Genomic DNA, 62,063 nt, shown 5'->3' with positions numbered 1-62,063 from the left:
TTGTTGCAAAGCAAGGGAACACGGGAATACATCCTCGTCTCCGCGTGCCTCGGTTATTTTTATACCCGAGCTCTCTTTTCTTGTGATAGCCATCGTGCTTGAAGTACATATATCTTGCTATCACTTGTGCTACATATATCTTGTGCCTATCTTGCTTAGCTCTAGTTGCTATTGTTACACTTAGTTGAGCTTAGCATATTTAGGGTTTGTGCTTGTAAACTAAACGATAGTTTAATTCCGCATTCATACAAGACAAATCCGCAAGAGTTTGTAATTGCCTATTCACCCCCCCTCTAGGCGACATCTCGATCTTTCAGGGATGCCTTGGGAATCCCCAAGCTTAGACGCTTGAGTATTCTTGATATATGCAGGGGTGAACCACCGGGGCATCCCCAAGCTTAGAGCTTTCACTCTCCTTGATCATGTTGTATCATCTCCCTCTCTTGATCCTTGAAAACTTCCTCCACACCAAACTTAGAACAACTCATTAGAGGGTTAGTGCACAATCAAAATATACATGTTCAGAGGTGACATAATCATTCTTAACACTTCTGGACATTGCACAAAACTACTGAAAGTCAATGGAATCGAAATATCCATCGAACATAACAAAACAGGCAATGCGAAATAAAAGGCAGAATCTGTCAAAACAGAACAGTTCGTATTGACAAATTTTATTGAGACACCAGACTTGCTCAAATGAAAATGCTCAAATTGAATGAAAGTTGCGTACATATCTGAGGATCACTCACGTAAATTGGCATAATTTTCTGAGTTACCTACAGAGAATTTTGCCCAGATTCGTGACAGCAAAGAAATCTGTTTCTGCGCAGTAATCCAAATCTAGTATGAACTTTACTATCAACGACTTTACTTGGCACGACAAAACACTAAACTAAGATAAGGAGAGGTTGCTACAGTAGTAAACAACTTCCAAGACTCAAAATAAAAACAAAGTACTGTAGTAAAAACATGGGTTGTCTCCCATAAGCGCTTTTCTTTAACGCCTTTCAGCTAGGCGCAGAAAGTGTGTATCAAGTGTTATCAAGAGACGAAGTGTCAACATCATAATTTGTTCTAATAATAGAATCAAAAGGTAACTTCATTCTCTTTCTAGGGAAGTGTTCCATACCTTTCTTGAGAGGAAATTGATATTTTATATTACCTTCCTTCATATCAATGATAGCACCAACGAGTTCGAAGAAAAGGTCTTCCCAATATAATGGGACAAGATACATTGCATTCAATATCCAAGACAACAAAATCAACGGGGACAAGGTTATTGTTAACGGTAATGCGAACATTATCAACTTTCCCCAAAGGTTTCTTTGTAGAATGATCAGCAAGATTAACATCCAAATAACAATTTTTCAGCGGTGGCAAGTCAAGCATATTATAAATTTTCTTAGGCATAACAGAAATACTTGCACCAAGATCACATAAGGCATTACAATCAAAATCATTGACCTTCATCTTAATGATAGGCTCCCAACCATCCTCTAGCTTTCTAGGAATAGAAGCTTCGCGCTCTAATTTCTCTTCTCTAGCTTTTATGAGAGCATTTGTAATATGTTGCGTGAAAGCCAAATTTATAGCACTAGCATTAGGACTTTTAGCAAGTTTTTGTAAGAACTTTATAACTTCAGAGATGTGGCAATCATCAAAATTTAAACCATTATAATCTAAAGCAATGGGATCATCATCCCCAATGTTGGAAAAAAATTCAGCAGTTTTATCACGAGCAGTTTCGCAGTTTTAGCAGTTCGAGCAGTTTCTGCGCTTTGCATTAGAAGTGGAAACATTGCTAACACCAATTCTTTTATTATTATTAGTAGGAGGTGCAGCAAGTTGTGTAGCATTAGCATTGCTAGTGGTGGTAATAGTCCAAACTTTAGCTATATTATCTTCTTTTTCATTTTCTTCTCTTTCCCACCTAGCACGCAATTCGGCCATCAATCTTATATTCTCATTAATTCTAACTTGGATGGTATTTGCTGTAGTAACAATTTTATTATGATGATTTTCACTAGGCATAACTTTTGATTTTAAAAGATCAACATCAGCAGCAAGACTATCGACTTTAGAAGCAAGTATATCAATTTTCCCAAGCTTTTCTTCAACAGATTTGTTAAAAGCAGTTTGTGTACTAATAAATTCTTTAAGCATGGCTTCAAGTCCAGGGGGTGTGTTCCTATTATTATTATAAGAATTCCCATAAGAATTACCATAGCCATTGCCATTATTATAAGGATATGGCCTATAGTTGTTACTAGAATTGTTCCGGTAAGCATTGTTGTTGAAATTATTATTTTTAATGAAGTTTACATCAACATGTTCTTCTTGAGCAACCAATGAAGCTAACGAAACATTATTAGGATCAACATTAGTCCTATCATTCACAAGCATAGACATAATATCATCAATCTTATCACTCAAGGAAGAGGTTTCTTCGACAGAATTTACCTTCTTACCTTGTGGAGCTCTTTCCGTGTGCCATTCAGAAGTAATTGATCATCATATTATCAAGAAACTTTGTTGCTTCACCAAGAGTGATGGACATAAAGGTACCTCCAGCAGCTGAATCCAATAGGTTCCGCGAAGAAAAATTCAGTCCCGCATAAAAGGTTTGGATGATCATCCAAGTAGTCAGTCCATGGGTTGGGCAATTTTTAACCAAAGATTTCATTCTTTCCCATGCTTGTGCAACATGTTCAGTATCTAATTGTTTAAAATTCATTATGCTACTCCTCAAAGATATAATTTTAGCAGGGGGATAATATCTACCAATAAAAGCATCCTTGCATTTAGTCCATGAATCAATACTATTCTTAGGCAGAGATAGCAACCAATCTTTAGCTCTTCCTCTTAATGAGAAAGGGAATAATTTTAATTTTATAATGTCACCATCTACATCTTTATATTTTTGCATCTCACATAGTTCAACAAAATTATTAAGATGGGCAGCAGCATCATCAGAACTAACACCAGAAAATTGCTCTCGCATAACAAGATTCGATGAAAGCGAGTTTAATTTCAAAGAATTCTGCTGTAGTAGCAAGTGGAGCAATAGGTGTGCATAAGAAATCATTATTATTTGTGGTTGTGAAGTCACACAACTTAGTATTTTCAGGAGTACCTATTTTAGCAACAGTAAATAAATCAGACTAGATAAAGTAAATGCAAGTAACTATTTTTTTGTGTGTTTTTGATATAGCAAACGAGATAGCAAATAAAGTAAAACTAGCAACTAATTTTTTTGTATTTTGATATAATGCAGCAAACAAAGTAGTAAATAAAATAAAGCAAGACAAAAACAAAGTAAAGAGATTGCGATGTGGAGACTCCCCTTGCAGCGTGTCTTGATCTCCCCGGCAACGGCGCCAGAAAAATTGCTTGATGGCGTGTAGCACACGTCCGTTGGGAACCCCAAGAGGAATGTGTGATGCGTACAGCGACAAGTTTTCCCTCAGTATGAAACCAAGGTTTATCGATCCAGTAGGAGTCAAGAAGCACGTTGAAGGTTGATGGCGGCGAGATGTAGTGCGGCGCAACACCAGGGATTCCGACGCCAACGTGGAACCTGCACAACACAAACCAAGTACTTCGCCCCAACGTAACAGCGAGGTTGTCAATCTCACCGGCTTGCTGTAACAAAGGATTAGATGTATAGTGTGGAAGATGATTGTTTGCAGAAAACAGTAGAACAGTATTGCAGTAGATTGTATTTCGGTATAGAGAATTGGACCGGGGTCCACAGTTCACTAGAGGTGTCTCTCCCATAAGATAAACAGCATGTTGGGTGAACAAATTACAGTTGGGTAATTGACAAATAGAGAGGGCATGACCATGCACATACATATTATGATGAGTATAGTGAGATTTAATTGGGCTTACGACAAAGTACATAGACCGCTATCCAGCATGCATCTATGCCTAAAAAGTTCACCTTCAGGTTATCATCCGAACCCCCTCCAGTATTAAGTTGCTAACAACAGACAATTGCATTAAGTATTGCGCGTAATGTAATCAGTAACTACATCATCGAACATAGCACCAATGTTTTATCCCTAGTGGCAACAACACATCCATAATCTTAGAGATTTCCGTCACTTCCCAGCATTCACGGAGACATGAACCCACTATCGAGCATAAATACTCCCTCTTGGAGTTACAAGCATCTACTTGGCCAGAGCATCTACTAGTAACGGAGAGCATGCAAGATCATAAACAACACATATATATAAATTGATAATCAACATAACATAGTATTCTCTATTCATCGGATCCCAACAAACACAACATATAGAATTACAGATAGATGATCTTGATCATGTTCGGCAGCTCACAAGACCCGGCAATTAAGCACAATGAGGAGAAGACAACCATCTAGCTACTGCTATGGACCCATAGTCCAGGGGTAGACTACTCACACATCACTCCGGAGGCGACCATGGCGGCGTAGAGTCCTCCGGGAGATGATTCCCCTCTCCGGCAGGGTGCCGGAGGCGATCTCCCGAATCCCCCGAGATGGGATTGGCGGCGGCGGCGTCTCCGGAAGGTTTTCCGTATCGTGGCTCTCGATGCGGGGGTTTCGCGACGAAGGCTATTTGTAGACGGACGGGCAGGTCGAGGGGCGTCACGAGGGGCCCACACTATAGGTCGGCGCGGCCAGGGCTTGGGCCGCGCCGCCCTATGGTTTGGCCACCTCGTGGCCCCACTTCGTCTCCTCTTCGGTCTTCTGGAAGCTTCGTGGCAAAATAGGACCCTGGGCGTTGATTTCGTCCAATTCCGAGAATATTTCCTTACTAGGATTTCTGAAACCAAAAACAGCAGAAAACGAGCAAGCGGCACTTCGGCATCTTGTTAATAGGTTAGTTCCAGAAAATGCACGAATATGACATAAAGTGTGCATAAAACATGTAGATATCATCAATAATGTGGCATGGAACATAAGAAATTATCGATACGTCGGAGACGTATCACTTCTCCATGAACATCTACAACAACTCTCCTTGAACACCTCACCGTAATATCTTGGCAAAAATCATGATTCGTGCTATATGTCATTTCCCCCTAATGTATTGCATATCTCTATCAAAGTTTGAGTAATAATTGTTCATGGCAGTGGTGAAATATTTTTTTTCTTGTTGGTTCGATACATCTTTGTTTTCTTGTATGATGGTCTTATAAATTGATGTGTGAGTGCACACGTATATTGTGGGGGAATGCATAGAGTCATCAATATTGCTCGTGACTTATACAAGAGCATGCGCGAGTGACTAAGACACGTGCATGAGTTTTAGCTTGCATTCAATAGGGAGAAAACCAATGTATACCTTGAAACTTACAACAGTGGTTGAATTTTATATCTTGATTTCTCATGTACTTGACCTTGTGACCAATCACTAGTGGTGTGATTGCTGGTGTACACTGCTGCACCTAATTATGGCTCTTCTCTAGAAAAAAACTATGACTATATTTAAATCAAAAGCTAATGTGATGGTTGGCCTTAATTAATTCTGATTTCGCATGTGTGTGGCACAGGTTTTTTAATCATCAAGTTCATTATCCTTAATGACTTATTTTCCTATGATATTGACAAGGATAGATAAGAGAGATGCGAGAGGCGCGCAATACGCATGTCACACACTTTTAAGTTTGAGCTCTCCAAGTTAAGTAATTTGTAGGTTTCTAGGTTAATAGCGTTAACGTAAACTTCAACCTTGCATCCTTTGGTAATTAAATTGCATTCCATGAACGGTCATATAAGATATTTACATGACCTTAGAGAATACACGCTCACATTTAGCTCCTCGTGGGTCTGACGCTCAATACTAATCGAATTATGCTACAGATACTCCCTTGACTTGGGGATTATCGAGCACTTTTCTGGCACCGTCGTCGGGGAGTGTCGAGCTAAGTTTCTACTCTTTTGGTTGATTTTGTTTTCATATTATACTAATTTGTAGGATATAAATCAAAAGCTAAAAAATCTACTAAGATAATGAAATCAACGAGTCCTTGTTGATGCATATGAAATTTTGCAATATTTATGTCGGTACCAGTGCTTTGAGTGTGAAGGAAAATTATTTTGAGAGTGCCAAGGAAGTACATGTGAAGGACAATGAAAGAATAGTGGTGGAAGAATGGAGTAGCTACCCACCTTCTATTCCTCACAATAAATGAACATAAGCAACATAGAAGTTGGGGTCGAACGTGTGTTTTTTTCTGCCAATGGAACGTATTCCAGTTTCCCGCCATAAACTTCATCTGCCCAAGGGCAAAGCATACCCTTTCCCGTGGTGTCCTTCGACGTGGCAGTTTCCTCGCCATAACTCACGCCCCCTCGTCATCACCCTCCGAGAACCCAGTCCATACACCACAGACCCCAAATACCAAACCGCCTTGCACTCTAACCACCCTCCAGCCTTCCTACACCGAGCGCACCCAAAACAGGCCACACACGCAAGTTGGAGATCAACCCCGCTCTCCCTCTCCCCGTCTTCCACCGCGCGATGGCGCCGGCGCCGACCACCGCGACCATAAGCCCGGCGCCGGTCCACCCGAACCGCGTGCGGGTGCTCCTCCCGGGCCAGGGCGATCAACCCGCTGCCGGCGCGAGGCCCGGCCCGGTGCTGTACTGGATGCTGCGGGACCAGCGCCTCGCCGACAACTGGGCCCTCCTCCACGCGGCGACCCTCGCCGCCGCGTCCGCCGCGCCGCTCGCCGTCGCCTTCCCGCTCTTCCCCAAGCCCTTCCTCCTCTCCGCGCGCCGCCGCCAGCTCGGCTTCCTCCTCCGCGGCCTCCGCCGCCTCGCCGCCCACGCCGCCGACCGCCGCCTCCCCTTCTTCTTCCTCACCGGTACGCGCGCGCTTCTTTCTTGTTTCTTCCTCCGGCACCGCGTTTGTTTTTCCTCACCGGAAACCGATTCGAAATGTGCTGTAACTGCATATTACGTGTCGCTGTCAGGCGGGCCCGCGGAGATACCGGCGCTGCTGCGGCGGCTCGGGGCGTCCGCGCTCGTCGCCGACTTCTCGCCGCTTCGGCCGGTTCGCCAGGCGCTGGATGCGGTGGTCAGCGACCTGCGCCACGATGCTGCTGCTGCTGCTGGTCTCACCGTTTACCAGGTAACTTCAGTACTGCAATGCACACCGCAATCACAGGAAACTTGCAGTCCTTTTCACGGGATTTCGACATGAGGGCTTTGTGGCATTGGCACACAGGTGGACGCGCACAACATCGTGCCGGTGTGGGCGGCATCCCCGAAGCTCGAGTACTCGGCCAGGACCTTCCGAGGTAAGATGAACAAGGTGTTGGACGAGTACCTGGTGGAGTTCCCCGAATTGCCAGAGGTGGTGCCATGGGACAGGGAGCAGCCAGAGGACATTGATTGGGACGTGCTCATCGACACGGTTTGCAGGTCCGCAGATTTTTTGCGGTGAATTTACTTAATATGTGATGCGCAGTGAAGAATTTGCCGCCGCCGCTGCTGCTGCTGCTGCTGCAGGGAGGCAGAGGACGTGCCGGAGATTGACTGGTGTGAGCCGGGCGAGGCGGCAGCAATGGAGGCACTTCTGGGTGGCAAGGATGGGTTCCTAGTGAAGAGGGTCAAGAGCTATGATACAGACCGTAATTATCCCACAAAGCCAAAGGCATTGTCCGGCCTCTCGCCATACCTGCATTTTGGGCAAATTTCAGCACAGCGATGTGCTATTGAGGCAAAGAAGCGCCGCCATCTTAGTCCCAAGGTGCCATTGATTACTTTCTGATTTGAGATCTTATGCAAAAAATAACATATTATTATATTGCAGAATCTTTTTCTTATTTTATCTACCGAACTGCAAATCTAAATGTCAGTGCTGAAGTTGATATGTCAATTGTTTGGAAACAGTCAGTTGATGCTTTCTTGGAGGAGCTGATAATAAGGAGGGAGCTAGCTGACAACTTCTGCTATTACCAGCCTCACTATGATACGCTAGCTGGTGCTTGGGACTGGGCTAGGAAGACACTGCAGGATCATGCTTCTGACAAAAGAGAACATATTTACACGTGAGATACTTTATATTCGAATTTGCACCTTATATGTATATTTATCTGCTTGTCAGTGTAAGGCTCTTTCTGTTGTTACTTGCTAACTAGAAATTACTTTGGCTTGCAGGAGGGAGCAGCTTGAGAGTGCAAAAACAGCTGATCATGTATGTTTTAAAAAAGTGCATTGTACTCTGCTGCAGATACTTACATCATTCATACCTCACCTCCTAATCGAATTACATTATTTTCTTATTGGAATCTTCATCAGCTCTGGAATGCATCACAGTTGGAGATGGTCCACCATGGAAAGATGCACGGATTCATGCGGTATAATCAATTATGCCGAGTTGCCTGCTTTAGATATCATAGTGTTTACAAATTTATTGGATCTTCCATCATTTTGATTTCATTTGGGATGTTCTGAATTGCCTGAATTTATTATTGTTGTTGCTAAAAGGACAGATAACTGATTAATGCCCTATAATCCTTTACCCCATATAGTTCTTGCAAAATAGACCAAATAGCTAGCAAATCTGTATGATTTAGTTCTTACTTTAGGACCATCAGTTCGTCTACTTCCAACACGCAGACATATTCTTGAATTAGCAAACCATTTTCTACGCTCATATTCTTAATATTCAGGTCATAACTATATTTTGTAACTGGGTATTAATGAAAAATGTAACATTTTGAATCGTGTTACGTTGCTTGCATATATGTTCCCGTTTCACTTTGGAGCCACATGATTTTTTCCAAATCCTTACTTACTTTTGCAGTTATGTTCTTTGTAAAGTATATTTCTCTGCCCTGATACGGCAATTTTCTGCAGAATGTATTGGGCCAAAAAAATTCTAGAATGGACCAGTGGACCTGAAGAAGCACTTTCCATAGCAATATATTTGAATGACAAGGTAATTTTGTGTTGTTTGACAACACTTCAGAGTTGTATTAGTTTGCATTTTCTTTCGTTATACTATTGGTGCTGTTAAATAACTTGAATTCATCAAACACATGAAACAAAGGCTTATCCTCACCACAGCTTATGGCGGCCCTACCTGGGTAGCTAGCTTAATTATGCACAAGCCAAAGCTGTTGCAAATCTACCAAAGTTTAGTGTTAAGATCCTAGAGTACAGATCTCATGAAAATACCTTCTAACCATTTGTTGCAAGAGCCTATATTTGATGAAAAAATTAGTAATATTTATGAGATAACAGAAGTTATGTTGATATGGCGGTGTAACTGGTGAAGTTGATGCTGCCTGATATTGCACGATGGCAATTACCATCATGCACAGTGGATAGACCAAGTGCCTGGACAGGAATAAGAAGATGCAAGCTCCGGCTAAACAACAAGCAAAACCCAGCAGCCACGGGTAACACCTTGACAATCCAGCCCCTAAACACAAACCAATTCAATTCTCAACTAGTGCACACGCAACATTCGTCCACCTTCAGTCATGGCGATTTTCTGGTTTTCTATTCTCTGAAACTAATCTTGGGCTGTCAGGAAAAAGAAACTACCAACAGGTACACATGTGCGTAGTCCACGTGATTCCTTTGCAAAAACTCTTGAGTACTTCCTATTTAATTTATATTGGACACCAGTAGGATACTAACCCATGTGGATACAAATACAATTAGACTTAGTACTGTAGTACACTATTAATGGAGCAAACAGAGCAACTTCCAGCTTAAAATCTCCACGCATGCTTATCTGTTCAGCTCGGAAATTTAATGTACTAGTTGCTGTCGGATACCTGATTCAAACTGTGATCAAGTAAAGGTGGGTTTTACCTTCTCTTTTCACACAATCTGAAAATTATTTGCGCCAGTCAACGTCTTAGAAATAATACTTGTGTTGCACACCAAATCTCCTTCCATTTTGGTCTAAACTGAGAAACAGCAGGTATGGAATATATGGATGCCTGCCAAGTACCACATTATTAGACACAATTTGGACATCTATTTGCCAGTTGCGGCTAAAAGAAAAATCATTTGACGATTTTATAATTGGGTGGTTGGAACCAGTAGGAACTAATGAGAATAAACACCATTTACAAAGAAGGTTCACTCCATGATGTTCATGGTTGTAGTTTTATTTTATCCTCCCCGGCATAAGCAGCAGAAATACTCGTAAATCATAAATATGTGCAGGACAAAATAAGTATTCGGTGGTGTTGACGAGCTAAATGCCATCAAAACAGAGTATATATAGTACAATTCGAAGCTGAACAAATTCGTGCAAGGAATCTTCTGAAAATAGCACACACCATTTCAAAGCATATGCCTTTTGGATAACATGGTGGCTCAAGCCTGAGAACATAGTTGGTGATCTAGTGCACCGCCTACTGTTTCATTGTTTAAGAATATAATCAAGAGTAACTTTTGCTCGGTTGGTTCTTGTATGAGAAGTTGGATAAGGTGTCTACTGCAATTGAGGTAAAAGATCATATGGGCATAGCTCAAGACTATCTAAATTGCCATACCCACCATTTTATCTTTCCTAGTTCATATTGTAGCTGTTCACTTTCAAGTACTTCAGTTGATTGATCAGTTTATAGAAAGAACAAAATCTTTGTGTATCATTGCATTGACATAAAATATGATTTACAAGCACAACCACGGAGTACACCAACAAACAACTGCTACACTGTCTTTACAACAGACAACCACCAAACCAGCAATGGCTGCAATCTATTGCAGTATGTTTTCAAACTAAATCTTTTTTTGAACGGTAAACTAAATCTGCTGAGTCAATCTGTTGCAGTATCACATAGATGGCAGGGACCCTAGTGGCTACGTTGGTTGTATGTGGTCTATATGTGGCCTCCATGATCAGGTTTGTGTGATCCCCTTATTTTGGTTGAAACCCTTATGAATGCTCTTCAGAATCTGAGTAGTTTTACAACCACACTATTTCCTCAGGGTTGGAAGGAACGCCCGATATTTGGAAAGATACGTTACATGAATTACGCTGGCTGCAAGAGAAAATTCGACGCCGATGCTTACATTTCTTATGTCAAAAGATTGGTTACTCAATCTAAGAAAAGGAAGCTGGATGAATCTCTGAATTCAGTAGTCAAGTATGCAAAGTCTTAGAAGGACTAGTCCAGCTACTAACAGTAGTTTGGTATATATTTCAAACCTTGTCTATAGTAGGAATGACTGTTATGCCCTTTTATTCTAGGCATTTTCTTAAATTAAATAATTGCGTTAGCTAGAAAAGTATACAGGTTTTAAGCTTCACACCATTTTACAGCCATTGACATTCTTGTGATATCTATCGGTAAAATTGGCATTTGTTAAGACTGGCTGAATTCAGTTGAAGTGAACACACTGATTTGACTGGTGTGCATGAATCTAACACTGGCAATCTGGTATATTACCAAATGAGCAAACGAGTTTCACCTTTAGCTGTTGGCAATTTTAAGTTGCTGAAACCACATTGATGTCGTTCATGTTAACTGTGAGGTTGCTGAAAAATGTGCTCTGGTCAGCTGAAACTACATGTGTTATCTTCCTGTTAAGTTGCTGAAACCAAATGCCACAAGTACACGAATAATACTGCAAATACCATAGGTTTTCATTCATGCAGTGTACATCACATTCATTCTTACAACTGTAAGTGTCACTAGTTAATAAAAAAAGCAAGTGTCACATTCTATACGTGGTTATGTCTGTGGTTATATCGCCCTGACGGAGTGGCACCCAGCAAACCAAACAGTGAATTTCCAATGCGTTGGTCACAACCAGCTTGGGCCACCATATGGTGCAGACCACTGGCGGTGCCGCGAGCGACGGCGTCGAGGAGGATGGCCGTGGTGGGATGCCGGTGGTTCGTGGCGCATCCACGGTGATGGGTTGGTGCTCAATTGCTCATCATCGTCCCACGTGGCCACGACAATGGTGAGGCATTTCGGTACCTACTTCACTGGTAGAAAAACGGCCTTTGGTCGCGGTTCGCAACTGCCATTAGTCGCGGTTGCGCAACCGCGACCAATTAAGCGCGACTAAAGGTCCCCCTTTAGTCGCGGTTTCTTACGAACCGCGACTAAAGGCACATCCACGTGGCCGCCAGCACTCCGTCGGGGCGGAGCACCTTTAGTCGCGGTTCTCCTGGCCAACCGCGACTAAAGGCCGCCGCAGGTTTAGGGTTTTAGCCCCCCCTAAACATGTTTCTTTTTAATTTGTATTGTTTTATTTCTTTTGTGTTTTATTTTAAATTTGAAGGAGTTTCACATATTCTACGGTACTACATACATGCATATGAATGTACAATTTCAAACAAATTTGAAATTAGAACCAAAAAGAATTCAAGAGGAATATACAATATATATTCAATATCATCGGATGACCATATACAATTTTGAACAAGTTTCCATACATAATTTAATGCATATGAAGTTCTACGTCCTCTACATAGTGTTCTCCTTTAGGATCGACGACTTCCCTCCCGAACCATCCAGCTAGTTCCTCTTGAAGTGGTCGGAAGCGAGCTTCTGGACTAAGCATCTTCCGGAGGTTATTCCTCTTCTCATTGTTATCACACGGAACCCGCTCAGAGGTGTATCTCCGGATCATCTCACAGACATAGTATCCACATAAATTGGTCCCCGCTGGCTGAATATCCCCACCATTCACAACCATTGACCTTTTAAATTGTAGCTCTTTTTTGAATTCACCGACCTTTTCATCTACGAACCGTCTCCAAACCCTACGAGGCAAAGAAAATTAAATGAACAAGAGAGTTATTAGTTACTTGATATTAGGAAATGAACGAAATAGGCCGATCGATATAGAGCGCAAATGAATGAAAATAATTACTTCTGCATCATTTTTCTCATGTTGGCCTAAAGCTTTGAATCCATATTCAGAGAGTCGTGGACAAGAACTGTGGAGTCGTGAAATTGAATTACTAGCAGAATCCAGTGGAACCTGCGGACACGATACATGCACAGTCATGCATAACTCATCGATTAGCCACATACCATGCATGGAGTAAACAAAAGAGAATGTGCTCAAGACAGAAATACTCACAAGAAGCGTCGAGATACTCTAACGAGGGAGTTGGGTCGGGACTATTCACAGAAACCTTTCGTTCTTCAAGGACGGTCCATGGATCATCGTGCAGCAGACAGCCTCCCGTCGGGTCTCCGGCGGATCCTGCAAGCAAACTCCAGAGAGGAAGATCTCCGCAACAGCGAGCTAGCCGAGACCTGCAGAAGCTCCGCGTACGCGCGACGACCTTGCGGATCGGACGTATGCATAAAAGTAGGCGACAGGGTCTTCCGCTGCCACCAGCTGATTCACCGTTGGGACGCCCCTTTGCTACAAGCTGTTGTTTGACGCCATGCAGTGCAGAGCAAGTCTGTACCTGTCGCTCGCTGCGTGCGCACTTGGTTTCCTGGATGGATTTCCTTCCGCGCGCGCGGAGAAGCGAAGCGAACGACTCGGGAACCTGCGCCTCGATGGCTCGATGGGAGGCGGTTGCAGCGGCCCAGCGCACGCACGGGAGCGGGATCAGGCGAGCGAGGCGCTAGCGCGTGGGGCCACGCGGTCGGGTCAACCGGGCAGCGGGCGGGGCTTGGTCAACGGACCCGAACGAAAAACGCCAGCAGCTGACCCCAACGAAATCCTACCGCGGCCAAGAATCCATCACAGGAAGGAAGGCCATTGATTATCATCGTGCCGCGCGCGGAAATCGTGAGGCAGGCCAAACGCCGCCTACCGCCGCTTCGTGCAGGTGAGCGCTGGCAAGCTCCGGTGCGTGGAGTGGAGCTCCCGCGGCCGCGACGTCGACGACGGTGCTCCCATGACGGTCAGCATGTGGACGCTGAATGACCCGGAGACCAAGAAGTGGGCGCTGGAGTACAAGGTGAGCTTCCAGGCGATCTGGGCTGACGAGAGCTACGAGGCCGCCGGGCTGCCCGAGAAGAACCCCACGTTCGCGCTCCTCCACCCCATGAATCCAGACGTGGCCTACTTCTTCCTGGAGGAGCACCTCTTCAGCGTGGACATGCCCGCCAACAGGGTTGTGGAGTGCGGCGTCCACGGGTTGGCCGTGCCGCCGTCAGGCATGCCTCCCAATTGTTTCTCCGTCCGCGCATTGGAGCTGCCACTCGCCCTTTCCGCCGCGGGCGCGCGAGCTGGCTGACACGCGCGGGCAACATCATTTATCATTGATCGGCCTGCACAGCGTCATTAATAATTCGATCCAGCTAATACACCTTTGCCGTCATACCAAACGCCGCCAGAGATGGAGGCGTGGTCCAGCTAAGTTGCCCACACGTTTGCAATATGTATTTCAGTTCAATCAAAAGAGTCCCATATTTATTGGGGAAGGAGATTAATGTCCCGCTTAATATTGTGATGAAATCCCGGCTAATTATTGGAAGGCGAGTCAATTGGTGATGGACTTCCTCTATTACCTTGGATCAGCACCAGAGCAAATTATGGATTGGTTAAATGATTTCAGCTTCAACAAAACTATTCCTCAAGGATTTGCCTACAGATGGTTAAATGATTTCAGCTTCAACAAAACTATTCCTCAAGGATTTGCCTACAGATTAACATGAACGAACCATCATATCAAATACTACCCCAGCCGATCCATAATAAGTGTCGACAATTTATTATAATAAATTGTCGACACTTATTATGGATCGAAAGGGAGTACAATTTGGATGAATTTTCCAATATCATTTATGACTGGTCTCTTAGAGAAATATAAATCAAAGAAAGGTCATGTTAAACACACTAAGAGCTTATATATATATGATTGGTCTCCTAGAGAAAGCACACATGGAAGAAAGGTCATGTTACAAGCAAGGTTTGAGACCCTAGGTCTTCCCTGCCCACTCCTTGGTAATTAAATATAAATGAAAGCAAGCATATATATAAAGTCTTAGTGAATAAACTCAGAACTGTTAGAATAATCGTATGATAATAAACATTGCTTCCAGATGCCCTAGCAAGCCGTCTAAGCAGAATGAGAAAATATTGAGATCACCGCCACCATAGTTTCGATGGAATGCTAGGGAATTCTATGAGCTCCAAGTTACATTTGGTTAACTAAAAATATATACGAAGTGAACACAAGATATACTCATTCGATTAGATTGGTATGTGCTAGTACAATATATGTATAGCAAAACTGAAGCTAATTTTCAGAAAGAGATTGCAGCTTCAGCAATCTAGCAAGATCTCTAAAGCAAATTCCTAGTATTGCAATTGACATCGTCAATCGGAATCTAGGACAAGCCAATGATTGGACATAAACACATAACACCAAATGTTGTTTTCTTGAATCTGGGTCAGTTAGATTCTCATTTCTCAAACTGTGAAATACACACCTAGGTTCCTTACACACACATCAGCTACCAATGAGTAACACAGCTGTTCACTCCTTGTTCTACTACTACCGCAGAGCAACCCATCCGGTGAAAAAAGTTCCATAGATTGCAAACCTACAGATTAGAGATACAGAACACTGAACAAACATATTAACCTTAACATTTAACTAGTAAAAACAACATCTAGTTCCAGGTGCCTTCGGGCGAAACATCAAAGTGATCAACCATTGCTCATCCCACCAGGGTGCAGCGGTTGTGAGCTTCTCACTGTGTGCATCTCAATACCAGCTCGCCAGATGATCGTGCTAGTGCCACGCACCGGTAATTGAGGCTCATTTTGTTGCTATCCTTGAATGATTCTTAGTTCAATTTCTTGCTCCACTCTTCAAGATGTCACCAAGGACGCACATGCTTTAGCAGCATCCTATCACACATGTGATGAAGATTTTTAAGCATGACATTCTGAAAGAGCAGGGCATATATACACATTTGTACAAAAATATATATCCAAACATTCTGGCAATTATGCAAAAGCAAAATGCACTAGTAATGCTAGACTGACCTTATTACAACTGAACGTGTTATTGTGAATGATGTGCGTTTGTATCAGAAAAATTCGATACTGCAAAGCGAAGAGTACAAATCCAATTCCTGGAGCAAACATGAAAAATAAACATGCCCAGTTGTAATGTACTGGCAGGCCGTGCATCAACCGAACCAAAGATCCACTCTCCATTTAGTGATCAATTCAGAGTTAGAAGCCATTCAGATCCATAATATTGACGTGCACATTTAATTTTAAAGATGAGACAACTTACTCTTGCTTACAGAATACAAGTAACTGTCCACGGCATGCTCATTGCGCTTGAAATGCATCCGCAAAACAGCACCAGACAGTCACACTAAAAGTGGCACAAACTCTTCCATCATGTACAGTTGGTGATATCATCCACATAAAGAAAACCTGTTCCTGGGGGACGTAAAACAATGAATAATAAGATGTTTAAGAATATGGGTGCCTCAGATTCGTAATTAGTGCTGAAAAAACACTGCAGGGGTCACTGCATAAATAAGTAGCATACTGCTATACACAACACAAACGGTTCACAGTACATCCTACGTACCAAGAACCATCCTAGGCGGCAAGTATAAGAGAGCATGTCCTTTTAGCAATGTACATAGCATAGTCCGATATTAATCTTAAATGAATCGTAATGAAAAAGGTGAATGCACCATCTATTTCATAAAGATCCGTGCATTCATGATTGCAGAAAAAATGACACACAGATAGTGCGCAACTTAGAGCAATAAACTAAATTAACATGCAACAACTACATTAGAGTCCTGGAGAGCATTCTTTCAAAAACAGAGTCTTGGAGAGCAGGGGAAGAATAGATAAATTGCTGCCATTTATAACTTAGCTCCACATGTTATTAAGTCTCTTGATCAAGAAAATACAAATAATTTAGTCTAACAGGGACAAAGCGAAGAGCCTAGACAACCTTTACCATGAAAGAAAACAGTTTTTGATAAACATAACAAATGAAGAGACAAATGGTCAAAGAGTACAATGAAAACTTGCTAAAAAAAGCCAAGGAAACTAAACCAACCTGGCACATCGACAACATTAGATGATCACAGATCATGATTGTTTGCGGGTTTATCACATATATATTTTGAATCAGTTAATCAATGACAAGAAAGGGGAAAAATATCTGAATGAATACATTGAAATTCACATGAGAGAAGGGAAGAAGCAAAAGCTCGCCTAAACGATGGAAACGAAGAAGATGCCAGATCTGACACGGTTGCAGTGCTCTGAACTCGTTGCCATCTCACATCAGCGAGTGGAAGCAGGGAATAGTCTAACCCAAGGGCCTTCAGGTTTCTATGAGGGTCAGCTGCATGCAAGATGACAAGGACCTGTCAGGCCCCAGAAACTAGCATCTACAAACATATGAGTTTCACAATTTCCAGTTCAACCAAGCTATTCCAGTAATAAGAGTGGAAACATCGAACTGAAGATTAGATTGAGGAGTCGATGACTTACATTAGTTGTAGCTCATGGAAGCCGGTGTGGTGCTTACGTGTTTCGGTCCAGATGGGACTTCTTTAGCGTGCACCCAGTAGCACAACCGACGAGCACAGTGAGGCTGGTACTACATCAACAACGGCATTCAAATATCAAAGACGGTGCAACAGTAGCACGAATACACGCATGCTTCAGCTGGAGCTAAATTGCGCATTGGTGACCTTGGTGATGATAAAGCAGCCAGCTCCGGAAAGATGGTAATGGTATTTTTTTCATATAGATTATCATGTCATGTCTATTCATGTAAACACATGCCAACCGACCACAAGACACAAAGAAATTAATACTGATAGACAATTTTTTTAATTAAATAGCAGCCACAACAAACAAGGCAAAAGACATGTCCTACTCTGATCTGCATCTCACGATAATAGCAGAGCTGGTCACAATCTAGTAGCTTAGCAAACTTGCAACATGAAATTAGTCATAATGTAGTGATTAATGCCAGCAACATTTTGAAGATGCACAAATATGTGATAAATGTCTTTTTACCGTTGGAATACAGGCAATGTTTTTTGTCAACGTACCAATGATTTTACAAATAATTTTACTGATCAACGTACCAATGTCTGGAACCATGACATAAAGACTAAAATGGTATACAAACCAAGAAGAAAATATTAGAGAACATATAAGCCACATCAATCAACTTCATGTGTCTGCAGTGTCCCAAAAGAATGAATAGAAGTTTTTCACCACTGTACAATCATGAACAACTACACTGAAATGGAATTTCAACATTGAACTCTAAAACAAAAAAAATACTTTAGACATACGAACAACAAATTTGACAGTATGGCACACGAAAGGCACAAATGAGTCGCGAAAGATGGTGTGTTTTGTTAATGATTTTCATCTTTGTCCAAACAAAACACTGTCTAGAAGAAACAGTGAATGCATTAGCAAGACAATAATAAAGTAATGGGAGTAACACTAAATAAGAGTAACCCGGAACATAGTCAAATGATGAAACCCTCACTAGTTGTGGATCATTAAAAGTTGTTCAATTTGGCATTAGAATTGCAGAATAACAACATGGCCACATATCGACCGATCAACCCCGAAAGATGGTATGAGTAGTAAGTTTTTCATCACTGGACAAGAATGAAAAAAGTGAAGAAATGGTAGGTCATGAGAAACTGATACAAAAGTGAAGTCTCTCAGAAATGACTACTAATAACCAATTAATGTACCACGATGAAAGACAACAAAGTGAGTAAGTTGTCAGCTTGCCAATCTCTGATAAAAACAAACATGGAAATTTAGGCTATGATTCAAGCTGCCATAGCAGCCCATTTGTTGGGTCCAGAGCTAATACAAAACAGAACCACGATTGAACCAAGGACCCCTGGTGCAATGGAAGAACACACCACAACATCACCTGCACGAAGAACACGCCGCTTTCACAGATTTAAACGAAGACTCGCGCTAGTGAGAGGAACACAGGACAAGGGCCAGGGATCACCTTGGTCCAATGGGTTCGAGGAGGAGACATCCACCAGGCCTCCTTGCATCTACCTTTGTGGCTCGCATTGGCGCTGAAGAGTCCTGGTGGCCAGCACCCCCTCGCCGACATGCAACATGCTACCACACAACATCACCATCCCTCCTCCGAAGATAGTACTTCGAGTAGTGGTCACCATGACACCAATAAGTTCCATGATCTATGCAGTTGTGGGATTCCTTGAACTAAAATGGTCAACTGATCAGGCCTCTTCATGCGCTTCGCCAAGTGCTCAATTTTTTTTCTAGGACATTTCTTTGTACTCCTGCATGAAATGAAATGGAGATGCAATCAGTAAATACTTCAGCTTACGAACACAGCTAAATAGTCAAAATGATACATTTTTCATCCAATTTATCTAGGAATTTAAATGAAATCAGATACCTTGAATGGAAAATATGTGTTGAATTAGCTAACTACAAATCTATGGTGGACAAGGTATCAGCATTCCTCTGTCAACTATCAAACGTTCACAAATGAATAACTATAGTATTTTCGCATCAAAGTAGTCTTACTACTTTATGAAAAAACTGAAGTTGATTAGCTGAAATGATTTACATACATGCAACTTATAAAGGCAAATACACCACCTAAAAGGAAATGGAGCAAATGACTTAAAAATTCACCAAAAGCCAGCATGGACGGAGAATTATATCAGTTACAATATTAGCACAATCTCAGTTGATAGACAATAATAGAGTCAGCATCAGATGATTTGTACAAGGTTCTACACATGCTACATTTCAAATGTATACATCTACTAGCTTAATTCATCAAACACCAGAATCGCTCACAAAAGTCAGCATATCAAATTAAGATCTCTGAAACTGTACATCGAGCTGGATCAATTTAAACACTTCCAGTTATAAGCATAATAGCATGATAGATAACTCGGTGCATACATACCCCAACCGGTGCATTGTAGAACAAGGAGATGATGGCCTATATCCATGAACACACAAATATTCATGCATCATTTTATTTTTCACGCACATATTTCAAGGAATCTCAGGCTAATTTTAATTACAAAACATAAAACATCTTTCCGTCTGTCAAATTAAGGTGCAACTGCTAGACAGATTTGTTCATCCAAAATTAAACACAGTACACCTAACGCTGATAAACAAAGCACCATATTCATTGAAACATCAATCCATTCGAGCTTGCCTAGCTACAGCCAGTACCTTGAGATGCAGATTCCGACGACCTCCTGAACCGCAAAGACGCCGACGGTCGAACATAATCACCCGAAGAGGCTGGTGAGCTGCGGCTGCCGGACTTGGCAGCTCAGGTAGATACCACAAAAGAACACTGTCCCGTCCTCTGAGGAGATGCTCCTCGCAGGGCACAGACGATGGCCCTCCGTGGCTCGCGTTGCCGCTGCCAGCGCGTCCTGGTGGCCTAAACTACCCTCGCCGGCGTGGACCGAACCACACCGGCGATGCGCGCGGCGCGTCCAGGCGAGTTAGGCAGCACTCGCGCGCCGGCGAAGAAGTCGGCCGTGACGCCATTGCTCCTGGGCAGGGGTGAGAGTGGGGTACAAACTGGGGGCACATGGTAGATGGTTCGGGCGGAGGGGAGGAAGTGTCGGAGATTGACGAGACTAGGCGGCCGCGGAGGATATGGCGGCCGGCGAGGTGAGAAGCTGCGGCAGAAGTGTTGCCTGAGGATTGGAGTTAGAGGCGGCAGCAGCAAGTTAGGGTCGTGAGTGGGCTGATGGATCTCCAGTGGACATTGGCCCAACATGCTCACAATCTACTCTTCACGAAGAATTGTTTTTTTACCAAGGTAGCAGCATTGGGAGTCTGGGACAGCCAGGTTCAGATAAAAGTTCAGTTACCTGTACATCTCACCCAGGTTACAGTCATATTTAAAATTGATGGAGCTAACATGGAGAAAAAAACTGAAATTGTGTACATATAAAAGCTGGATCATAAATCACATGCACAACATTTGTACCGGAAGACCATGTCACAATGAGATCTAAATTTGTACTGCTAATTTACATGGAGATCAAAAAAATTACTTACTACTGTACCAAGTAAATTTATTCTGAAATATGAGATAATTTTCATCTTATTCCTATTTATTTATTGATGCATGCATGCCTCATGAGGCTCAATTTAGGATAGTGATGGCATCTCATCTCCTATCGTACCTAGACCTCAAGATTCAATCTAGTTAACCGAAAAAATAAGAGAGGGAAACCCAATTATAGGACATAAAAGAAATATCAGAGACCGGATCTCTCTCTAAGAAAACATAATAACTAATAAGAATTTTTTACAAGATTAGCCTTGGGATTGGAAAGAATAATAGTGCATTACCAGTACACAAACCTGCAAGTGGTTGGTGGTGAGGACGAATCTCCAGCAGCACTAAATCTCCCACTGATGCAAACTGCAAAGACTAGTACACGAACTATCGGCACCACTTTACCTACATCAGCTGCAACACCAGGCTTTAGTTACCAAAGGCAAAACATATCTGAGTGGCTAGCACTACTACAATTGTACTGAAGTTAGATCAAGAAGAAATGAGTTTGAGATGCTAGCACTCACTGTTGCCACCGCCGCCCGTCCGTACACAAGCATCCATAAAACTATGGTATCACCTCGAAGATCATGTGTCTTGAACAGGTAGCCTCCAGATATGTACTTCCGACTTCCAAGAACAGATCCAGCTATGTACCGCGGCCGATTGTACAAACACGCCGACATGCCTCGCTGGCAACGTGCATGGAAGATACAAAGCAGTGATGAGATAAAGTTCAGATATCAAAGTCTTGTTCAGTTTGCTGTACATCTCACCTAGCTGGTTACAGGGTTGCAGGGTTAAAAAAAAACTAGTCCATAGCATGACTATATATGATGAGCTTTTAAATTGATGGAGACACAGATTCTGATCGTAAGAGACATAAGTGCAAAAGTGAACATGTACTAATAACTACTTTATACATTTTTTTTGCGGAGAACTACTTTATACATTTACAAAAGAGAGACAACCAGCAGGTTTCAGAGATTGAAAATTCAGAGATCAAGGTTCAGTTTTCTGCTAGTTATACAATTTTCCAATTATTCCTATTTATTTACTGATGCCTCAATGCAAATCTCATCTGCTACTTAGCAGAACTTCAAAGTCCAATCAAGTAAGTTGTAGAAACTAAAGAGGTATGAGGGAGAAACAGACATGATTGATTGTTAATACAGAAATTTTGGGAGATGATGAATGCAGGGATTGGAATCAATAAGAAGGCAAAGACATCAGACGCATGTTGCTTGGCAAGACAAGAGATCTTACTGGCACATCCATGCATCGGCGATTCCACCTCCAGCAGCTAGCGCCATATCTCCCATCACTGCACCACAACCACAAGTACAACGTTTTATTACTCAATCGGAATTGTGCTGAGTTAGATCAAGGAAAGCGACTTCTTAAGGAGATCGTGATGTCTCCTCACCATGCGTCATGTCCGCCGGAGACGAGCATCTCCGGACCATGCGTCATGGCCGCCGGCATGGCCGTCCGATCACCATGCCGGCCATGCAGCGACGATATATGTCCAACCCACGCGCGCCAGTACGTCTCGCCGGCACCATGCGCCATGGATTAGATGGGATTTATGAACTGGTAAGATCGACATAATATTGGCTGAGGAAGAGGAGTTTGGGGATGAAGGATGAGAAGACATTAGAGGATGATGAGCACGACAATCCTCGTAGAGAATTTATAGGGAGCGAGCGCGGGAAGGGGGGTGAGCGGCGAACACGGAGAGACCATGGATTGAGACACAATCCGCGTGACGAGCGCGAGGTCAGCCGGCAGCCATCGGATGGAGAGGGAGGGATCACATCGGAGACTTTCTCCATGCATGCCGCCGCTGGGTTTCCGGGACAAGGAGTTGAGGAGATTGCGGCAACAGCTTTGCATTTGCTTTAACTGATTTGCCTTGCTTGACAGAGGAGATATATAGTAACTCACGTGGATTTCCTTTCTTTCTTTTCATATAAGATCAAACCATGGCGTACGTCCTGCGTGAGAGCTATTACCTCACGACTCACGACTGATTTAATCGACGCACTCTCACACCTAGCTCCCGCGTGGTACGTACTAGCTCCCGCGTCGATTAAATCGGTCCGGAGGTAGTAGCTACTAGGACGTGATTGACATACAAAGTGCATTTTATTGAGGTTGATGAGCGTTTATCATTCGTGGAGAATATTTTATTGAGCCTTCACTTTTGTGGCATGTCGGTGGCAAAGAAAATGGCTAATTCACCTTGGACAAATATGCATGGCTAACTATATATTCGGCATGTCGTGAGTTTTTTTTCCGCCACCGCCGCCGCCGCCCAGATCCCCAGCCACCACAGCCTCCGGCCGCTCCCCACTCCGGTGGGCGGACGCCCCGTCTCAGGGCCGCTCCATGGACTGCCTCTCCTAGCTCGTGGACGGTCTGCTCCCTTCCCCCGTGGTGATTTCCTCACCGCCGGCGGCGCTGCCTTGATCTACTTTGCCTCGCTGGATTCTGGTGAGTTTGCAACCCTTTTCCTCGCCAGTCTTGACTAGCGGCGGAGTGCTATCCTGTGTACCTGTTTTGGCTGGGCTGGTCTGTTCCGGGCAGTTCCCCCCGCCTGCATTCTGATTCTGGAGGTCAAGTGGTCAGGGATGTCGGGAAGCGGGGAGAAGATGAAGGGAAAGCTCGGTGAGGAGGTGGAGAAGGCAGCGGAAGGGGTGGACTCCATGATGGGGCGCCTCAATCTGCTTGCCGACGTGACTGATGTTGTGGAGATGAGTGATGACGAGGATGACGGCGGCTCTACGCCGGAGAAATGGTCGCTGGTCGGAAAGGTTCTCTCACCAAATGTGGTGCATATCCAGTCGATCCGTGCTGCCATGAAACCTGCTTGGGGCAATCCCAGGGGTCTCCGCATCAAACCAGGAGGTGACAATGTGTTTGTGGCAGATTTTGCAAACAGGGTCGATAGAGACTGGGCGCTGGCGGGAACACCATGGATGGTTGGAAGACATGCTGTTCTCCTGCAGGAACTGGACGCATTGCTCCGGCCCTCGGATGTTCGTTTTGACACTATGTCAATCTGGACAAGAATTATGGACTTGCCTTTCGGTTGGATGAATGACAAGAAGGGTCTAAAGATTGCCAAGCTAATTGATAAGCAATGTTCTGTGGACGTTGACGAGTTTGGGGAAGCCTCTGGCACTTTCTTGAGGGCCCGTGTTGCTATCCCGGTCGACCAACCTCTGCGCCGCTGGGTAATTGTCAGGAGGGATGGTCATGATGAAAGATTTAATCTCCAATATGAGAAGCTGCCGTTCTACTGCTTCAGTTGTGGTCTCATTGGCCACGGTGAACTTGAGTGCAAGAACCCTGTAGACAGGGATGCTATGGGGAAACTGCCTTTTGACAGGAACTTAAGGGTGCCGGATGAACACAGAAGAAGGGTACAATCCTTTGGTCAAGCTGCCGCTTCTTCTGACTGGAGTGGCTCTTCGACGAGGAGTGACTCCCGAGCTCACTCTATGGGACTTTCTGCTGAAAACAAAGTTGAACAAGAAGTAACTAGCCCGATGAAGGATAAGGGAAGTGGGCAAGAGGCCCATGTCTGTCTGACTGTTGCCCGATCCCTCTTCCCCGGCAAAGACAAGACTCTCACTGGCTCTGGCCGAAAGAGGAAGACAACAAAGACAGCAACAACGGCCAAGTCTCTGTCTGGTACTGTTAGCGCGAAAGTGCAGGCTCTGGAGAAGGCCAACACTCCCCAGGTCCTGTCCATTACGGGACCTCTGGTTGATCATGGTGGGGCTGATGGATCGCTTGCTGGCCTTGGTGGTGTTTCAAGCTCAGAAGGTATCAAAAAACAAAGGATGGAGGCCTTCTCCTTCACCTCTTCTTCGGTGGTGGCTGCCAATGTGGTGCAGCCCCACCCAGGTCAATGATGATCTTAGGCCTGAACTGCCGGGGCTGCGGGCAGCCCGAGGCAGTTCATGAGCTCCGCGTCCTCGCGGAGCGACACCGTCCGGAAGTGCTTTTTCTGTCTGAAACAAAGATGACAGCAGAACGAGCTGAGTGTCTGAAATGGAGACTGGGTTTTGAGAATGCGCTTGGTGTTGACAGTGAAGGCCAGAGTGGTGGCCTTGTACTGTTGTGGAGATCAGGCAACGTGGTGAGACTGAAGTCCAAAAATAAATCTCACATCGATGTCCTTGTTAGTAATGATAACCTTGGAGGAGGCGAGTGGCGCTTCACAGGGTTCTATGGCGAACCTCGCCGTGAAAACAGAAAAGATTCTTGGTATTTGATGCATTTCCTTCGGAGTGTCTCAGATATGCCATGGCTCTGCATGGGTGGCTTCAACGAGGTCCTGGCCCATTATGAGCATTTTGGGCGACATGAGCGTGAGGACTGGCAAATGGCAGGTTTTAGGGAAGCGGTGGAGTACTGCGACTTCACTGATCTGGGGTACTCCGGGCTGCCCTACACCTGGGACAACAAACAGGTTGGACGGGACAATGTGAAAGCAAGGCTTGATCGTGTCTTTGGTGATGACCGCTTCCTCCGACGTTTTGGGGCCACACATGTTAAGCACCTACAAACTTCTGAATCTGATCACTGTGCCCTGTTGGTCGAGGTTGCTGGCCGGCCCAGACAACGTCCAAACAAAGTTTTGAAGCCTTTTCGGTATGAGAATATGTGGCATAGGGACCCCTCTTATGTGGAGCAGGTCAACAACGCTTGGGCTAAGTGCGGCCCGGGGTTGAGAGGGGTGCAAACCAGCCTCAGGAATATGCAAAGCTCCCTGCAGTTATGGGATAAAGAGGTGTTTGGCTCTGTTAGAAACAACCTCGAAGAAACTTCGGTTCCAACTTGAGGCCGTCCGCGGACGCAATTGGCGCTCGGGCCCTTCGAGGAAGAACAGGCCCTCCTTGGGCGCATTTCTGAGCTTCTGGCTAGGGAAGAGGTTATGCTTCGCCAACGTTCTCGGATCCAATGGTTGGCTGCTGGTGATAGGAATACCGGCTATTTTCACGCTAAGTGTAGAGCGAGGGCGAGGCAGAATTGGATCCATTCTCTGACCTTGAAGGATGGCTCGACCTGCAGTGATCAAGATGTGCTGAAATCCCAGGCGAAAAGCTTCTACAAGAATCTTTTCAAAGCTCAGGATGTTTGTAACCTGAATGCCATCCTTCAATTCGTTCCTGGAAAAGTGAGCAATGAGATGAATAACTTCCTGTGCAGACCGTTTGACCCTGGTGAGGTTGAAACGGCTCTGTTTATGATGAAACCTAACAAATCCCCGGGGCCGGATGGATTCACCGCCGGTTTTTTCCAGAGGCACTGGGCCGTGATCAAGGATACTGTGTGTGAAGCTGTGCTGGACTTCCTGAATGGTGGTGAGATGCCTGGAGACCTTAACAGCACCATCCTTGTGCTTATTCCTAAGATCAAGCATCCCCAAGATTTCACTCAGTTTCGCCCCATTGCCCTGTGCAATGTGTTGTACAAAATTTGCTCCAAAGCTATTGCGAATCGGCTTCGTTCTGTGTTGGATGAGATCATTGCTGAGGAGCAGAGCGCCTTTGTGCCAGGGAGGCTTATCTCTGACAACATCTTAACTGCCTATGAGTGCATTCATTACCTGAAGAGGAAGAAGGGGAAATCCCCTGACTGTGCTATCAAACTTGATATGGCTAAGGCCTATGACCGCATCGAATGGACCTACCTGGAGGAGATCATGGTCAAACTGGGCTTTGCCCGACCGTTTATTTCACTAATCATGAAATGTGTGATCTCTGTGTCTTTCAGGGTCAAACTAAATGGGAGGCTCTCTGACTCTTTCTTACCCTCGAGGGGACTTCGCCAAGGGGATCCCATTTCCCCATATTTATTCCTTCTGTGCGCTGAGGGTTTTTCCTGCCTTCTGAAGTACTCTGGGCCTATGTTTCTAGCTCGTGGGATTAGGGTGGCTGTGCACTCACCTTGGATTTCTCACCTTCTATTCGCCGACGATTGCATCATTTTCACACAAGCTACTGAGAGGGGGGCCATCAGAATCCATGAGATTCTGGATACTTATCTTGCTGGCTCCGGTCAATTGGTCAACAAATCTAAGTCTGCTGTCTTCTTTAGCAAGAACTGCGACATGGCATCACGCAATGTGGTGTTGCAAAGCCTGGGAATTGATAAGGAGGCGCTAGAGGAAAAATACCTGGGCTTGCCAACGGCCTTGGGTAGGAATATTACTGGGCCTTTTGAGAAGATTTGGACCCGTGTGAGAGATTTTATGGGTGGCTGGTGTGAGAAGAACCTTGGGGCCCCTGGCAGAGAAGTTCTCATTAAATCTATTGTCCAAGCCATCCCTTCCTTTGCGATGAGCTGCTTCGCCCTCTCTAAGACCACTTGCAAGAAAATTGCGGCGGCTGAAGCCTCTTTCTGGTGGGGAGGAAACAGTCAGGCTAGGAGAATGCACTGGAGAAATTGGCCCGCTTTGACTCAACCTAAATGCCATGGCGGCATGGGCTTCCGTGACCTCCAACTCTTCAACACTGCGATGCTTGGCAAGCAGGGCTGGAGGCTGATCTCTAACCCGGACTCTTTATGTGCTAGGGTTCCGAAAGGCAAATACTACCATGGGGAAGATTTTATGCGTGCTCGAAAGAAAAAGAACTGTTCTCACACTTGGAGGGCAATTCTTAGGGGTAGGTCTGCTCTTGAGCTGGGCCTCATCAAAAGGATTGGCAATGGCTCTTCCACCAATATCTGGTTGGATAGATGGATCCCTGGAGTCCCCGATCTTAAGCCGATGTGTATGAAGCCAGGTGCCACTGCCTCCTCTGTGGCGGAGCTCATTGAGGTGGAGTCAGGCGCATGGGATGATGATGCCCTGCATGCAAACCTTCTCCTTCCTGATGCCCTGGCTGTGAAGCGTATTCCTAGGGGTTTTTTGGATGAGGACACTTGGGCCTGGAGTGAGGAGAAAAATGGTCTATACTCGGTCCGCTCTGCTTATAGGATTCTTGCCTCCTCTGATAGAACTCTCTCGCAGTATGAAAGTAATTTCTCCTGTCCCTCTTTTGGCGAGGCGAATCCGATTTGGAAGATCCTCTGGAAACTTACTGTCCCACCTAAAATCAAGTGCTTCTGGTGGAGGGTGCTAAATGGCTTTGTTCCGGTCCGTGAGGTCTTATATAATCGACATATGGAGGTTCATAGCACCTGTCTTGAGTGTGGTGCAAAAGATGAGACCATTTTTCATGCCCTTACTGAGTGTACTTTGGCGAGACAATTCTGGGAGGTTTTCAAGGACCTTTGCCACATTAAGCTGCCTAATCTGCATCCTTTGACATGGGCCGGTGACATCCCGATCAAAGAAATCTGCCCAGCTAATGAGGTGACTGCCATCCTCTGCGGCATGTGGTCGATCCGGACTGCTAGGAACAATCGACGCCACGGCAAGACCCCTCTCAATATTGGGAAGGCCCGCAAGTGGGCTCTCGACACCGCCTCGGACTTGTTGCTGCTTACAAAACCTCCTCCGGGCGCCAAGACAAGGCGAGAGGCCTGCGAGATGGATTCCGCCTCCTGCTGGTTTTCCGAAGATTAACACCGATGCAGCCTTTGATGCTATCAATCTTGTTGGTGCTTACGGGTGTGTAGTTCGTAATGCTGATGGCGTTTTCCTCCGGGCTGCTTCTTCCTGGTTGGAGTCCGTTCCCGATGCTCTCACTCGCTGAAGCTATAGCTTGCTCGTGAAGGAGTGAAACTTTGCACGGGAGGGACCGACATGAAGATTATCCTGGAATCTGATTGCATGACTCTGGTGGAGCTTTGGAAGACCAGGAAAAAGAATCGTGCTGCGATCTGGCCGATCCTAAATCATATTGAGGCTTTAAGCAAGGAATTTATCTCCTTTGATTTTCGTTTTGTAAGCCGTAAGGCAAATATGGCAGCTCATTTAACTGCAAAAAACATGTCTAGTGCAATGCCGGAGTGTATCTGGGTCTCCCAGGTGCCGGCCTTCCTGGCTAACTGCATCCAGCATGATTGTGCAAATGCTGATGAATGAATGAAATCCTGATTCGCAAAAAAAAAAAAAGTTAGGGTCGTGAGTGGGCTGATGGATCTCCAGTGGACATTGGCCCAACATGCTCACAATCTACTCTTCACGAAGAATTGTTTTTTTACCAAGGTAGCAGCATTGGGAGTCTGGGACAGCCAGGTTCAGATAAAAGTTCGAGTTACTCGTACATCTCACCCAGAGTTACAGTCATATTTAAAATTGATGGAGCTAACATGGAGAAAAAAACTGAAATTGTGTACATATAAAAGCTGGATCATAAATCACATGCACAACATTTGTACCGGAAGACCATGTCACAATGAGATCTAAATTTGTACTTGCTAATTTACATGGAGATCAAAAAAATTACTTACTACTTTGTACCAAGTAAATTTATTCTGAAATATGAGATAATTTTCATCTTATTCCTATTTATTTATTGATGCATGCATGCCTCATGAGGCTCAATTTAGGATAGTGATGGCATCTCATCTCCTATCGTACCTAGACCTCAAGATTCAATCTAGTTAACCGAAAAAATAAGAGAGGGAAACCCAATTATAGGACATAAAAGAAATATCAGAGACCGGATCTCTCTCTAAGAAAACATAATAACTAATAAGAATTTTTTACAAGATTAGCCTTGGGATTGGAAAGAATAATAGTGCATTACCAGTACACAAACCTGCAAGTGGTTGGTGGTGAGGACGAATCTCCAGCAGCACTAAATCTCCCACTGATGCAAACTGCAAAGACTAGTACACGAACTATCGGCACCACTTTACCTACATCAGCTGCAACACCAGGCTTTAGTTACCAAAGGCAAAACATATCTGAGTGGCTAGCACTACTACAATTGTACTGAAGTTAGATCAAGAAGAAATGAGTTTAAGATGCTAGCACTCACTGTTGCCACCGCCGCCCGTCCGTACACAAGCATCCATAAAACTATGGTATCACCTCGAAGATCATGTGTCTTGAACAGGTAGCCTCCAGATATGTACTTCCGACTTCCAAGAACAGATCCAGCTATGTACCGCGGCCGATTGTACAAACACGCCGACATGCCTCGCTGGCAACGTGCATGGAAGATACAAAGCAGTGATGAGATAAAGTTCAGATATCAAAGTCTTGTTCAGTTTGCTGTACATCTCACCTAGCTGGTTACAGGGTTGCAGGGTTAAAAAAAAAACTAGTCCATAGCATGACTATATATGATGAGCTTTTAAATTGATGGAGACACAGATTCTGATCGTAAGAGACATAAGTGCAAAAGTGAACATGTACTAATAACTACTTTATACATTTTTTTTTGCGGAGAACTACTTTATACATTTACAAAAGAGAGACAACCAGCAGGTTTCAGAGATTGAAAATTCAGAGATCAAGGTTCAGTTTTCTGCTAGTTATACAATTTTCCAATTATTCCTATTTATTTACTGATGCCTCAATGCAAATCTCATCTGCTACTTAGCAGAACTTCAAAGTCCAATCAAGTAAGTTGTAGAAACTAAAGAGGTATGAGGGAGAAACAGACATGATTGATTGTTAATACAGAAATTTTGGGAGATGATGAATGCAGGGATTGGAATCAATAAGAAGGCAAAGACATCGGACGCATGTTGCTTGGCAAGACAAGAGATCTTACTGGCACATCCATGCATCGGCGATTCCACCTCCAGCAGCTAGCGCCATATCTCCCATCACTGCACCACAACCACAAGTACAACGTTTTATTACTCAATCGGAATTGTGCTGAGTTAGATCAAGGAAAGCGACTTCTTAAGGAGATCGAGATGTCTCCTCACCATGCGTCATGTCCGCCGGAGACGAGCATCTCCGGACCATGCGTCATGGCCGCCGGCATGGCCGTCCGATCACCATGCCGGCCATGCAGCGACGATATATGTCCAACCCATGCGCGCCGGTACGTCTCGGCGGCACCATGCGCCATGGATTAGATGGGATTTATGAACTGGTAAGATCGACATAATATTGGCTGAGGAAGAGGAGTTTGGGGATGAAGGATGAGAAGACATTAGAGGATGATGAGCACGACAATCCTCGTAGAGAATTTATAGGGAGCGAGCGCGGGAAGGGGGGTGAGCGGCGAACACGGAGAGACCATGGATTGAGACACAATCCGCGTGACGAGCGCGAGGTCAGCCGGCAGCCATCGGATGGAGAGGGAGGGATCACATCGGAGACTTTCTCCATGCATGCCGCCGCTGGGTTTCCGGGACAAGGAGTTGAGGAGATTGCGGCAACAGCTTTGCATTTGCTTTAACTGATTTGCCTTGCTTGACAGAGGAGATATATAGTAACTCACGTGGATTTCCTTTCTTTCTTTTCATATAAGATCAAACCATGGCGTACGTCCTGCGTGAGAGCTATTACCTCACGACTCACGACTGATTTAATCGACGCACTCTCACACCTAGCTCCCGCGTGGTACGTACTAGCTCCCGCGTCGATTAAATCGGTCCGGAGGTAGTAGCTACTAGGACGTGATTGACATACAAAGTGCATTTTATTGAGGTTGATGAGCGTTTATCATTCGTGGAGAATATTTTATTGAGCCTTCACTTTTGTGGCATGTCGGTGGCAAAGAAAATGGCTAATTCACCTTGGACAAATATGCATGGCTAACTATATATTCGGCTCATGACATTACACCGTACAAAATAAAATTAATAAGTGTTGTTCTAACTTTTTTTGTTTTGTTTTTGAAGGTGTAGCGGAGGAGAGCTTTTCCCTGCAATCTTGACCGTGCTGACAATCGTCCAAACGATCAAAACCTCCTAGCCTCCAAGTCTCCCGCCATTGGATCTAACCACTCTTACCAATTAGATCAACTTCTATGTCCAGTTTTGCCACAAATTCCACTTTAATTAACCGCTTTTGCTTCATTGAAGCCAAAAAGTGTTCACCTAAAACCAAAAGAAAAGACTCGTTGACACGGAGTTTGTCGGAGACTTCGTGGAGGCTCACAGGAGACCTCACTTGAGACCTTGTTGCGAAAAGTATGTACTATTGTACCAAACCCGGCCTCGTCTGGAACCTCATAGCAAAAAAACATAGCAATCGTAGCAAACCATTTATTCTATTGTAGTATCGGAAAACAAATTTACGAGATCTCCAGCAATGTCCCTCCACCACTGTTGGTTCCTCCTTGTAGCACCATCCCTCGCCGGTGGTAGCATTGTTGTCGCATGCCGCAACATCAGCCCAAGCCGATGGTTGCGGCACCCGACGTCCTAGGAAGCACTGCTCGATGCCACTCACAGCATCGTCGTGGCTTGTGGAAGCTCCATCGTACGCCACTAGTAGCATCGCCGCCCGACCCTTATAGCATTGACTGCCTCCGTTCGCAGCAACGTCAAACTGCTATCGCACCACATGTTGCCTAACTTAGAAGCAACATTGCATCCTTTGTGGCCATGGCCACGCCGGAGTGGGGGACGAAGCACTGCGGCGGCGGGGGCGCCTCGATGAGTAGTGTCGCCGTCCATCTGGATTTTGGGGGAGGTGCATGCATGAGCCTTGTGATGACGAGGAATCGAAGGTCCGGTATGGTGGTTACATGCAGAAGCGAGTGGGAACCGGAGTTGTCGCATGATCCATGCACGGCGTAGCAAAGTCCGACTACACGTGAGTCTGTGTTTGGGGGACGAGGCGACGCCCGTGGAACCAACACAGAGGCGCACGATGCAGGTGCAGGTGCAGGCGCGGGGGAGGCGCGGGGGTGGCGATAATTCAGAATGTAGGGGATGAGGCGGTGTAGAGGGACCATCGCAGGGGCAGTCGAGGGAGGAGGAGCAGGGGCGGTAAGGATGTTGTTAGCCGGCGAGGTGCGAGGGTGGGTCACCAACGTGGTGGTGGTGCAACCACGTGACGACGGGATAGCGGTAGAGGTGTCATGTTCACACCTTGAAGATAGTAAAAGGAGAGGCCAAAGAAAGAGATAAGGTGGGCTATCGAAACACGCGTATGAGTGAACCGGAGGTTGGAGGATATGCGAGCCTCTGATTGTTTCAGGTCATTATCCTTTTATTTATATAAGGGATGTTATATGTGCCCTAATTTCCAGATGCCTGTCTACATAAAGATTCCATGTCTTTCCGTTGATCTACTACGAATATTTCCTCGTGTCACAAAAAATGTTACGCTACAATTAAAGCGCAAGCTTGTAGTATGAGGTTGGGGGTTGTGGAGAGGGAAGGAGAGTTGTCGCTCTTCTGACTGTTTTCTTGCGGTAGCAACCAACGATTGGTGGGATTCATCTCTATATATTCGTTTGTTAGTGCTATCATCAGTGTTGGGCGAATGTGGGAGGGAACAACATATTAATTATTAATCGATGTGTATGCTAGGATCCATATATATCCACATTAGGGCACCATGCAAGATGGGTGGGTTTCCCAACCCTGCTCTCGCGATTTCATGTGAAACTCTATTCCATGGGCCCCGCGACATCTACCCACTGGTTTCCCGTCGAAACTAGGGAGTCCATGTGAATTTTCTATACGCATTATTGAAAAGGTCATAAGAACATAAAAAATGAAAAAAATCAGGTTCTTACAAAAGTAGGGTCAATGGCCTCGAAGTGAGGTTATGCACCATTATCCCATAACTTGTATGTATAGTAGTCCTATTTTGTAAATCAGCTACTACATCAAAGTTATGTTTGGCTTCTCTGCTTTAAACAATCTATATATACTCATATCCACAAGGGAAGAGTTTTCGATGGTTTTTTGCGTGATTTCATGTGTTCCTCTGCTTTGCAGGCCTCGTGATGTTTCCCCCTAGCTTTCCGTCGAGAGTGGTGATTTCACATAACTTTACTCTTTTTGAGTTATAATGGGTCGCAATACCATGAAACCCCTCAAAAGACGCCAAGTTCTTACAAAATTTGTGCGAGTGGCTTCGAAGTGATAGTTTTGCACTACAAGTCTAGAATTTTCGTTCTGGGTAGTTATTTTGTGAACTAGGTACCACTTTATAAGAGTTGGGTCGGTGGTCTCAGAGCGTAGTTTTTTGCACCACAAGTCTAAAAGCTCCGTGACTTATAGTGTCTTTAAGTGTGAAGGAGGTGTCACTTTAGATTTGTGTATTGTCTTTTTACACCACACTTATATACCCATATCATGACCTCAATCAAAAGGGGAAGATTTTGACCCTTCCTCACGCAATTTTAGGAGAAACCTTGTTCCTTGGGTCCCGCAAACTACCTTGTAGCTGTCCATCGTAAGTGTCGATTCCATGTGAGTTTCATATTACATATTAACTTTCCATGGAAAGTGGTGATTCAATGTGACTTTACTTTTTTATTGTGTCATGATGGGTAATAGAACATGAAATCCCCAAAAGAGGCCAAGTACTTACAAAAGATTGGCCATTGGACTCTAAGTGGGTGCTATGCACTATGAGTCCAGAAACTTCACATGAGATAATCATGTTTGCGAAGGAAGTGCCATTTCATAGTTATGTATTGGTCTTTCTTATTTACACCGGACTTAGGTACCCATATATATATCACCCCCCACCATGAACGAGAGTAGAGTTTTGACCATTCCACACGCGATTTTAGGGGAAGCCTTCTTCCTTGGGACCCCCGACGTCTACCTTGTAGTTGTCCATCGAAAGTGGTGATTGCATGTGAGTTTCATATTACCCAGCATCTTTTCATCGAATTTGGTGATTCAATGTGGCTTTCATCTTTCATTGTGTCATAATGGGTCATAGCAACATGAAATCCCCAAAAGAGGCAAAGCGCTTACAAGAGATCGGCCAGTGGCCTCGAAAGTGGGGGTTATACACTATGAGTCGCGAATCAGGAATAAGAGTATTGACCATTCCTCGTGCAATTTGAATCGAAACCCTTTCCCACGGGACCCACGACGTCTAACTCCTAGCTCTTCATTGAAAGTGGTGATTTCATGTGATTTTCCTTTTTGTTTATGTTATAATAGGTCACAGGAACATGAAAACTCCCAAAAAAATATGTCAAGTTCTTACAACAATTGGGGTCGATGGCCTGTAATTGGGGGTTACTACTTGGTCAAAAAAGTTACTACGTGGACACATGGCTGGAGAATTAATGCTATTACCTCTGTCCATAGAAATATGCCTAAAATTTGTCAAATTTAAATGTATGTAGACATTATTTAATCTATAGATATATCTAAAAGTAGATAAATCTAAGATAACATTTTATGCAGGGAGGGAGTATGTCAAGAAGTGAGACATATACATGCAATTAGTGCATGCAATAAGCAATCGCTAAATCCAGCGTCTATTTCATTTTCTTCAAACCGAACTTGGGTACTAGCCTACTACTCTAGCTTTGCCCACGACACTCCTGCTGCTACATGCTGACCAGCTTGCTAGCTTTGCCTCTAGCTTGCTCGTAGGTTATAGAACATGATACTCCTCCAAAAGTCAAATTGTGAAATTCATATCGTAGCATAGAATTATCAACCCGTAAACTTTATTATAGTTTGAAGTGATCTTGCGATTCATAGTTTCTCGACTTTACGGGTTAAAAGGAGCACGAGTTTCGTCAAACACTAGAAATTAACTCAAGCGAAACTTCCGATATGATGTAAAGATTCCAATTTTGATGTTAACTAAATCCTAAGCACCAATATTAACTCAAGCGAAACTTCCGATATGATGTAAAGATTCCAATTTTGATGTTAACTAAATCCTAAGCACCAATATTAATTAATTTTTGATTCGTGGCGCTAAGTAATTTTTAGCTGGTGTGAAAGCATATAATACTATCTAAAAATTAAATCTGATTTCTCGGCTGACTTTACCATTCTCAATATACTGTGAAGCCTCGATTGATTGAATTGCTTTGAGCCTATACGTGAGGCAGGATACATGTAGTGATCGACACACCTAGCTGATGATGCTACGCAGCTAGGTTTGGTCGGGCTTGCAAATCCATGAACTGATCGTATACATGATCTATGTGACCGCCACATTTGGTTTTGGTTCCGTGTCAGTGACTTGCTTGAGCGTCTATCAAATAATACTAGCTATATATATATATATATATATATATATACTCGCTGCACATCTCCAACCTGGTCTATAGCTGCTAAAAATCCCTTCATTTTTTGGACACTTGATCGATCTTATCTATGGTATGGGACTCCGTCGCTCCGCCGCTCGCCGCCCACCCATCTCCCTCTACGCCGGACATCCCCACCCACCAAATCCCCTCCGCCCCCTTGTCCAACCCTTGCTCATCGCCTCCTGGACCTCGGTCAAGTCCCGATCTCCGTTTCCTGACCTTGATTTTCTTCCTATTGCTCATGCTCTGTCCCGTGCAGAAATTTTGGAGGGGGTCATGGCCGCCCTCCCCCAGCTGCTGCTCTGCTGGTGACTGTGTGCTCGCCAGCACGGCCAAGGAGACGCCGACGACCACGCACCAGGAGTCGGCGACCTGGACATGATCGTCCAGGAGGAGGAGCTCGCACAACACCCGACCACCCACAGAATAAGGTCCTCACCTTTTCCCCCATCTTCCTGCCGTGCACGAACCTAGTTCTTCCCCACGATGACATTGTCTGTGTGCACCTCTCACACGTGAGCATATAGTTGTAAGAATGTCAGGCATTTCATTCTTGATGAGTGTGATAAGATGCTACAGTCACTTGCTATTTTTTATTTTTTAATCCTTGTTTCTTCCATGTATACAGTTTTCTGGTCATATCTTCATGTATATGATACGCTGCAAGTGTAGGTTCTGCTAAGCTATTCTTTGTATATAGTCAATTAGCGCTAGTGACATGTATATAGTCTTTTGAGAATTAAGTTCTTGCTTGGCTACTTGCCATGTGTTGTATGTAACAGCCCCAGGATGGGATTGCGGAAACTTGTATGCTGCCATGCATCAGCTTTGCCATGACTTTGATTGTTGGCTAGTTCTCTCGCTGATTAGCCATGTGCTCGAGATGATACCTTTGCCCCTGATTCATGTAACTAGAGCTCGAAAATAAATTTTCCTTTTGTTTTTGTATTTCAGGGGAGAAGTGGAGCTGGAGCTGGTCAGGAGGTAGCGATGGCTGCCAGATCCGGCTGGAAGGATGCGGTGGTCTTCTTTTTCGACTCCGTGGGTTTAGGTGAGTCCTCGGGTGGCCATGGCACTAGACTCCGTGGATTTATGATATGGATGCCACAGTACATTCAAGCCTCCACAAGTCTTGTTTTTGACATGATGATCCGTGATACCATCAAGCCATGTTTGTATTGGTGTTTTGCAATTCTATTGACATGTTAGGCCAATTTCGAAATCTGATCCTTCTTGCTAAATCCCCCCTAGCTGACCATCATGTTTTGTTCTTGTTCAAGGAAAATGAGGACTAAATGAGAGACACGTGTCGCAGCTGGAACCTGTGGCTGCAGGCCATCACTTGGAAGGAAGCTGCAAGACCCTGGGGACAAGCTTGGTCGGCTTCCTTTCTAGCGCCTTAATGAACTGGTTATGATGCATGCTATGTTGTATGTAACTTGCATGTTGCTGTGCATCAACTTTGCCCGGTATTGTCCCCTGATGCGGACATTTTCGTTGATTATATGTTTGTGTCACATGGGCTGTGTCGTATGCACCATTGTCTTAATTGAAGTATGATATTTGCTGTGTAGGTTTGGATGTCCAAAAAACAGGCAAGGTCTTGCCAAAATTTTGAGCACTCCCTTGCTAATTAATTTCAACATCCTTGCTACTTAGTAGCTTAAAGACTAGTTCTATCTATTAAATAAAATCCTGCTGATCTTTGTAAACAAGTAGAAAGAAGTAATTGTTGTCAAGTGCTAGATAGGAAGCAGAATCAATCATCGATAAGGATCTGTTGCCTTTCTTGGAAATTGTTTTAGCTTTATCAGTTCCTTGTGTAAATTAGAAGTTTGGAATTAGACCAGTTCCTGATTCCTGTAACTTGAGCTCCAAAATAATTTGTCTTTTCGTTTTTGTATTTCAGGGATAAGTGGAGCTAGCCCAGAAGGTAGCCATGGCCGCCGGATCTGGCCGGCAGGCCGGTTCCTTCTTCTTCGAATCCGTGGGTTTAGGTGAGTACTCGGGTAGCCATGACACCAACTCTTGATTTAGTTGAGGCTGGTTTAGGACCATACCATGGCTATATGTTGGTGTTATGAGAGTGTCACCTCTTATGCCCTTTCCATTTCTTTGAGATCATGCTATGCGTTATTTTCCAGAGGCTGGTTGCACTTGTTTGAAGCTATCTGTTTAGATCAATGTTTGAAGCTACTTGCTATAATTTTGTACGAGGTAGAGGTAGAACCTGGAGCCACACTAAACCAAAATTTTCATATAATTTGGGCTGAACCTTGATATTGAGTTACTATTATTAATGTGTCTGGTTACGCTTGTTTGGAGCTGATCTGCACTAAAGTGGCTAAGTTCCGATCCATATTAAGTGCCGGGATTATTATTGTTTTGCTTAGCTGATTCCTAAAATGAATTCTGTTAGGAAGCTCATTGATGCCTGTGCTGGATGTTCCTAGTTTTAGTAGAAAGAGTAACAAAACTTCCTTTTTTTTCAGCAGGTAAAGAAAGAAGAGCAAGAAGGCTACAAAGAAGGACCTGCCCAGACCCTTTCACTTTCTGCATGTAATCTTCTTGGTGCTGTAGTCGGAAGCGCGAACAAGGCATCCTGTCGTATGTAGTGCCGCTTATATCTGTAGTACACCTTTTCGGTCCTTGTAATATTCGGTAGTACTTGATGTTGTAAAATCCATTTTTGTAATGATCCAGGCTTTGGAAGTTGTAACAATTTGGTAAATGTGCACGTGTGTGATGTTTGCTCCTAGCTCGCGTTTCTTTGGGTTAGACTTGTCAGCAAGGTTGGATCGTGTGGCTGTACGAACATTTATTCTACTACTATATTGTTTGATTTGTGGTCTGAATGTTGCAAAACGAGGAAATGTCATGGCAAAATTTTGAGTACTATGGCTAATTAAACTTGCATTGACTTATTAGCTTAGTTTCTTTCTCTTAATTAACTGCACTTTTTTGTGTCTCAAATGGACCAGGTCGATCAGATGAGAAGGTCCATCGGTTTGCGGAGGATGAATTAGTATATCACTTATCTTTCATTTGTGCATACAGACGCAGCGTTGCTACTATACACGCGCACATAGCGTGAAATAAGGGAAAATTTTAGACCCCGCAAATAATTGGATTGATTGGGATTTAATTAGTTTCCATATATAGCGCCAAATTTTTTGTTTTGGGCTGCGCGGTAATCGCCACTAATCTAGCTGAAACGTCCCCCAAATAAAATGTTGAAATGGCATACAGACTTATTCCAGATTTACCCAGATGGAAAATCGATCCCTCGCGCGATCCACCCATACCATGCTGCCGTGAAAGTCACAAGGTACTTTGGTCTGAAGGGCAGATCCTGCATATTGATGATCAAATGTCAGCATACCAAGCACCAGACTTCACAAGGCTACAGAGTTAAAGACTGTTTGGAATATTTTAAAAAAACTCACCATGTGATGTTCCTAGTTTCTTACTTAATACTAGCAACCAGATAACATGAGATGACGATCCGCGAGTACTGCATGATCGGCTCCCGTAATCAGGCTTGCCCTGCCGATGCCCCCCACTAGCGTCGAACACTTGGATGGATTTCAAATCTTATTGAACTGGACGGCCGCGACGATTATTAGGTGGAGGGCAGCCGTGGGCCATCAACAAACAAAGGTTCAGCAAAACATGATTGGTGGTCATGGTTTAATCTGGAAACTTTGAGGTTTGTAACGATTATTAGGTTTCCTCCTCTCGCCCGCGTGTGGCGACGTGGGGAAACCCAAGATAGATGCCGCCACCAGCCCCCCTTCCTTCTCCCGTCGCTGCCATGGGGCGTGGCCGGGCTCTGCCTGGTCGTTGACGGCGGCGGCGGGGCCTGCTCGTCCACTGGCGGGGTGGATCGGCGCGGGAAGGATCCTCCCCAGTTGGGTGTGGTGCGCTCGCCGAGCACCACGGTGTGCTGGCTGATCGATGCGCGGCGGCGTGAGCGGCACATCCGGCATCGTGAGTGGCGGCGCGCCTAGGGCATCGGCGGCGCGGCGGGCGCCGGTCTGGGGGGCGTCCTGGTGATGGTGGTGGTGGCCGCTGGCGGTGGGCCATGTCGGCGGTGGAGGTGCGACGAACCAGATGGGTGTAAGCCCTAGGTCGGTCTTCTCCTTTCCCTCTCCTTGATCTTGGTTGTCGCCGGTGGAGGGTCGACCAGTTGCAAGGCGTCTCGCCGCTTTGCCTCGGATAGCCTGGGATAGTCCTCGGCCGCGTTGCCTCGGTCGGCGGCGGCTAAAACATTTTGGCAAGTTATTACTTTAGGCACACCCCAAATTAATTAATTACCCGGATTACTTGCTATAAACTCGGCAGTTGATTGGGTAAAAACAAATAGTACTACCCCATTCCATCAATAAATTCTGTGTTTGTAAATAATTTCAAGGATAATGGAATAGTGTGTTCCATCTCAAAAAAAAAAAAAAAAAAAAAAATTCCAGGATGGCTCTCCCCTATAAACTAGGAAGTTGATTGGGCGGGGAAAGAAAACTCACCCCTAAAATCACGACACATTAATTCTATATATATACTGTATCAATCGCTTTCCAGATTTTGTTCTTGCTCAATTAAGTTTCGTCCTTGATCCGTGGGACATTCCAAACCCGAACAAAGTTGTGCAAAAACTCATTTCCACCCACCGAAACACATTACCAGCGCCTCCTCCCTCCCACCCAACCCATTTCCTCCACATCCGCCGCCGGCAACTCCTCCCCCCACCGACCACCTCCCCGGAACCCCCTCTCTCTATCCCACCGATTGTAGCCACCCAAATCGGGCACCCCCTGGAGAAAGCTTCGGCCTTTTTCCTCCATGCGGCAGAGGATGTTGGTGAGGCGGAGGCAAGATTGGGCGTCACCGGCGGAGGAGCAGGAGGTCCACGACGACGGTGGCGCCCCTGCAGCGGGTGGTGGTGACCGGGGCGGCTCCGCGTGGGGTAGATGCGACCCTGGCCTTCACCGACGCCTCCGATGGCAGCAGCCACGGCGGGATGCTCGTGGTGGGGGACAGAGAGGCGGGAGCAACCAGAAGGATCAGTCCTAGCTGGAAGGGAGATGTCCTTGACTCCGACATTGGCATCTCAAGGTCGAAATTTTTCTCTGTCTGCCTATGATTTATTTGGGTGCTGAATATTGCTATTAGTCAAGTGTTGTGCAAATCGTTGATGCATGTGGTACCGAAAAAGAATGATTAAATAGTTTTGCTCGCCTGCTCTGGGGCCACATACTGTATTTGTTCAAATACAAATAGAATGATTAAGTTGTTTTGCTTGTCTGCTTAATGCATCTGTGTGGTCACATATTGTAATGTGGTATCCCAGTGAATACAGAGCAAGGGAAAAGCTCAAGAGAAAAATTCATAGCCCATTTAGAGTGAGGACCAATGTGATTTTTATGATTGCATCCCACATTGCACGATTTTGTGAATGATTTTGCACTCAGTTGCTGACTCACTCTTTGTGCACCATGTAGGAAATACAAGTGCTGAAAGAAAACAAGACTGTGGCCAAGAAGAACAGCATGCAGTACTGAAGGATGAAAATAAACAAGTGATGGTAAGTTGAATGACTCAAGAGTGCATGACAACAGCTTCCAGATTTGTTAATCTTTGATAATCGATGGTTACTCATTGTTCTTTTTGAATGCACTACTATGGTGCAGCAAACTGGAAGATGTCCTGATAGAAAGGGGCGAGATAAACTGAATTATGGAGATAAACAGGTGACCATTTCTCTATCCAAATCAATAAGTGAAAATAATGTTTAGTAGTTGTTACATTTTACAGTTGGCGGTTAATCTGTGTTGGTCTGTTACGAAATCAAAGCTTGTATGTTTGTTGAATGTGGTCTGTTGCTAAAGTAGTAGGGGCTGAATGCAGTACATAATAGAAGTTCCAAAATTTTAAGTAATAACAAAGCTTGCCTTTTTGGACTAGAGATGTCTGTTTCTTTCCTCGGCAAAGCAACTTATGCAATTATCTGAGTGAATTCAAGTACTACTTTGGTGAAGAGATATGGCATTTTTCAGTTATCGAAATGTTCATTTCCATTGGATGATTGTTTGATCCTTTTTCATATCAGTGCTTGGTTTGGTGATCTCCCCTGACTACTACTGGCTCTTTGGTGCTAGTTTGTATCGGGCATACCTGCGACGCCGAGTGTGCCATGGCACCTAGGTAACACAGTTTCTGTGCTTGATTTGTTATTTGACAACCTGTATGCTCCAAAGGAATAACCTGTATATATATTTTGCTTTGGTCCTGTGTTGGGAGTATTTTCTGGAGCTTAATTTTCTTGCTGCTGCTTTTGTGGTGTACATGGAAAGTTTATTCCTAAATGTGCGCATCCATATTGAGTTGCTTCTCTAATGAAGTGGTCTTGTGATCCCTACACTTGTGGGTTTTGATGATCCCTGTACTCTTGTATTTATTAAAATAGTTGTTTGGTCGAGTTGATGAATGTAAAGCTTAAACCTGGCTTGCATCGAATGTGGGCTGAATTAACCTGGAGCTTTTTGGAGCTGATCTGGACTAGTGGTTCAGCAAAGTAGTTAGATATTTTGTGAGTTATAAAGCCTGAATGCATACAGTATTTGTCTCGGTTTTGTCTGTTACAATTTGTAGAAGAATGTATTGCTGGCAATCTGTTTCTCCATGTACTGTCCTTGTTGCGGAGGGGCATAATTGGTTCATTTGCCGTTTTTTGCGAATGGCCTAATTGCTTTTTGTTATTTCTTTGCCCTCTGCACCATTAGAAGATGTAGTGCAAAATGTACAGATTACCTCTATTAGCACACCATTAGAAGGGGCATAATTTTTTTGGCAGTTGAGATGGTGAAATAACGGTTAGTAATTGTAACCTTTCCCGGTTGGAGGTTAATCTTTGTTGGCCCTGTTGTGGCCTTGCAGGTTCCAGTTGGCAACGGAGGAGGCTGGAGAAGCATGAGGTTGCTGTGGTGGAGGTCTCTAGTTGGTGTAGATACATGTTTAAGGTCAGCTTGTCTGGACGCGGTGGCGGTGTTTTTATACTATGTTTGGAATGTTAAACCTGGAGGTCGAGTACCTTGAGTCGGAGTCTCCACCGCCTCCTTTCTCCCCGCAGGTCGCTTCCCACCACTGCCTTTTTTTCCTGGATGAATCTCGCTTCCATTCGAGGTGAAAGGTCGCATTTTTGCGTGCTGGATCTGCGGGAATGACGATGATGGTGCCGGCGTATCGGGGCGGGAGGACCAGTGGTGCATCTTCATAGAACTGCTCGTGCTGGAGGCCGCCATCACCAGCTTCTCCGGCCGCAACCTCAAGACGCTGCAAGTGGCGCCAGAGATCCTCACCAAGGTGAGGCTGCTGCTCAAGGTGCAGCTCCACCTGGTCTCCTTCCTCAGCTGATGCACCTTCTCCGCCGCCGGGGCCAGAGCATGCAACAAGATGCTTGTCTACCCGTATTTTCCCAACGGCAGCCTTGGACACTTCCTATTCAGCGAGTCACCTCCATTCCAACCTCAACTTCTCCATCGTCTGCCATAGAAATACTCATGAATTCAGTCCAGATTCGAACACAATTCGCTTAATGTTAGAGTTCATGTGGAGTTTTTGGTTTCGCTGTCAGAATTCATACGATTTTTAAGGCAGCAGTATAATTATCCGCTACTCCGGTCAACAGGGTAATGGTATTTTGGTTGTCTCCCTTGTTTGTGCCATAAAGACAATACTCCCTAAATACTGCAGTATATATGTACTTATGCACAGGTTTCCTGTTTGATAAACTATGGTTAATGAGCTTATGCACTTGATTCCCTGTTAGATACTGCAGTATATACTTCTTGCTTTTGTTGTTCTTAATATAGCTTGCTGGTTCTGCATTTAATTGTTCTTTCTAGTGCTGTATGCTTATTATGGAGTAGTTGCTTTATTTTCTGAGTAGGAGTGTATACTTTAAGATGAGTTATCTGTGGGAGTAGGAGTATAAATACAACAGTTCTCCATTAAGGTGATGGAGTAGGAGTATATACTTTAAAGTTTAAACTATGATGACATTACAGTCTAAATAAAATCCACTTTTAAATTCTGTTTAATTGTACAACCTGTTGAGAAGGTAATTCAGTGTAATTGTACAACCTGTTGAGTATTCTGCCTAAAATACCCACTCCTGTACTTTTATATTCACTTTAATCTGGAGTAGTAGTATAATGAAGATGGTATCTGAATTCTTTAATCAACCAGACCATGAGCTTATTGTCATATTTCTAGTATTGGAGTGTGTCTTTTTGATGTGAATGAGATCGGAGGCGGCCTGTAGGTGAACGACCTGTAGGTGTACTCCATGAGCTTATCTGCTTTCCTTCTTCAGATCATGCATGCCGGTTTCTATCATCCTTACTTGTGAATCATTAGACTCCTGAAAATCTCTGGCTCCTGAAAAGCATAAAACTGATGAAATGCACGCCGGTTTCTATCATCATTATTTGTTAAATCTCTGGCTCCTGTGTGCATTTTCTGAATTATATTAACTAAAGTTGCCTCTCAGTTTCTCACATGTTAAGGTAGAGTTTGACATTTATCTTTTGTTGATCTATCCACTACAGTATTCATCAAGCCCCTACTGGTGATGGATTTTCCTAAGGTGCTGCTGAACAAGGATATATCCGACTCACCATTAACTGGTACTGATCACTTGTAGTCAGGTCCTGTTGTCACCTTTTTAGTCATAACATGAAGTAACAAGCTTTGAACCTTTTCTTGAGGTTAGATGAGCATGAAGTATGATATCCTGCTGAAATTACTTTGGTTATTATGCCTGTGACAGTTTCCCAGTTTATATTCATGGTACCAGGGAGGTTATGCCCCGCAGAGGCCGGAATATCTGCCGTTGGAGGTTAGTATCCTGAAGTCCTGAACAACTATTCCATGGCTGCTTCGTACTGTGTTAACATATCCAGATATATTAGAAATACCGTGGAGTGTGGAAACACCTTCATGTTATCACAAACTTGCATCTTGTCACTTGTGCCTAATCCCATGGCTGTGCGCGCGTTCATGCAGCTGAGGGTGCTCTACTTTCTCGGTGGCGAGGCAGTGTTCATGCTGATCGTGGTGCTCTGCATGCTCCTCTGCATCATCTTTGGCACGATGATGTACGCCTCCCCCCTTCACCGTCCTGGTAAGTATACTCCGGCCGCACACCCGCATTAATTTCGTGGAATCACATGATGAGCTTAAATTTGGGTTAAGCATGGTCACTTGCAGTTACAATATTTATTATTAGTGTTATTTAGACCTAATATGTTGCCTACCTCTTGAGGGATGATTCATTCCTCTTCAGGTGGAGAGAAGTTGAGGCCTGGAAGAACCATATTGATCTGTTGCGCTGCCGAGCGAGGATGACGGTCTTGTGTTGGGCGCATGTGGACCTGGAGGTGTGGCCAGCTTCCATGGAGTGCAGCTGGGTGACGTGGAGCTGTTGCGAGTTGGGCCACGAGCTGGGCGACGCAACCAGATCGTCGGTGAAGGAGGAGGCAGTGCGCTTTGATCCCTGGACGAGGGGCGATGAGCTTTTGGCGAATGGGACGGTGGGCGGCTTCCGGGATCGACCGGACGTGGGACTTGCTGGGTGGAGGAGAGCAGCTGGAGGAATCAGGCGGAGGGGCACCTGCGAGCGAGGAAGAGGATGCGGGAGGAGGGATCTGGCGGATTGTGATCTGATTTAATTTTGCAATTGCAGTCTTGTCTTTCTGTAACATTAAATTATACTCTATATAATGTACCACTTTCTTCAATTGTATGTAATGTATTAATCGAAGAGGTACTTCCTCCGTCCCACCAAAAGTGATATTTAGATGAATCTAGCTAGTGGCCTGAATGAGGAAAAAGTCATGTCGAAAATTTGAAACTGAAAATCAATGGTAGCAGCCATACTGATGCGTGAGAATTAAGTAGGCATTAAATAAATAAAAATGGATCCGAGCTGTTGAGAATGAGCACCCGATTGATCGTGTAGTTGATCCGATTGCGGTGGATGAGATGCACGGTGAGCAGCAGCCCCTCAATCTTTTTTTTGAGAACAGCAGCCCCTCAATCAGCGGTGGACTTTGATCCCTCCGAATTACAGTAAACTCAACCCTCCATGTGCGTGCGTTGACCAGCTTCCGAGCAGCCTGACCGCACCTTGCGACGCGTCGATTCCGGTCCCCTTTCCCCCTGTCCGTCCCGTGGAGGTGCTGCGTCGTGGTGGCCAGGTGGTGCGCGGCGTCCTGCCGCGAACAAGGCCGCGTCCGCGTCCGACCACGACATGCCCGCGCGCGCGATCGGACAACAATCGCGTGCTGTAGTAGAATGGTAGCTCTCGGTACGTTGAGTGGTTTCATCAGATGCTTGTAGTTTTATAGAGAGCGCCAGCCGCCGGAGCTAAACAGAGAAAGATCAGTAGGGAAGAAGATGATTTGTTGCGAGTGACTCGCGACAGCGGTGTGCACAGGGCAGTGGCAACTAGTACTGCTAAAGTGTGCTCTGAACTAGCAACAAAACAAAAAGGTTCCGAAAATGGCATGGCAAACGCACAGCACCTATGCGGTTACGCGTCTGACAGCTCTTTAGTTCCTAATCCTGGTTCGAGTTACTTGAGGAATTGAAGACGGTTAAGAATTTGCCAAAATAGCTAAACAGCGTTACGGCTACTTTGGAAAGCTTGGCAACCGCTTCATGGTGTGAAGTTTAGGGTTTGGAGAGGGAACTGCCCAAGCCCCTTGTGCATGAATATCTTCGTATATTGATGCACGTGCTACAAATACAAGTCTAGTCCAATACGCGCAAGATACACAAGCTACAAGGCATCTCTAATACAAAGTCCAACATCATCTCTCAATCTTAACCGTGTGTTTAGGAGTCTAGGATTGCAGCGACAAACCTTAAACAAATGCAGTAGACAATAACTTTGTGAAGATTTCAGCAAGTTGCTCATTAGAAGAGATGAACTTGATTTAGTGTAATTTATGTGCAACATGATCCCTCTGTACTCAGATGGGCACGATAGAGGCGGAGCCACATGGAGGCCATACAAGGCGCCGACCCAGTCATCCAAAAGTGCAAAAAAAGAATTGCTTTTTCTTCGGTGCGCACCCTCGATCAAACTCGTAGCTCGTCAAAACAGATGTACGGTCGGGATGAAGCGGTACCGATTCGGGATTGGAGACAGGATCGTCCTCCGAGAAAATATTGCGTGTTCGTACATCCCGCGTAGAAGCCCGTATGGCCTGAATCATTTTGTATTATACATTTATACGCGTAGACGTACGCAGCCGGCACCGAACCGCCACTCCTATAAAATCCTCACCCAGCCGAGTTGTCTTCACTCCAAAGTCACATCCATCCAAATCCAATCCCCAAATCAGAAAATCCTAGGTCTAGCATCCGCACGCGCACGCTCGCTCTCGCTCGCGGCCGTCGATGGACAAGGGGCTGGCGCACAAGGGGAAGAAGGATGTGGAGAAGAAGTGGCCCATACCTGATGCGGCAAGAGCAGGCGCAGATCTGTGCTATGCTTCGAGCCCGTCGGCCATCGGCTACGCCGTGGCAACCCCGGCTAAGAAGAAGCGCATGTACGAGACGGAGGCGCAGGTCTGCCGCCGGAAGAAGAAGACAAGAAGAATCGGGAGATGCGGGAGAGGAAGGCGGCGGGGTTGAAGATCAACAGTCCGGACGACGTGCTGACGTTCGACGATGAAGATTCGGAAGATAGGTCGGATGTAAATGTTGTCAATCCTAATCTCACTGGTTTTTTTCTTTAGATCTGTATCATCTTGTTGTGCAAGGTTTTTTTTGTGTAGATCAACAGGGGTGCTCAATCCCGGTTCCATTGCGTGTTAGGTTGGTTCATCTTAGGACTTTTTTTTTTCTCTAGTGCATTATAGTTTTGGCACCACGGTGAGGCGTTTCGGTACCTACTTGTTCACATTCTGTTTTGTATGGCCATAATCAGTTTCCGGGCTGTTGAGGGACTTGCTTGGTTTCCGGGCTTCACAACAGCGGTATGAAAGTGGGGGCGACAACACAGGTGAAGTTCAGAGTCGTACCTTTCAGGGTGAAAACCCAAGGTCTGGCCTTAACTGGTTGTGCCTGGCAATGACCTTGTTGAAGGCATTGTTTTGAGAGCGGGGACTATCTTCAGGGTGAAAACCTAAGATCTTTGATCGGACGACGACGGTGTTAGAGCATTGTTCCCTTCTTGAAGGCGTCATTTTTGGAGAGTCTGTATTTCAGGTGTTGTCTTGGTGGTGGATGTATTGCTGTTGTTAAGCTCGAGATACTGTAGCGGGACTTTTGCTTCTTAGTTTTCTTTTCTACTAGTACAAATGCCCGTGCGTTGCCACGGGTCCTCAAATTTTATTTCTCAATGCACATATATACTTCACAACTTATTATGAAAATTCAAAGCAAATTAAAGATATCATAATGTACTACATCATGATAATACAGACAACATTGTTTATTGTTACTCTTTCGCAGTAAGTCCCACACCTGTGTTTCGGGCTGTCATAACTGTCAACTCAACAACCTCTTCTTTTAGATGTATTATTGTCTCAGAAAACGAGGATGCTGCGAAAGAATATTTCTTTTCCGATTAGTCCAAACAACACTTTGTTATTCATAGATAAATGTCTGTGTGTTGCCATGGAGAAAAATAACGGTGACTTTTAGTTTTTTAATACCCCATCCTATACAATATCATTTTTATCCCTCTCACTAACCTTCTGAGGACAACATGTGCTCTTTCTGTCCTTTAGTACCATTTTCGCTCATGTCATATTAGCGGTACTTTTATTGTGTAAGCGCATCAATAACAAGAATTACTTTGTTAATCCTCAGTCGGGCATCGATTCAAAAATTGCAACAGAATGCGGAATGTGAAGCAGCGAGAAAGAAATATAGCGCGTCTCTTTTCTCACATAAATGCATAGAGAAATCAATAAAGCTCTAGCCCAGATATATTTAGATGATTTTTCAACTATACTCGCTATTCAAATTATGATAAGTTATTAATTTGTATAGCATGCAGCACATAATTATGATAGCATTACAATACATTTGATGCTTGAAGGATCTAAATGTTTTATTCTATTAAAAGAATAAAACAATAGAGAAATTTAAATGCATGCTAACTAAGGTCATGCATCATTCTAAGATCAACATAAATCTTGAAGACGCCCATCTTAGGATTTTAAAATACAAATATCTATAGATTATCACAACAGAAACTCATAATTTTTTCTCATCATATTGTTATGGGTAGACACGACAACTACACATCATGTATTATCAATAGTTCATACACTGCTTTGAGTTAATGTGTTGCCATACTATATAAAACTAACACTTACAGAAATAAGTCTCAATAAGTGTTCCATTCAGGATTTGGTACCAAGTCCTTGTAGCACAACAACAACTTCAATGTCAGTGTCAACAACGGCCTGTGAAATCTATGGGTGCATACAAATTACAGTTCTTCTCAACTCTCAAGTGTCTTAATTTCTTGTTCATGTAACAAAACAAAAACCAAATAACCAATTGAAGCCGAATGAATAATCAATACATATTACGGGTGCGGGTACATACTACATACACTTGTCTTCCACAATTGATGAACCGCGCTTTGTTGCTACTAATTGAACGTTATTCTCTCCCTCATGAAGAGATTACGTCATGTTCTCATCAAGTAATATCAAGCTCATCGAGCTCCAGCTTGTCTCCCTGGTATAAAATATAGCAGAGGGCCTGCAGGGGAGGAATAGATACCACAATATAAGCAGCAAGGATGCGGCTTATTAAGAATCCAGTAGAGATAACTATATGTCCTTGCCACTAACATGATGTAGCATTTTTTGTTCTCTTATTTTTTCTTACGCTGGTTTTGGGTCGAATGAGAAGGGACTGGGCTAAAAATAACTTGGTGTACTAAAAGTGGGACTAAAACTTGTTGTCATCCTGTCACCCCACTGTTTGTAATGGCTGGCACATAAGAAGTTCAGTTAACTCGGAGTTTTATATACAACATGTTCATTTATCTTGCAACAAGTCATTATTATCATGTTAGTCATGCTTCTAGAGTGGTTTAAACTTACTAAGCAGAAGAACTCAATCTTTGATTCAAAAACCTGAAGTGAATTTGAATTACAGGGAGAAGAATATACCCCATGAATACACTGTATTCTTACTCGGTGACTCGGACACTGTACACCGTAAAGCATGGTAATTTGAGATTTGGCCAGTTTTGCATCCAGTGGTAGTTATTAGTGGACTATAACGAAGTCAGAGATCCTATTTTTCAGCCACAGTAATACTCTTACTTGATCATCTTAACAGGAGCTGAATGACCTATATTTGAATTTAGATAGGTGGCAATTGCCACGGTAGTCTTGAACCAAGGTATGTAGAACAACTTACACTTGAGAGTGTTCACCATCGCATGCCCTTCACGTGCGATGCCGCTGCTGGAGCTGCCATTTAACATAGATTACATATCATAGAAAAAATAGCCGCATAATATCTCAAAACTATAAGATCATCTTAAGTACTTAATCTGAATATTGAATTTCTGGGATGCGGTGAAGTTCCGGGGATGCGGTGAAGAGGAGCAACAGGCGGCCGGGGATGCTATACCAAGCTGGGTTGATCGCTTCATGCATTGCTGCTGGATTTTGCATTACATACAATTTTGCTGTTGTATACTGATATATTTGCTACTCTTTAGTCAGTACGAAAGAGAAATGCAGACTATTGCTTTCCTAGCTGTTGTTGTGAATTCGCTATTGCCTGCTGCATTGATTAGTTTGCACCATCATACCCAAATTACAGCCAACTCATGGGCAGACTAAAATTGAATTATGTTCAGCTAGTAATCCAATAAAAAAACCTATAATTAACTTGCATGGGAAAAACTCAAAAGTCATCTCCTTTTGTAAAAATGTCTTGCACCTCGAATAGAAGTATTCTCCAGTAGTTCTATAATTATTAATTACTCCCAAACTAATTGTCGGTTCTAGAATTTTTCTTGCAAAAATATCTCTTTATAATATAATGAGCAGTGTTATTTGTGCATCCAATAAAAGAAATATAATCTGAAACAAATAGAAGGCAAACTGTAGCAATGATCAGATAAAGATACAACATTATTTGATTTCTATCACGTCTATCAAGTGAATTAATGAACTCAACTTTTGCCATGTTAATTTGAGGTTAGGCTTATAAACCACCAACTTTAGAAAGGAGGAAAGTAGAAAGCAGATAAAATTACACAACTTTAGAATGGAGGAAAATAGAAAGCAGTGAAAGAAGACCTTATAAAACATGGAAGCAATCATTACTACAGCAATGCACAAACTTGCGGACGGTATGCATCTCTCAAGCAACAACCCATTATGATAGTTCTTCGCTGAGCCAAGTTAGTAAAATAACAGTAGGAATAACCACCAATGCATAGCTTTTCTTATGCACACAAAATGTCTAAATCTGAATGCTATTTGATCCACCAATTTTTTCTCCAAAACAGTTACTTATGCTAAATATAATCAATGTGTTGATGATAGTTCGATTGTCACTTCTTTCCAGCACATTTGCCTCCAGAAATAACTTGTACTTACAAAAATGGCAGGAACATCCATGTAGGCAGGATGCACGGCGCCGTGGCTGCGTGTCAGAGCTCTCGAATGTTCGAGGTCTGCTGTGGGAGGAGGAGCTGGTGTCATGGTCGGTCAATCCCTACGGCAGCTTCTCCTTCTGTGGCATACTCATGATATTTTCCCAGACCCTATTTTTCCACATGATATGCCAACAAAAACTGAAACTGCAAGCACCCAACCATCAAGGAACACTGTAGAGAGACAGTATTTAGACAAAAGTATTAGTGAAGTTTAGCAAAATCAACTGGTCTACCAAACCATAACATCATATACTCAATGTGCATTCTTATTGCTTTTGGTAGCAAATCCAAGCATGCACATACTAAAGGTAGATGACAGAATTTCCATGTTCAAGTGTAACAAGAGTAAGAAAATAAATTTCAAATGTTTACTTTAAATTGAAAATTATGTACTGTAAGAAAACACCAAACAAATGTAGTTTCAACAAATTAAGTAATAGTAAGAATTCATTCAATACATAAACAAGGTACTCATTCTATTTGATAATAAAATCATGCCTTCTTAAATATCCAAATTAAAACATAGTTGGTTCCTAGCTGGCTAACTGCATCTGCTTAGTAGTATGTACCGGTTATAAATAGTAGGCAACCTCCAAATCTGATAGCACAGAGTGATCAAATTTTAAATTTGCACAATTAAAGTTTGGAATATTTCACATTGCAATATCAATCTGGAATCATAAATAAATCTAAGTGATAGCAAATCAAGAAATCGCACTTGTAGTTCTTCATTAAACCAGTGAAGATAATACAACTCAGCATAATCGGAAAATGATATACTTCAATGGGGTCAAAGATGTATCTAGTGTAAGAACAGGAAGATGTAGGAGAGAAGAAGAAACAATACGTCCCATTACCGTGTCCTGAATCCTGATGCTACTATGACTTTGATAGTTCAAAAAGTCTGAGTGCGCTCCAGGGCACCAACGCCAGCCTCACCGTCACCTACCTTGACATCTTCCCGGTTCCTTTTTTTTTCAGCCATCATCCCCTGCGAGGGCCGATTCCAAACGCTCCAGCCAAGATATCAACCTGACTTGCAAAAAACTCTTGTTGGTAAAATTTAAGGAGATATATCTCTCACAAACCCTTAATGATTCTTATTAAATTAACAAAATTTATTTTTTAATCACAAATAGAACTACAAGCAACAAAATCAGTGAGACAGATTTACATTGGTGGTAATGAGTAATCGGCAAAAACAGGGGTACATGTTCTTTAAATTTACAATGGTACCTCTATAAACTTTGCTTCATTCAACTTAAGATTAAGATTGGGTATAGAAATTACGATCCTTCTATTGAACTAAGTGACACAATATGGCCTCCAATGGTAGGAATGAGAACGCTGCAACATTGTTAGTAAATCCTGATAGAAAAGAACTGGACTATTTCTTTACATTGAACCACTACCAGGACATAAGTTTGCATGATATAGATATATAGGTGTAACCTGATTGATAGCAGCCATTGTTTAACAATCTTGTAACTAAAAAAAAGAGTTCGCAAAGAAAAGAGGTCAAGATGTACATACTTGTGTGGTTGATGCTAGTTTTCAGATAGCACATCTCAAGGCTCAGTAGAAGCTCAATGAAAGTTATAACGAAATTCATAGCAGTTTGGTATGAGCCATTCTTTTACGAATTTCTTGAACATATTGCAAAATTCGGGATTCTGGATTATTACTCATGAAAAAGGAATCATGTACTCGGTCTGAACTTTAATAATTATATGGAGTATGTACACTATTATGCAGCAATCCCGTACCCAACAAAGCAACTATGCAAACCAAAGCCTACTGCAAACACATGTGAAGTATGCGACTGGGCTAACATAAGGTACCAGAAAAGTATGTGATCAAGCAAACAATCCAAGGAAGGCAGTGTTCCTCACCGGCAAAACAATCAAGCAGGGCGCGGTGGATGGCACCGCCGGGAACGCCACCGTCCACCTCGACCGCCGAACCAAAGTAAGAGCTCACGCCCTCTTCCCTAATACCACTACCCCTGCCTTTTTTTTCCTGGTGGGGGATTGGGTTGTTGTTGGTCTCTCACACACCGAGGCATCTCCCCTTCTGTACTGTTGCTTCCCAGATGTTCGTGCACACGGCGCGGGAGGCCAAAGACGGCGCCGCGTGGGCGGAGCAGGACGCAGAGCTGGGCCTCTTCGACGCCTTCTTCGCCAGCCTATCCATTATCCTCGTCAGCGAGGTCAGCTCAATAATTCATTCCGCCAAGATGGCCTCTTCCAAAATAATCAATCCCCTACTACTACTGCTACTCCTCTTTTTTTTGTGTTTTTCTATGGATTGATGGATGGAATATGAAGAACAAGAGAACGAACGATGGATGGATAGGTAGAAGAAGACGACAACCCTAGATCTCCCTGTTCCCTCCCCAAAGAGCAGAGAAGAACCCTCTATTCCTGATCTGGGGCGAATCAAAAAATATCCCTAGGACCAAAAACTTCACGGAGCAATCTCGATCGGACGGATCCCAAATCGACCCGGCGGCAGAGAGAAACTGGATAGAAGAAGGCAGAGAATCAGACCCGGAATCGGAGCCCCGGCGGCGGCCCCATGGAAGGAGACGATTCGCGGCGGCAAGCAGGCAGGCGGCGGCTCGGGGCGCGATACGGAATCCCCCCACACCGGCGTCGGGAGCCGAGATCCACACGGGTGGGCGGGCTGTGGGGAGTCTGCAGCGGACGCGGAGGACAGACGGAGACGCCTTGGAATGCGGCGGCGGACGGATCTTGGCGTGTGGGCGGTGATGTGATGATCATGCCGTGCAGCGTGGCCCATGTTGGAGCGGCCCAGCTAGGTCCGTGCGGGACGGGAGTAACACGAGACGACCAAAAGTTTGACGTATTGGGATTGGGATGGCAGAATAAGGAATCACTTTAGTCTTTTTAAGTAGTAGAGATAGAGATTTTTTGGCTGTGTGCATCCGTAGTGCCATTAGGCTGGTGCGTTGTTGCAGAGGCTGGGTGTAATTGGTATCTTTTGATATTAATATATTCCCTTTATCGAAAAAAATCAGTAGACCATTATTTTTTGCTGCAGCCTAATTATCATGAGAAATAACCCCACCCCCACAGCTGTGACCAAAAAAATATGGAGACACGAAATTTGAGCAAAGAAGGATAAGTGAGGGGTAATTACCATGAGGCAGTCGGTGCAGAGGAAATTTCTGCTCGACGATGTGGGAGCGCTAGGTTGCATACAGAGAATGCGTGAGGGGCTTCATCGGAGGAGCAGGCCCGTTCATCTCCCACTCCATCAAATCGTACACTGCCATTGCCACCACCGCCATTTTCTGTGCGCTGTGTGCACAGGGAATGTAATAGCGGGGGAGGCGGCACCGAGAACGGTTTCTCGTTGCTGCTCAGACTGGGCGGCGCTAGAGAGGGCGTGAGAGACGTGGGAGTGGGAGCGACAGGTGGTGGCGGCTAGGGCATAACTCAAGCGCACTCTGAAGGAACGACCAAGCGACATCGGGAAGACGATGGGGTTAGCGGGCCTCCCGCACAAATGAGACTATGAATTGAGGCTCAGAGGATGTTGGCCCGGTAACAAGAAAACGTCCAGATTGGTTTCCGGAGTAGCAGCCCTCCACATTGGGCCGACCAGGATTGACGCGGTGCCACGGTTAAAATAGTCCCAGCGACGTACAGAGGGGCGATAGGAAGATCTGGACCGTGCGCCTACAAAATTGGACGGTTGAGAGTGTCAAGTCGCTGTGGTAGCTCCTAACTCGTTCCATTATACTGTTACTCAATGTTAGCTGCTTGTATCATGATATGTAGAAAAGATTCTTGATGATTTTACTCACTTAAACTTTCTGTTTATGACTCTTGATAATTTTATTAATTATTCAAATGAATAATCATGTTTGATGTGGCCATAAGTTTGTATATGCTTTCCAAAACATTTTTGTTGTCATCTATGAACCATTGTAAATGCTCTTTTTTACATCCATGAATCTTCATGAAATTTTGTAACCATGTGATTAACATAAGCTTGTCATCTTAATCAAACAAATATTTTCATCAATTAGAACATAATTTGTTATCTGCTAAATGCACATTATTTCTTTACTTACTTATTTATATATGCTTTCTATAGTTAGTAGTAATTATGGGAAATTCAATTCGGCTCCTAGGTGTGTATGCTCCCTCTATTAAAAAATCATAGTTCAGTAATTTTGTTGTTTACTATATATACATGGTCTGCTAATCAAGGTTTTCTATAAAATACTTATGAAATACTTAACCTGGGAAACTCGCGCCGAGGTGCGCACCAAAATCTAGTAAAACCGATCGGGAGGAGTACGTACTCCGAGTCCATGTGTTAGTTGCCCTGGAACCGCTTGAGTTTTCGAGATATAGTCGGAGACGGGCAGCTTCGCCGTTTCCTCTGCCTATATATACACGAGAAGCGGCAACGTACAAGAGATCGATGGGATCAGCAGCCGGCGGTATGGAATTGGACATCTTCCAGGCGGCACGCGCCGGCGACTGTGCCCTGCTCGGCCGCCTGCTCCGAGACGGGGCCGACCTGAACGCTTGCGACCGCTGGGACTCCATCCCGCTCTACTACGCCTGCCTCGCTGGCCATGACGATGCCGTGCGGATGCTGCTCGAGGCCGGCGCCGTCTACGACGACAGCACCTTCGAAGGCGAGCGGTGCTACCGCGCGGCGCTCAACCTGGGCATACGCAGAATCCTCTGTCACTACGAGTCGCGGCCGCGGCCGCTGCGCCCGCTCCCGCTCGCGCCGTTTCACGCTGCCCTCAGGTCGGCGTTCCTCGCCTGCCCCGCCAACCGCGTCGGCGCTGACTCCACGCCGACGTCGGCGACGGATGCTGCCGGCGAGCTGTGGCCATCCCCTCCAGACATCACGCTGTATGTGCAAGGAAGACCCATCGAGGCCCACCGCGTCATCCTCGCCGCCCGATCCCCATACTTCCGCAAGGAGGTGACGTTCTCCAGCAGCCAAAGCCTGTCCTTCAAACTGATGCACATCCTCGTCGTCTTCTTCTTCAAACTGATGCACATCCTTCAACCATCTAGTACCAATTTTCGAAGTTTGCTCCAAAACCTTGAGCACATGTTGTTCAATAATCAATCATACGCGGGAGGTGCATGCAGTGCGCGCACAGGCCGGCGGAGAGGCGCTGCTTGCTGCTTCCGGGCGTACGTGCGAGAGGGTCAGGTCTCGCAGCGGACGTACGTGGGCCACGCGGGCGTGCGACTCGGGCGCTAGCGCGGTCGGGTCAACCGGGCAGCGGGCGCGGGTAGGTCAACGAACGAAAAACGCCAGCATCACACGCAGGAAGGCCATATTGATTATCCGTCGCGTCGCATGTCCTTCTTCTAATCGCGCGACTCTAGCTTAATAATCTGCGACATCCACGCTCCACATCACACATGCAGGCATGCCATTCATTATCCGTCCCGTCGCATGCCCTCTAATCCGGTCCGGCCCTCCTTCTATCCGCGCGACTCTCGCTCGCTTAATAATCTGCGACATCTCCGCTCCACGTCACCGATCCGTGGCTTAAACCATCTCCGCCCTTCATCCTGGGCGCGAGTGCTCATCCAACAGAGATCTATCCATCTTTTCTCTTTCCCGCTCCAAAACAGGGGCCTTACTCCATCTATAAAAGAAGCCCATGGTCGCCGCCGCGGGCGGCAGCGCGTGCCGTGACTTATGACTTTGGCGACGGGACGGGACGGGACGGGACGGGACGGGACGGGACGGGACGGGACGGGACGGGACGGGACGGGGAGGCCACCTTGCCGCCGCCGGAGAGCAACCTATGTGCGGCCGGACGCCGGCGTACGTCATCCTTCACCGGCATCCCCTTTCCATTCCTCTGCCCATCCGTGTCTCCGTAAAGCCGTTCTTTCTCCAGCTCACGCTCCGCATAGCTGCCGTCCGACGCGGGTAGTTCCTGCGGTGCTATCCTGCAAATGAGATACGTAGTTTCAACATTAATAAAGCTAATTTATGATTCTCGCCAAAACTGACGCAAGGATAGCAATTTCGTCAAACACCCGTCTTGTAATTCCACTAAAATTGTTCTGAATGTTGTACAGTTCCAGATTTGACCCATGTGTTGCTCAAAATGCATCCTAAAAACAGGTACTACTTCCATAAAAGTTTAATAGCTCCTTACGAACGCACTAAGAAAAAAACCTCGACGCTAATAATCTGTTGGTATTATATGGCACTCCCCCCACGAATTATGTGTACATTCCAGATTTGATCTATTGAGAGCCCAGATTCTGAATATCCCCCCTGATATGGCACTCCACCACACAAATTATGTGTACATTCCAGATTTGACCAATTGAGTACCCAGATTAGATTCTGAATATTCCCTCATATGGCACTCCCCCATGAATTATGTGTGTTGCCTCTACCTCTCCTCATAATTATAGACTTTAGGAGGCTAAGATTGAGGAGTTTTCATTCGAATTCTAAAAAAAAATTGGCACCAACTTTGCCGCCACTTTTTTCGTCTCTCTACGCTGTTGCTTATTAGATAAAATATATGAAGAGGCTGATCATGGCTTCGATGGACATTGCCGCAGATCGCTGACTTGGTCAGTGAAAACTAAACTCTAGGCCTAGGAAAAAAACAAATTAATGTAGGTGCGCATGTAATCCGGGGATAATTTCTATCCATATTAACAGGCTTCCGATGGACCGATTTTCCTCCCACCCTCATAACTGCTTTGCACTAATTACTCCATTTTTCCAGGAGCAATCTCTCCCATGTTCATGCCCAATGAAAATAGGATAACAATTGTACATATTTCACAGAAATTACCAATAAAATAATTGATTCTCTTCCATGCATGTTTCCAATGGAAATAACTACATAGTGATGCCCCCAGATCCAGGCTCATGCATGGAACCAGGCAATCACAAGAATCGCCGTTGTTCGCTGTCATGTGGCCCCGATGTTTCCAAGTGAGCAGAGCCGCCTTATGCGCCAGTTTTGGCTTTTGACGCGAGCAGCTCCCGGACCCCTGCACAATATGGTATTAGTAAGTTGCGTTAGTTAATCATAATCGGGCAAAAAAAGGGGAGGAAGCCTTATGCGCGTTGAACAGTTACATAAGGTGACCCTTACAACACACGCTCTTGGCAGTAGACAAAGTAGACATTATTCCTTCTTTGTTTTCTTACAATAGCCATGATCTTATTTGTTTTTTGCTTACAGAGCGGTAAATTAAAAAACTTCCCATAAGAGTAGAGAATATATGTTTAGAAAAATTTCCAATATATATTATTACATCTTCAGACAAACACAAAGCAATGACATGAGAAAAATATCTGTCACATACCAGGGGACTCCATTTAGTGTTAAGCTACCAAAAGCAAGATCATAGATGAACAGGCAGCCGAATCATATTAAATTGATGTAAAATGATTAACAAAGCCAATGTTGCCAATAATCTAACAACATACTCGCTTTTCTCCATAGCTAAATAATTTGCTTGGATCACAGTAGATCAATGACCTCAACTTGCAATTGGCAAAAATATTTATAGACATGACAAAACATATGGTCGCCTGTAAGTTTGACACCCACAAATTCAAGTGCTGCTGCCAACGGCAGACCCATGATGTCCATGAAATCGCTTAGCGCCTGGTTATCCCCCTCACCGCTGCCATGGTGACGCAGACAACACTGCCTCATGGAGTAGTGATGATCCGCACTCTAGTTTGTGAGACAACGGCAGCCACCTCAAGAATGGTTGAACCAACCATAGTTTCGTTGAAGAGGACCTGCAGTATAACATGGATCGAATTGCCTTGAGAGCTTCTCACGCCTTCCAACATGACGGAACATGGTTAAACAACATCAACAATGGTAAATTTTTGATGTTTTTATTCAAGTGGCTAACAGTTTGCCTACTAGCATGCATGTGTTCATGAAAGCAAGTGCGAATTCATCTCTAGTTGGGGCGGTAGTCTTGACGCGTGCTTCATGTTGCGGGCTTTCAATCCATGTACATAGATCCTGCAGGTTGTCTAGGCCCTTGAGTAGGCCTGGAATTAAAACTCGAAACTCATGAGCTAAACGAGTAACTCGTGACTCGACTCGGCTCGACTCGAACGAGTAACTCGTGACTCGACTCGTGACTCATATTTTGTTGTTAAACGAGTTCAAGCTAAACGAGCCGAGTTCACCCAACTCGCGAGTAGCTCGTTTAGCTCGATAAAAATGAATTCGGCCCACGCCCACCAAAATGGGCAAATATATTTGTGATTTCTCAACTTGGTAATCTTATACTGATGATATATTGATCATTGTGGTTTATATTTTTGTGGTACCATAGTCCTAATGCTTGTTTTTCATTGTTTATGCCCAAATATTTGGGGAAAATGCATTGTACATATTACATGTTCTATTTGACAGTTTTAAACGAGCTACTCGTGAGTTACTCGCGAGCTTTGCGAGTCGAGCCGAGTTTCATATCTGGACTCGATTGTTAAACGAGTCGAGTCAAGCTAACTCGATTGTTGACCGAGCTTTAGCGAGTCAAGCCGAGCTGGCTCGGCTCGACTCGAATTCCAGCCCTACCCTTGAGCTGTTCTACCACCAACCTGCAAAAAAAAATTCAACGTCAATTTGTTAGAAATAATCACAGTAACTACAAGATTGTTTTTCCTTTGTATTTTGATATCATTTTGGTGCTCAAAACTTGCAGCCAACTACTCTGAATTTTGGAGCTTGCGCTGAATACCTACTATATGCTACTACATACCATGACAAGGAAAACAAGATAAGCAACTGGTTTTCTTAGTACCATGAAGATGCAAAGTATCCTGGTTGACCACAATATGAACCAATAGTAGATTTAATTTGAAATAAAGTTCACAACCTAAGTAGCACTTACAACATGCTAACTGGTCTTAGCCACCCTGCTTTTCGGAACGGACCAAGTAAACAGGCAAAGACAACTTGCTAGTGGTCTGCATGCATACATACAGTTAAAAACTGAACCACTCCTTGCAACGCCTCGAGAACAAAAAGACTGAATTATACCTTCATGACATAAACTTCTCTTGAAGTGTAAGAGAAAATAAACCGCATCTGTTTAAGAGAGTTGTTCGTCGAAATTAAATAGAGCTGCAACGGATACACGTAACACTGACCGAACAAAGCAAAACCAAACAGCACATACATCAGGCAGCAATCCATTTGGCCACTTCTAAATTTAGTACCATGGAAATTGGGGTCAGCTCTCTCGATCGGCTTGCTCGGGGATTATTTCTTAGATCTATTTGTGTGTGTAATTATGAATTTGTTAATAGATCAATTCATGTGTTACAAACCCAAGTAAAGAAAAAATGTGTGTTGTCAATGACATACGCAGGGTTCACCTTATATAGATCCATATACCAAGTAAAACCATCCAACAAAGCTAAAGGTACTATTATTAGAACTACTAAATTCAAGGTTAACTACCACCAGAGCAAGTAATAAAAGTATAGTTCTAGAGACATTTGAATATACAGTTCAACTAACTGCCTCGAGAAAAGATCCCATAGCAGCTGCTCCACGCATGGTCTTCTTCTTTTCCTTCTCTTGCAGGAGAAGATTCCAGATTTCTATTCAAGCAAAAAAAAAGGACACAAGCTAACCAATCTAGCAAAGAGTGCTGGAAATCTGGGCAAGACCTCCCCCCTTGTTCTGACATTTCCATCGCACAAAAAATCATTAAAATAGTATATAACTAACTAAACAGAGATGTTGGTTAGAAGCTAGTATAGAAAATATGGACCGTTACAACTTTAATTATCTGGAATATAACCAATCTAGCAAAGAGTGCTGGAAATCTGGGCAAGACCTCCCCCCTTGTTCTGACATTTCCATCGCACAAAAAATCATTAAAATAGTATATAACTAACTAAACAGAGATGTTGGTTAGAAGCTAGTATAGAAAATATGGACCGTTACAACTTTAATTATCTGGAATATTAGTTCACGAGTGAGCGCTGCCAGATCCGGATCCATCCAGAGGGGAGCCGCAACTGTGTAAGAATGATCCAGACTGACCGAGAAAAACCAATCAATTTAAGGCTCAATTTCCCCAGCTTAAACATGAAAGAATAAAGGGAATCAGGTTCTACCAATGTGTGGCTATTTTCATAGATACAGATACAATAACAACATTCAATATTCAT

The 62,063-nt window shown here is 44.3% G+C and overlaps 2 protein-coding genes, 3 long non-coding RNA genes and 1 other non-coding gene across 18 annotated transcripts; 3 read left to right on the top strand and 3 right to left on the bottom strand.

The window, feature by feature from the left end:
- The first annotated feature begins 6,515 nt into the window (after positions 1–6,515).
- On the top strand, positions 6,516–11,445 carry LOC124646745 (deoxyribodipyrimidine photo-lyase-like). The gene is made up of 10 exons (XM_047186818.1): positions 6,516–6,861; positions 6,970–7,127; positions 7,224–7,420; positions 7,508–7,748; positions 7,892–8,049; positions 8,159–8,195; positions 8,300–8,358; positions 8,861–8,942; positions 10,800–10,871; positions 10,958–11,445. Exons 1-10 carry the CDS (start codon positions 6,516–6,518, stop codon positions 11,129–11,131), a joined length of 1,524 nt encoding a protein of 507 aa, XP_047042774.1. The 3' UTR covers positions 11,132–11,445.
- Positions 11,446–18,485: 7,040 nt separating this feature from the next.
- On the bottom strand, positions 18,486–18,577 carry LOC124650680. The gene has a single exon (XR_006987109.1). It is a non-coding gene; the product is annotated as a small nucleolar RNA SNORD96 family (small nucleolar RNA).
- A 17,698-nt stretch (positions 18,578–36,275) lies between these two features.
- On the top strand, positions 36,276–38,993 carry LOC124649767. Of its 5 annotated transcripts, none has more exons than XR_006986790.1 (5): positions 36,276–36,573; positions 37,097–37,193; positions 37,423–37,520; positions 38,052–38,139; positions 38,635–38,993. It is a non-coding gene; the product is annotated as an uncharacterized LOC124649767 (long non-coding RNA). The 5 variants fall into 5 exon arrangements; XR_006986788.1 differs by having other exon boundaries at positions 37,423–37,611; XR_006986789.1 differs by having other exon boundaries at positions 37,423–38,139; positions 38,638–38,993.
- A 2,135-nt stretch (positions 38,994–41,128) lies between these two features.
- LOC124708695 lies at positions 41,129–45,227 on the top strand. 7 transcript variants are annotated; one of them, XR_007005264.1, is made up of 7 exons: positions 41,129–41,254; positions 41,641–41,723; positions 41,830–41,889; positions 43,076–43,158; positions 44,749–44,826; positions 44,997–45,038; positions 45,206–45,227. XR_007005264.1 is itself a non-coding variant. In XM_047240367.1 (6 exons), the coding sequence occupies exons 1-5, from the start codon at positions 41,140–41,142 to the stop codon at positions 44,783–44,785; spliced, it is 378 nt and encodes a 125-aa protein (XP_047096323.1). In that variant the 5' UTR covers positions 41,129–41,139; the 3' UTR covers positions 44,786–44,826; positions 44,970–45,094. The 7 variants fall into 7 exon arrangements, 1 of the variants encoding a protein (XP_047096323.1); XR_007005266.1 differs by adding an exon at positions 42,249–42,343 and having other exon boundaries at positions 43,076–44,826; positions 44,970–45,038; XR_007005267.1 differs by lacking the exon at positions 45,206–45,227 and adding an exon at positions 42,249–42,343 and having other exon boundaries at positions 44,970–45,091.
- Positions 45,228–49,520: 4,293 nt separating this feature from the next.
- LOC124706934 lies at positions 49,521–51,454 on the bottom strand. Its single transcript, XR_007004623.1, has 2 exons — positions 50,600–51,454; positions 49,521–49,930 (listed from the first exon to the last, which is right to left on the bottom strand). It is a non-coding gene; the product is annotated as an uncharacterized LOC124706934 (long non-coding RNA).
- A 164-nt stretch (positions 51,455–51,618) lies between these two features.
- On the bottom strand, positions 51,619–54,768 carry LOC124706935. 3 transcript variants are annotated; one of them, XR_007004626.1, is made up of 3 exons: positions 53,747–54,768; positions 52,712–52,886; positions 51,619–52,025 (listed from the first exon to the last, which is right to left on the bottom strand). It is a non-coding gene; the product is annotated as an uncharacterized LOC124706935 (long non-coding RNA). The 3 variants fall into 3 exon arrangements; XR_007004624.1 differs by lacking the exon at positions 53,747–54,768 and having other exon boundaries at positions 52,712–53,740; XR_007004625.1 differs by lacking the exon at positions 53,747–54,768 and having other exon boundaries at positions 51,619–51,998; positions 52,712–53,740.
- Between the last annotated feature and the right edge of the window lie 7,295 nt (positions 54,769–62,063).

Source organism: Lolium rigidum, chromosome 4, assembly GCF_022539505.1.
Source record: "Lolium rigidum isolate FL_2022 chromosome 4, APGP_CSIRO_Lrig_0.1, whole genome shotgun sequence".
In the NCBI taxonomy this organism is placed as follows: Eukaryota; Viridiplantae; Streptophyta; class Magnoliopsida; order Poales; family Poaceae; genus Lolium; species Lolium rigidum.
Note: the sequence above shows the minus strand (reverse complement) of the source record. Positions and strands in the feature narration are given on the sequence as shown.

Bases quoted from the DNA above. Each gene is read 5' to 3' on its own strand.
- LOC124646745 (XM_047186818.1), top strand. From the start codon at position 6,516: ATGGCGCCGGCGCCGACCACCGCGACCATAAGCCCGGCGCCGGTCCAC. The intron at 6,862-6,969 runs GTACGCGCGCGC...TGTCGCTGTCAG, and splicing joins CCCCTTCTTCTTCCTCACCG to GCGGGCCCGCGGAGATACCG. The intron at 8,359-8,860 runs GTATAATCAATT...AATTTTCTGCAG, and splicing joins AAGATGCACGGATTCATGCG to AATGTATTGGGCCAAAAAAA.
- LOC124708695 (XM_047240367.1), top strand. From the start codon at position 41,140: ATGGCAGCAGCCACGGCGGGATGCTCGTGGTGGGGGACAGAGAGGCGG. The intron at 41,255-41,640 runs GTCGAAATTTTT...TGCACCATGTAG, and splicing joins TCCGACATTGGCATCTCAAG to GAAATACAAGTGCTGAAAGA. The intron at 43,159-44,748 runs GTCAGCTTGTCT...TATCCACTACAG, and splicing joins GGTGTAGATACATGTTTAAG to TATTCATCAAGCCCCTACTG.